The sequence below is a fragment of the Ochlerotatus camptorhynchus genome, unplaced genomic scaffold (genome assembly GCF_037179485.1).
Source record: "Ochlerotatus camptorhynchus isolate MF236.1 unplaced genomic scaffold, CSIRO-AGI_Acam_v1.1 ptg000291l, whole genome shotgun sequence".
Taxonomy (NCBI): Eukaryota; Metazoa; Arthropoda; class Insecta; order Diptera; family Culicidae; genus Ochlerotatus; species Ochlerotatus camptorhynchus.
Window position 1 is genome coordinate 2,126,338 of NW_027040780.1, and position 72,089 is coordinate 2,198,426.

At 39.2% G+C, this 72,089-nt stretch overlaps 1 protein-coding gene across 1 annotated transcript; it reads left to right on the top strand.

Moving 5' to 3' along the window:
- The first annotated feature begins 21,226 nt into the window (after window positions 1-21,226).
- On the top strand, window positions 21,227-45,713 carry LOC135706801 (cuticle protein-like). Its single transcript, XM_065228465.1, has 3 exons — window positions 21,227-21,345; window positions 33,839-34,045; window positions 45,483-45,713. The coding sequence occupies exons 1-3, from the start codon at window positions 21,334-21,336 to the stop codon at window positions 45,711-45,713; spliced, it is 450 nt and encodes a 149-aa protein (XP_065084537.1). The 5' UTR covers window positions 21,227-21,333.
- The last annotated feature ends 26,376 nt before the right edge of the window (window positions 45,714-72,089 follow it).

Sequence of the window (72,089 nt, forward strand, 5' to 3'; positions counted from 1 at the left end):
GCGTCGATTACTGGTTGAAGTGCAGTAGGTAATCGGAGCAATAATGGAGCCAATTTCTGATGATGGTAGCTCTTTTTGATTGGGTAAATGGGGCAGTGAGCATGCATAAGGGCGTAAACGCGATGATCAATTCTCTTCGTCGATTTTCTCTTTTGTTAATAACTCGCTTGGATTAACATTTCTCGTGCGTTTGTTGTTGGTTTTGATGGTCAATACAAACTGTTACAGCACTAAAGGGCGAACACGAAATTATTGCGACACATTCAACAGGGCATAACTTTTTTACCATTGGGTAAAAATCAACCAAATTTTGCACACTTTCTCATTGATGTGTATTGTGTACATGCTGTCAAACTCGAAGTCGTGTTTTTCGATTCAATGAAAATGGAGGTGAACCAACGCGAGTTGAGAGAACAAATTCTTTCCAAACACCTGGAATTTCTTGACCTGTCGCACCGGAAGTTGGGAAAAATGTTGAACATTCACCATTCAACCGTCTCCAGAGTGTTGAAGCGGTTCCAGGAGCGGTTGACGTTGGACCACGGCAAAGGAGCTGGAAGAAAACCGGGACCGGAGAACAAAAGACGGAGGGAAAGGTGAAGCAGATGATTAAAGCAAATCCCAACGTCTCAAGCCTGATTTGGCTAAAAAGATTGGCATGTCGCAGAGCTACGTCCAGAATGCAAAGAAGAGAGCTGGACTACATACATACAAGGTACAGAACTTCCCAAACCGCGATGAGCGGCAACAATCGACGGCTAAAACTCGGGCACGGAAGCTCTACGAGAAGATGCTGACAAAACTATGGCTGCTATGTGATGGACGACGAAACGTATATAAAAGCCGATTTTAAGCAAATTCCGGGGTTGGAGTTTTTCACCGGCAAGAGCAAGTTCGATGTGGACGACAAATTTAAGAAGAAGAAAATGTCGAAGTTCGCCTCCAAATATCTCATTTGGCAGGCCATCTGCTCTTTCGGACTGAGGAGTGAGCCTTTCGTGACAAAGGGCACAGTAAATGGCGAGATCTACAAATCTGAGTGCCTCGAGAAGCGCCTTTTGCCGTTCTTGCAGCAGCATGACGAAGCTCCGCTATTTTGGCCAGATTTGGCATCATGCCACTATTCTAAAAGTGTCCTGGAGTGGTATGAGGCCAATTCTGTCCATTTTGTTCCAAAGGACATGAATCCGCCAAACTGTCCGGAGCTGCGCCCGGTGGAGCAGTACTGGGCAATAATGAAGCGGGAGCTTCGGAAGAGCAAGAAGACAGTCAAAGACGAGAAGGACATGTTAAGAAAATTGAAAAAAAAAAAAACTGAGAAACTGGTACCGGATGACACTGTAAAGACTTTGATGGAGGGCATCAAGCGAAAATGCGTTCAATTTTACACTCAAGGCTCCATCGATTAACTTTTCTTTTGTTTTTTGAAGTAAATATATGTATAAAACTACCCTAAAATTTTGGTTTGATTCTAAACATTATAAGAAAATTGGCATGACATTTTCGGTGTCGCAATAATTTCGTGTTCGCCCTTTATATTGGACAAATTTCAGAAAATTGCTTCCCTTAGCAGTAGCAATTTAAAGAGAAAATCGACGAAGAGAATCGATCATCGCGTTTACGCCTTTCTGCATGCTCACTGTCGATTTGTTCTACCAAGCTACCTGGTACACATAAATTTACTTTGAAACTATTAAATTTTTGATTTATTCTGTGATCAACGAATCATATCGCTATCGTCGCTGAATCATATGAGACGCCTCCGATATGTTTCTTTATGTTTAATACGATACAACTAAGCTGGTCAAGAATTATTGGATACCAATGCTTTAATTAACTCCTGTTGAGTCTGCAAATGTAAGGATCAGAACTTCAGAGTCATTTAAACATCCTAGAATATCAAAATCAAATCTCATGGAATATTATATGTGTGTAGTTTCATAGCCAATTTGTAACAACAATTGGAAAAGTTCCTTGTAATAAACCTTAGCGAAAAAATGGGACTGAAAGGGTTCAAATTATGATTGACAGTACGATGGATGCTGAATTCGCCGTCCTTAACATGTAAAGATTTATTTTAACATTCGTTAATAGGAATCTACCATTGTAGTACGAAAAGATTCTGAGATTCTGTCAACAACAATTGGGCACTCGACGGTTCCACCTGCTTCCAACTCTTCTAGTTAGGCTTTACACTCTGATTTTGAATAATTCTTTCCAACACCAATTCGTCAGCTATTCAAGCGCTTTGATGAGATTTTTAAGTCATACTCTTCATTCTCAACATAGGTCGTGAAAACGTAACTTTAGTGACTAAATTTATCACGTCCGGTTCCGCTACGGAGGAGCGAATGCATACCGAGTATGGCCGGGTCCTGTTTGGCGTCCAACAACGATGTTAGAAGCACGGACTGATGAAATCTGTAGCAACAATTGCCGCCAACAAGCGCGAGTCATTGACAGCTCAACATCGTTTACTTGTAAGCAAATGTTAACCCGATGTGTTCACCCCTAATCATTTTGGCCTATGATCTTTTATTATACAAAAGAAGTGCAGATAACAACGAAAACGACATAATGACATGCTGTTTGACAACAGGCTCTCCCTTTCAATATTCGTTAGAGAAAAAGAGTTAACAGGGGTACCCCAATAACATAAATTACTTTAAGCTAGTACATATGAGTAGATAGTGTTGCCGTGAGGTACACTCGAAAATTTCAAATGTAAGTGCGTCAAATCAAATTTCGAGCCGCTCCGTCTGTCACTTCGTTTGTGGTTTGAAGTATGAATTTAACACTAGTTTTATCGTGCTTTCAGTTTTGTTTGTTGCTGTCTTTTTATTAATTGAGCTTGGATGTCACCGTATTTATCCAACAATTCCATCGTTGGAGACATTGTTAATCATTGAGTAATTGAGTAATTCCAAAGTAATTCCTAAAACTATTCAAGTTATCATAGTAGTTTCGTTAATCGAGAGAAATAGAAGTAATTTCAAAGTAATATAGCAATTTTAATTCATTGAAAAGCAATCAGACTAATTTTCGGTAATCTGACTGGTAGAAGCTCCTCGATATTGTTAAAGGGCACGAATAATGCAAGAATGTTTTCGTTTAGTGTACGCAGTGTTGGGAAAATATCAAAAAATAAAATCTCACCAACGCCCAAGATCACAATTGATTTTCGTAGACAAAAATCAACAAGCAAACTACTGCGGTTGATTTTGCAAGCTGTGATATCGCAGCTCGGAATATCAAGCTAACAAAACTCACCAAACTGTGGTGAGATTGAGTTTAATGATTTTTTCTTTACACTCGAATGCAACCGAAACTTCCATAACGGCTTGCAGTCCCTTCGCGTCTGCCATCGGCAAAGACTAAAAAGAGATAGCAAACTATGCTTTCTCTTTCTAAAAAAACGATGTGCAATGGAATCATTTTTGTGTCGAATCAACTCTCAGCTTGATTTTTGCACGTTGTGAATAGTCTCGCAATATCAAAGGAGCTTGTAAAATCAATATCAAGCATGATGTCTCGTTCCAATATCACGCTCGATATTGCGAGCGCATGAGAGCGGAAAAATATCAATTGATTTCTGATTTTCCCAACACTGAGTGTACGTTTTTGTGCACAGTGAACGGGATTCAAATATGAATCAGATTCGTTTAGTGTACTTACCTTACCAATCAGGCTACGGCCTTGTTGTCCTCTGCTGCCCGAAGAAGTCGTCTCCACTCTACTCGATCCATGGCCACAGTTCGCCAGCCTCGTAGTCTGCGAAGGGTCCGCAGGTCACCTTCTACTTGGTCGAGCCACCTTGCCCGCTGCACGCCTCTTCTTCTTGTTCCTGTTGGGTCGCTTTCTAGAACCATTTTCACTGGGTCGTCGTGCGGCATTCTTACGACGTGCCCAGCCCACCGCAGTCGCCCAATTTTTGCAATGGGGACGATGGATGGTTCTCCCAGCAGCTGGTGCAATTCGTGGTTCATTCGCCTCCTCCACGTTCCATCATCCATCATATGGTACGCAACACCTTCCGTTCGAAAACACCAAGGGCGCGTTGGTCCTCCACGAGCATAGTGCATGTCTCGTGGCCTTAGAGGACCACTGGTGTAATCAGCGTCTTGTAGACAGTCAACTTCGTGCGGCGGCGAATTCAATTCGACCGGAGCGTCCTCCGGAGTCCAAAGTAGGCACGATTCCTTGCCATAATGCGTCTCTGCATTTCTCTGCTGGTATCATTTTCGGCGGGCACCAGTGAGCCCAAATACACGAACTCATCGACCACCTCGATTTCATCACCGTCAATCTGAACTCGGGGTGGGAGGCTAACATTGTCTTCCCTAGAACCTCTTCCTTTCATGTATTTTGTCTTTGGTGCGTTGATGGCAAGTCCAATTCGTCTAGCTTCAGCCTTCAGTCTGATGTACGTTTCTGCCATCATCTCAAAGTTCCGTGCCATAATGTCAATGTCATCGGTGAAGCCAAGGAGCTGGATGGACTTCCTGAATATCGTGCCACTCGTGTCTATCCCAGCTCTTCTGATCACACCTTCTAACGCGATGTTGAATAGCAGACACGAAAGTCCATCACCTTGCTGTAACCCCCTTCGAGATTCAAATGTACTCGAGAGTGTCCCTGATACTCGAACAACGCACATCACTCGATCCATCGTCGCCTTGACCAATCGCATCAGTTTGTTCGGAAATTCGTACTCGTGCATAATCTGCCATAGCTGATCTCGATCGATTGTGTCGTATGCGGATGTGAAATCGATGAACAAATGATGTGTGGGCACGTTGTATTCGTGGCATTTCTGCAGAACCTGCCGAATCGCGAATATTTGGTCCGTGGTAGCGCGGGTACCAATGAATCCCACCGGGTATTGCCCCACGAACTCTCTTGCAAATGGTGACAGACGGCGGCATAGAATTTGGGAGAGTACCTTCTAGGCGGCGCTCAGCAGTGTGATCGCGCGGTAGTTGCAGCAATCCAACTTGTCGCTTTTTTGTAGATTGGGCATACGACATCTTGCATCCACTCCTCCGGTAATATCTCCTCCTCTTAAATCTTGGCAATTACCCAGTGCAGCGCTCTAGCCAGTGCTTCACCACCGTATTTTAATAGCTCACTTGGTAGTTGATCTACACCAGTTGCTTTGTTGTTCCTCCTCAACTTCTTGAAGATCAGGGGCCGGTAGCCTGTCATCTTCTGCGCGTGCTCCAAGGTCTGTTGCCGTGCAACCTTCGTTTTCTGCTGCTTCACCGTTGAGGTACCGCACTACCTCACACTCGTTCGTGAGAAGGTTACCGTCCAAGTCCTTGCACATATCGGCTTGCGGCACGTAGCCTTTGCGCGAACTATTAAGCTTCTCATAGAACTTCCGTGTGTCGTTTACGCGGTACAGATTTTCCATCGCCTGGTGATGTCGGTCTTCCGGAAAACGGAGTTCTGTCTGTTCTGCGCTTGTCTGTGCCACTCCAGATTCAATCTCATGTGGTGTTGCAGCATTCTCGCTCGTGTTGCATTCTTCTCCTCTGCTAACAGTTTGCATTTGCCGTCAAACCAGTCATTTCTTCGGTCCGGGATGCCGTTGCAGCAGGTCTACCTATGGCGGAACGGATGTCCCTCCAACCATCTTCAAGAGTAGATGCGCCAAGCTGCTCTTCCGTGGATAGTGCAACTTCCAGCTGCTGCGCGTAGTCCTGGGCAACTTAGGCGTCCCGTAATTGCTCAATGTTGGGTCGCGGCGTTCGACTTCGACGTGTGTTATGCACCGTCGAGAGTTTTGAGCGCATGCATACTGCAACTAGGTAGTGGTCCGAATCTATGTTCGCACTGCAGTACGTGCGGACGTTGATAATGTCGGAGAAGAATTTCCCGTCGATTAGAACGTGATCGATTTGGTTTTCTGTGTGTTGGTCAGGTGATCTCCAGATACTTTGGACTACCATACCACGGGAGGCTGCAAAGTTCACGAATCGTTGGCCGTTGTCGTTCGATACGGCATGCAGGCTGTTTGGTCCGATTTCCGCTCTATACATTGCCTCCCGTCCTACCTGAGCGTTCATTTCACCGATGACGATTTTGACGTCCCGTTGCGAACAACCGTCGTACACCTGCTCCAGCTGCGCATAGAACGCTTATTTCTCGTCGTCGGGTCTCCCTTCGTGTGGGCAGTGCACGTTGATGATACTGTAGTTGAAGAAACGGCCCTGAATCCTCCACTAAACCCATCCTCGCGTTGATCGGCTGCCAGCCAATCACGCGTTGGCGCATCTTACCCAGCACTACAAAGCCGGTTCCCAGCTCGTTGGTGGTGCCACAGCTCTGGTAGAAAGTAGCCGCTCGATGCCCGCTTTTCCATGCCTTTTGTCCCGTCCAGCAAAGTTCCTGCAGTGCTACGACTTCGAAGTTGCGTGGTTGAAGTTCGTCATAGATTAACCTATCGCAACCCGGGAAGCTGAGCGATTTGCAGTTCCATGTTCCGAGTTTGCAATCGTAGTCCTTATGTCGTCGCGTAGGTCTGTGCCGATTGTTCCGATCCGTATTTCTTTCTTCAGTATTTGCAACTTTGTTTTTTACTAGGGCGGCTTGTTGGGCCTGACCCAACCCCCCGTCTCGCCGGGGGAATAATGGTGCACAGCTCTGTTTAGAGTCCCACGCTGGCACTAGGACGGTGATCAGCCGCTCCTAACATGGAGAACAGACGCCGTTTTGAGCCGCACCTCCATGATGAACAAACGCTCGGGTTTGATGAAGCATTTCCTCTATCACCGTTCTATGGTTACCGCGCCAGTGTTCGCGTCGCATCTCTTCGCTTTGCTATTGCCGGACTGGCAACATTGCCCAGGCTACGCCACCCAGCTGTGTCCATGTTTCTTTTGTTGGTCTTTTGTTATCATATGACTCGAGGAGGCGTGAAGTAGGAACTTGTGAGAACCAGGGATCCTTCCAGGTTGTCAACTCACCATTTTGTAGCTCGTTTAGATTCGTTTTGCGTGTATCCTTCAAAAAACAGTCCATCCGAACAATGCATTAGGTCCTAAGTAACCTTGACCGATTATCTTCGTCGATTTTCTCTTTCGTTGTTTTCCGGTTGTTGTTGTTTTCGGTTCGAAGGATCATTATGTTGGGTTACCGGACCCATCCCAACACCGTTTAGGGGGGGGGGGTGTAATAAAAGACACTGCCGTTTCTGGGGCGGGACCTTCTTGGGCGCTTATAAGAGCGCATGTAGGCGCTTCGATTGTTTTCTTTTTGAGGTTTCTTCCATCTACATTCTTTACAAATATTTCCATGTCAAGTTCACAGTATTGACATTCAATTTATTTGCAACACTTTACACATTTACAAGGTTCATTACACAATAAACATAACATATCTCTATCTATCCTTATTTGAGAGTCAGAGCCGACTGGTTATTCCTAAATATATTTTAATTGTCGATCCCTACACTGATTGACGATCACCGCAGTGACGTCATTAGTCCCGATCGTTATTGCTAACTAATATTATCCAATCTGTTATCGGTTCCGTGGTGCCCCGTAACGTGGGTAGATCACCTTTTCGTAAGGTCTACCACCGATTTCTAGTCCTGACTACTTAAAACTAGGGGAACGGAATTTTTCAGTAATCAAAGGAAAACATCTAAGTCCTTGTTACTTTTTATGCCTTGTTAATAATGGTAAGTCCTCGAGTTGTGAGGACCGAAGATGATCTTGAAACAAGGAAAAAATTAGTTAGTTAGTCTTCATCTATGTGATTCCTAATCTTCTATTCGTTGTTCCCTAGTTTGAAGTGGTTTATACAAGGGTTCTGATGCATGGTCATTATCGGTGTCATTCCTTAATTTTGTTGCTAAGGAATCCAATTTTGACTGACAAAGGGGCCTTTGGAGGGTGTTTCAACACTCCGAAGGGCATAAATAGCGGGACCTTTCAATTAGAGTCGGATCCTTGCGATAAAAGCAAGAATGACAACTCCTGTACAAAATCGAATGCTTCATCATTTCTCAATAGTGATGGAGTAATACAACATGCAATAAACTAAGGATACGGGATGTACTACAATAGATTAAATTACTGGTCGCAGTGGTGTTATGCCCCGAACAAAAAAATCAGTTCCGTGTCCGTACGAGAGGAGAGATGGTTCGATTCTACGTGGTGAGAGTTTAGGAGAGTTTCTGTTCAAACGACAGTGGGGTCGCTAAGGTAGGGTGATGTTACTCCCAAACAGTATTAATGTAAAGGAGTGAAAAAGAAGCGCGATTATTTTTCTCTTTAAATAAAAAAAAAGAGAAAAAAAAGAAAAACAAAGAAGTGCGATTTCATATGCAGAACCTTTGATCATCTTCGATAGAACGAAGTTGCATCCATTTGTAGACCCAATTTGAGTACAGTAGACCGACATTACATCCAAGTACTTGGAAAGCTTCTATGATAAATTGATGAGTTTTACAATTTTCAGTCGTGTCTAATTAATATCCAAATAACAAGAGTATTTCGACTTGCATGTTGACAGTTAAATATCGACAGTAGCTTAATAATTACATAAGATACGGCACCGAGGTAAGGAACGTATATCCTATTTTGTATTCAGTTATATTTCTACTGATTTGCCCCTCGCTGCTCCAACAACTAGAGACAAAACGAATGCATAATAAATAAACTCTACCAACCGCACAATAACAAGGTATGATTAAGTTTGCATCCATATCATTTCCATTTTTGCTTGGTTGCACTTTCATCACCAATCCCGGTCATTCACTCCTATCAGCCAAGAGCCAAGTGTTGCACTTGTTTGCAGTAGGTATCTATTTGTCCAAGAACACACCACACTCGCGTGAACAAACAACAAAAGGAAATGTGAGAACACACAATGCAGCAGCAATTCTAGAACAAAACGTTTGCAAAAACTAATTCCATCAGATTAAATCACCGATCAACAATAACACAACTGAAAAACTAATCTGCCGAATCAAGCAGAAAAATTACACCACGGAGGCACAACCTCTCTCAACCAAAAGAAAAAAGCAAACCCATTTAATGAAGGTAGAAATGCTCAAAGAACTATGAGTTGAGGACTAAAAGAAGATAACATTGGTGAATTGAATATAACAATCAAATCATTACTGAACGTATTAGCTTCCACATCTTTTGATGGTCTATTTAAACTTTCTTTTAATTGCCTCGACAATAAATTGGACATTGTAATGAATCAACAAAAAAAAACACATTAAATCTTTACATAATAAGCTTTACGAAACCTCACGGTCGCCATAATTAAGTTTTATGCATCCAGTTTTCACCGATTTTCGCGCCTCACTTGAACCAACCAACATGTTGGATTACACCCGCCGCATCAATCTCATATGGTGCTGCCTTAGCAGGGGAAGGGCAATGCGATCGCATTTATTGTTCAAGTTTTTCTCCCTTGCTCGGAACCCGATAAATCGATAACGCAAATTAAGATGTCCGATAGTCCGAAAGATTAAAACCTCGGAAACCAGTCTTCCCTGTTACGTGCCATGAAAACGTAACTCCTTTAAAACTCTATCACATAATGCGTGAACAACTTTGGTCATTGCAGGGTGCAAATCGGAAAGAAAGCTGCGCTCATCTGCGCCCGGACCAGTTTCGCTCTGTTTACGTGCATTTCCAGGGAGCGGAAAACCTGTCCTCGTGCAGCTGGAAATTGCTAGATGACAAAATCGAATGTGAAAATTGCAGCTCGCTCCACTGGCCAGGAGATTACAGCACATGGGATGGTGGACGGCCTCACGTCTTGCGGGATGTCATGTGGAAAAATATCGTTTAAATTCACTGCAGTCGGCGGTGGTGGTGGTGGTGGTGGTGTGAACTCGTGCACTCGGTGATGATTAGTGGTCTTAGGAAAATGGCTTAAGGCTGTTGACTAACCTGGTCGTTGTTGTTGTATTGGAGGAGGTCGCTAGGGAAGAGAAATTGATCACGATCATCTGCTGCGTTGTGGTCGATGACCATCGTTTCGAATTCCATCGCAATGTGCGTGATTGAGAGTTGAAAGTGAGAGGCTTGAGCATTGAACTAGACTTTCGTCTTGACGACGAAAAGGATCTGGTTCAAGCGTGATGGTTAAATGGTTTTGATTTTCTTCATCGGTTCACACCTAGGTCATTGAGTCGAAAATCTTGGAAACGGTAACTAATTGGCACTATGAAAATGCAGATAGATGGAATGGTCCGGTGGTACAGCTCATTGTGGTTGAGATTACAGGGGTGGTGCAGCTGATTAACTTAATCTGTTAAATATTTTCCAAGTAGTTTATAGACAGCCGCTTTAGGCATAACAAGGATTTCATAATTTAAAGTATTTGGAAATGGAATAATATCAATTGTGTAGAACTGGGTCACTATTAAAAGAACTGTTTTCACTCAAATTTTGGGTTTTATGCCTAGTAAAAAAATGAATAAAATATTTATCGGGATTTTCCTGTATCTTAGGTCATCAACCCGTGCACCCATCGTCTTACACCGTTTTGGTAATTCTAATGCACAATATTTTCATCTGATTGATCTGATTTCAAACTGGGGACAATTAGATGAAATAAAGTCTTTTATATCAAATTGGATGTCATTATTGACCTCGAGAAATTTCAGCTTGTGACACTTCAAGAATATTGTCTTATGTTCGGAATAAATTGTCTCATTTGTATTTTCAACAGATTTTTAAACTTTTACCGAACAGTTCCGCAATTCAAATACCCGGTAAAACCTTACTGATTGGATTAGTGTGTGCGCTTCTCTTATAAAATGTGTGCATCAAAATGAATAAGGAAATGTCAAATATTCAGCAATCATAACATTTGGAATTTGTGGGGGCTATCAGGTACAAATAGTAAGAAATAAATATGTAGACTAATTCAAGCCGCTTTATGCGCATAAGCGCTCTTGAAGGTGAACAAATATTGCTTCCCCCATTGCATAATGGGGGAAAATGGACGAAAAAATACATTTAATTTAGTAGCATTTCCAAAACTCGCCGAATCAAAAATATGGTTCATATCATTTCTGTAGGCAAACAACGGAATCAAATGAAAATAGTTTCATCTTGGGGAGAGTACAGGAAGTAAGAGTTTTTTACACATTAATTCTCAAGGGAAAAAAATGTTTTGAAGGAAAAGCAAAAAACTCCAACTTTATGTATTCTCCCCAGGATGAGACCATTGCCATTTGTTACCGCAAGTTGTTTGCCTACATACATAATTTGAACTATATTTTTGTTTCAGCGAATTTCAGTGGTACACAATTAAATGTATTTTCCGAGGGAAACACCGTTCACCACCCCTCATCAACGGATGAGTTCGGTAAAGGGAATGCTCGATCCGATACTATTTTTACACTCCAAGGTTATTGCTCACGGGACTGGAAACAGAATCGTCAAAAACAGTCCATTGAGTTCTGTCAGACAAATAGCTTTCAAACCATTTGTATGCAGTACTCGTAATTCCAAAACGCTTGATTGATCTTAACAATAAGGGCCTGTTTCAAAAGCGCGTTTTAGATCAAAAAAACAGCAACAATTACACTTCAAGTTATTTTTTCACTTCGCTAATACCAAATTCAACGTGGTTTCACAAGAATGACCTTCCCGATATCCCGATTGTTCTGGTATCAACAAACTATTACTATTTAAATACTCCAACAGCTGGCCTTTAACTACAAGTTCTAAAATTTTCTCTTATGTGTGCAACATGTTGATGAGACGAAACTCTTCGGCTTTAACTGTTCCAGCAACTCTTTGATAAGGGACCACTAAGGATTCCTTCCAAATTTGTAGCACATGTCCAATTTGTAATGATTCATTATTAAGGTCCAGCAAGATATGGCCAAGGACATGAAAGGAATCTTGAATAACTCTAGCATTAACATTATCTACTCCAGCCGATTGTCGTTACGAAAAGCAAATAACTCTAAGTTCATGTAATGTAATTGGGTGGAAACCTTCAAATGAACAACTTTTATTAACTGGCTGTTTTATTTCGTCAGGTTCATCGACCAATGCAATGGATTGATTAATCAATGAAACACTGTCTATAAAATAATCATTAAACTTAGATGCAATTACTTGTTCTGACTGTTCTAATGTGCCATTAAAAGTTATGGACCTTGGTTTTTCAATTACTAGGTTTTAATAAAGATTTCAAAATTCTCCATAACTCTTCGATGTTGTTTTGATGCTGATCAATCTTCCTTTGAACATATTCACAACGAGTTTTCTTTATCGACTGTGAATACTTATTACGCACGAACCTATTCCAATGATTGTCATTATTTGATCTACAAAACTGTTTGTACCATTTGTCCCTTTTCTGTTTAAGACGCAAAAGATCCAAATTGTACCAGCTGCTTGAGTTTTTCAAAGAAACAAACTTTTGCTAAACTAGTTGATTGGTACACGTTTTCAAAGCGTTATTAAGAACAGCTGTAGATTCATCTAAGTTACCGGCCACGAATGGAAAATCCAGGCTTCTCTCAACAAGATTCGAAACAGCCTGTTTCGAATATTTCCTCTAGCACTTCAATTTTACTAATTCATCGTTGTTATTTATATTATCTTATACATTAAGCATTAAGATCTAATGATCGGTTATTTTCAAATCAGTATCCGTAACTGAACAAATGGAATCAAAATTTGGAATAAACGTGGTTAATTAATGTTCTACTGTGCCTGGAAATTAATATTAAAATCATCAGCCAATATATCTAATTTACTAGAATCAAGGAATGTATCGAGCCAGTTATCTAAAACTTCAACAAAACGCTGGTCGCTAGAACTGGGAGAATGATACAAAACACCATAATTACCCATCTTCATGCCACGTACAACTGTAATGCCCAAGAACCAGTTGCCATCAATAACTTCGTTGGTACGAAGGCTGAAGTGAACTGATTATTTGACATAAATAGCAACACCGCCAGTGTGCCTCGAATGTGATAAACAAGCAGCAACAATATATCCCGGAATACTATACTGATCAAAAGCTTCAGTTTCTACAATATGAGTTTCAGATAATAAAACTAAAAGAGGATGTTTTTCCTCAACAATCTGACGTAATGCTGCGTTGTTTGTTGACAACCCCGCAATATTCAAATACAAAAAATCGAATTTATTCACATTCCTGGAACTTGGCTGCTATTTATTTTAACGCAAGCTGCTTTTCTTCTGATCAAAAAGTCTTTTATAGAGCAAACATTCCGTGCTATTAGCAATTAATTCATTGCAATACAGTTGACGTACACTCCGACGTTTTGTGTTGTTGGCTGTAACTAGAGCATTTTTCACAATTTTTGCAATCCATGCTCTTGTGCCCAAATTCTCCACATTTGAGACATCTCAACGCATTAATCGCGGGAACTAACGAGCACCGATCAAACCCTACATTTACTTTTTTCGCACATAACAAACATTTATACGTATCGACATCGACTTCAATTACAACACTAAACTTGTTATAAGTGAAGCGTGGATTTTCAAACATGTTCACTACTTTTATATCACTTATAGCGATGTCTTCATTTTGACTTTTTAAGTAGTCTATGAAGACATCGGAGGAATACTGATCGCACATGCCCACTATTTTCAATCTTGGCACCGAAGTGGGAATAACGGTACTATATTTTTCACCCAGTTTACTTTCAATACCAGTTTTTACATCATTTAGGTTAGCTCCTGTTGCACACTCAACAATAATAGAGCCATCTTTACCATTCCTAAAATTACTGATTTTTTGTGATCAGATCATTCCGGTCATCGCAACTCTGATCTGATAGACAATGATCACACTTGAATAGAACATTTGCCTGAGTCCGCGTAAGTGTAGTGCATTTACAGTGAAATATACGAGTACACTTACCCCCACAGATAACCGGCAAATCACTTACCAAATTCCCCAAATTGCATATTGCACACTCTGCCATATCTATCCACCTATACATGCCGGGCGAAAGAAAATGCAAATTGAACGAGAACCAGCTGCAGCAGCAACCATTCTCACACTTATCCATTAAATGATCACTACGAGGCACGCGTAGGATCAATTCTACCGCGGCACAAGCACAATTTCACACTTAATTTATCGAATAATTATCACAGCACTACGAAATAAACTATAACGATCGCCATTACAAATACCAATGATGGGTAAGTTCAGAGAACTTCATGACAGTTCCATTAACTTCAAAAACGTTTCATAAACAAGAACTTTGAGAAAAAATTTGGTAAATTTTATCTTTCTAGTGCATTAGGGTCTTTTTTGACCCGGCGTCACTTTAAAAAAGCAGTAACTTTGAAACAAAATATTAAAGAGACCTGAAATTTCCTCACTTTTCCTAACTTTCAGAAACGAATATTTTCCAGTCTAAAGAAACGACTAGAAGTGGAGTTACAACACAAGACTCAGACTGCAACTTGCTCCCAAAAATCGATTTTTGAACCTATTATTGATCTATTGGCCTCGAAAAAAAAGATGAAGGTTCCTAAAATCGCATCATGCCCGGCATTTTTTTTTTCAATTTGGCCATTTAGGATACCTGACACCGTCTCCGATGGGGCACAAAAGGACGCTTTCAAAACCTCATGAACTGGTGCCGTCCGATGGCTCAAAATTAATGATTTTTCATTCGGGTTCAAATAAAAATCATGCAATGAACACACAGATGGATATGGTTACATCTGGATACCCAGAACCGTTTCTGGTAGAGCCCCAAAAAGGACTCTTACAAAACCTTTTTTTTTTTTTTTTTTTTTTTTTAACTCTTTATTTGTTCCAAATTCAAAATAAATTACATTTCATTTTTAACCTAGGTGCTCCAGTTACTACAGTAACTTACCAGCCTTAATTGTTATGATATATATCTAAGTGTTTTTACATTGTTCCTGTCTTGGCAATTCAGTATTTTAAACAGGTTTTTTAAACCTGCATGTCAGTATAACAATTGATAGCTTAAAACTAAATAACTAAAACTAAATCTTATCTAAGTATAAAGGGAATTAATCGTTGCAATTGAGGATTGTAACGATTTTTGCCGGAAATTATTAATTATTTTGTTGGACATTTGTGCTAAAGTCTCAACATTCGAAATTCTATGTACTTCGGTAGTACTGTACCAGGGAGGCAACTTCAAAATCATCTTCAGAATTTTGTTCTGAATCCTTTGAAGTGCTTTTTTCCTGGTAGTGCAACAACTAGACCATATTGGCACAGCGTAAAGCATGGCCGGTCTAAAAACTTGTTTAAATATTAGAAGTTTATTCGTCAGGCAAAGTTTGGATTTCCTGTTTATAAGAGGATACAAACATTTAATATATTTGTTACATTTGGCTTGAATGCCCTCAATGTGATCTTTAAAAGTTAATTTTTGGTCAAGTATTAATCCAAGATATTTCACTTGGTTTGACCAGGAAATTGGAACTCCGTTCATAGTGACTATGTGACTACTACTAGGTTTCAAAAAGGAAGCCCTGGGCTTATGTGGAAATATTATAAGTTGAGTTTTGGAAGCGTTGGGAGAAATCTTCCATTTTTGTAAATAAGAAGAGAAAATATCTAAACTTTTCTGAAGTCTGCTGCAAATAACACGAAGACTTCTTCCTTTAGCGGAAATGCCTGTGTCATCAGCGAACAAAGATTTGTGGCAACCCTGAGGCAAATCAGGGAGGTCCGAAGTGAAAATGTTATACAATATAGGCCCAAGAATGCTACCCTGAGGAACTCCTGCTCTAACAGGAAGTCGATTGGATTTGGAATTTTGATAATTTACCTGCAGAGTTCTGTCAGTTAAATAATTTTGAACTAATTTCATAATGTAAAGTGGAAAATTAAACTTTTTCAATTTAGCAATCAAACCTTCATGCCAAACACTGTCGAATGCTTTTTCTATGTCTAGAAGAGCAACTCCAGTTGAGTGGCCTTCAGATTTGTTTGAACGAATTAAATTGGTAACTCTCAAGAGTTGATGAGTAGTTGAATGCCCATGGCGAAATCCAAACTGCTCATCTGCAAAAATTGAGTTCGTATTGATGTGAAGCATCATTCTATTCAAAATTATTTTTTCAAAAAGTTTACTTATTGAAGAAAGCAAACTTATTGGACGGTAGCTAGAAGCTTCAGCTGGATTTTTATCTGGCTTCAAAATTGGAACAACTTTTGCATTTTTCCATTTATCAGGAAAGTATGCCAAATGGAAACATCTGTTAAATAATTTTACCAAGAAAGACAAGGTACTCTCTGGGAGTTTTTTGATGAGGATATAGAAAATTCCATCATCACCTGGAGCTTTCATATTTTGAAACTTTTTAGTTATAGACCTTACTTCGTCCAAATCAGTCCCCCAGGAATCATCAAAAATATTTTCCCGAGAGAAAATATTCAGAAAATCCCCAGCAACCTGATTCTCAATAGGACTAGTAAGACCCAAACTGAAATTATGGGAACTCTCGAATTGCTTAGCAAGTTTCTGAGCTTTTTCCAAATTTGTGATCAAAATTTTACCACCTTCTTTAAGCGCTGGAATTGGCTTTTGAGGTTTTTTCAAAATTTTTGTGAGTTTCCAAAAGGGTTTGGAACTCGGGTCTAATTTAGAAACATTATTTTCAAAAGTTTTGTTCCTCAGGGCAGAGAATCGCTTTTTAATTTGTTTTTGCAAATCCCGCCAGATAACTTTCATGGCAGGATCGCGTGTTCTTTGAAATTGTCTCCTACGGACATTTTTAAGACGGATCAAGAGCTGAAGATCATCGTCTATTATAATTGAATCGAATTTAACCTCGCATTTTGGTACTGAGGCAGCTCTTGCTTCAACTATAGAAGTAGTCAGAGATTCAAGAGCATAATTAATTTCATCTTTGGTTTGCAAAGGAATGTTTGGATCGAAGTTATATTCCATAAATGTTCGATATTGCTCCCAATCAGCCCTATGGTAATTGAAAGTAAAGCTGTTGGGATTAGAAATTATTTCTTGGGATATTTCAAAAGTTACTGGAAGGTGATCAGAACCGAAGTCAGCATGGGTAACCAATTGGCTACAAAGATGACATGAATCAGTTAAGGCCAAATCAATAGTTGAGGGATTTCTTGCAGAAGAAAAGCATGTTGGGCTGTTTGGATATTGAATAGTGTAATAACCTGCAGAACAATCATCAAACAGAATATTACCATTGGAATTGCTTTGAGCATTATTCCATGAGCGGTGTTTTGCATTAAAATCACCAATAATGAAGAATTTAGACCTATGACGGGTAAGTTTCTGGAGGTCACCCTTGAGAAAATTCTTTTGCTGGCCTACGCATTGGAATGGCAAATAGGCAGCTATAAACGTAAGTTGTCCAAATTTTGTTTCAACAGAAACTCCCAAAGTTTCAAAAACTTTGGTTTCAAATGAAGAAAGAATTTTATGTTTGATTCGTCTATGAATAATGATGGCAACGCCACCACAGGGTCCATCAAGACGATCATTTCTGTAAATCAAGTAATTTGCGTCCTTCTTAACCTTATGGTCAGGTTTAAGGAACGTTTCAGTTATAACGGCAATATGCACGTTATGAACTCTCAAAAAATTAAATAGCTCGTCTTCATTATCTTTAAGAGATCGAGCATTCCAATTTAAAATGTTTAATGCTTTAAAATCCATTACTGAATTTTAAAGTCATGACAATATTATTAGCAAATTTTACTCCAGTTTGAATAGCATCAAACATGGAGTTAGATTTAAGCATATCAGAAATCATGTCAATTAATGAATTCTGTAAAAATTCCATTTTAGGAGCAGTAATGCTTCCTAAGTCAAAATTGTCAAAATTTCCGTTAGAACGTTGGTTAGTATTTTGATTTCTACCCGCTGCAATAGCAGCATAGGTAGCTCCATTAACTCGCTGAACATTGTTAGCAGCGAGGGGAGTAGGTACAGATGAAACATTTGAAGCAGGGGTGATATTTGTACCTACGGGTACGAATGTAGAATTTGTTCCTCGCTGACCGTTGTTAACAGCAGAGGAATTTGTACCTGGTCGGAAACGTGGAGCGTTTCCTACCTGTCGGTTAGAACGAGATTGTAGGATCGCTTTGCGAGTCTTACATTCCCAAAAATTGGATTTGTGGTTTTCACCACAATTTGAACATTTAAATTTCTTAGGATCTTCCTTCACAGGACAGTCGTCCTTTGCGTGAGAGGAATCACCACAATTCATGCATTTAGCTGGCATGTAGCAATTTTTAGTTCCGTGACCCCATCCCTGGCACTTACGGCACTGGGTGAGGTTTTGGAAATTTCCTCCAGTCTTCCTGAAGTGTTCCCACTTCACTCGGACATGGAGCATAAGGCTAGCTTTTTCTAAGGCCTTAAGGTTGTTTAGTTCACTAGACTTGAAGTGAACTAAATAAAAATCATTAGAAATCCCGTTGCGCGAATCGCCAGGACGGGATTTCATTTTCATTTTGATTACTTGGAGTGGCACAACTCCAAGTAATTTTGCCAGTTCATCTTTGATCTGATCCAGGGATTCACCACTGGGCAGTCCTTTCATGACAACCTTGAACACACGTTCAGTTTTGGTGTCGTAAGTAAAAAATTTGTGCTTCTTCTCAGTAAGATACTTGAGAAGACATTTAAATCCGTCCAAGGTTTCAGCCAATACACGGCATTCACCCCGACGTCCAATTTGTAGTGAAAACTTAACTTTCACGAAATTCAAAAGTTCCATGCGAAGAGCATGGAAATCGGTAGTGGTTATCACAATAGGGGGAATCTTTTCCTTCTTGGCATTAAGCCGGGAAAGTTTACTAGAATTTTTCTTGGATGATGGATCATTCTCATCATCCGTGAGCAAATCAAATTGATTACTCAAATTAATTTCTTCAGAAGGGGGGTCAAGAGTTTGCCCCTTTCTTTTGCGTTTAGGCGCCATGGCGGCAGTAAATTTTTTATCCAAATCGACTTCCAAGCAGATTACTATAAGAATCTGAAGGATCGAAGAGGAATTTTCCAAATCGATATCCAAGAAGGATTACCTCGGGTAGGGTCCAAACAAGGATCGAAGAGGAATAAGAGGAGTTGAACAAGGTAGAAAAATTTTACAGGTTGAGCACTGAAAAGTGCTGTTTAAATTTGTTGTAGCTTTAGGTAGTAGTAACACTTCCTTAAGCAAAAAGCAAATAGATCCGCACGGCAAGAGAGCACGATGCGGACTCCTTACAAAACCTTATGTACTGGTACCGTCTGACGGCTCAATATTTATGATTCGCCATCCAAAAGTAAATAGACATCATGCCATGGACCGAAAGCAGGATCTCTGCCATGGAACCGAAAGATGGAGTCGCATATAAGTATTCAGCGAAAACTCAAAACTTGATTACTTCAAAAAGATGTAACTCAAAAAGATGTAACTCAAAAACGAAAAAAAAACTGCCTAAATTTTCAAGGAAAAATATGAAAACATATTGCACCCTTCGTCTAAAAATCACGAAAACCATAAATCAATTACAAGGAACATTGACTGGCAGAAATATGCAACGGCAGTAACACTTGGTGTCAAATCAAATAGATACGCTTCCACCATTGCAAGAATATCGATTCCTCGACGATTTACAAAATCTCACTGAAAGCACAAAAAAGAAGAATTTCAAGTGCGTCCTTCAAAAGGAGACCAGCCACACCTGGATGGGACGAAGAATGCACAAAATTGTATGTAGAAAAATCTGATGCTTTCAAAGCTTTTCGTAGACACAAAACCTCCACTTACTTCGAGGAATATTCAAAGCTTGAGACAAAGCTGAAACAATTAATCAAAGCAAAAAAACGCGGTTATTGGCGCAATTTCGTCGAGGGACTCTCACGAGAAACCTCAATGAACACCTTGTGGAGGGTGGCTCGAAACATGCGTAACCGCTCATCTTCTAATGAGAGTGAAGAATATTCCAACCGATGGATATTCGATTTCGCTAAAAAGGTCTGTCCAGACTTAGTTCCAGCACAACACATTCTTCGAAAAACGTCTCCAAGCGGTGGCTCTCTGGATAGACCCTTCACAATGCTGGAATTCTCTATGGCTCTTCTTTCATCGAACAACTCCTCACCGGGAAGCGATATGATTAAATTCAATCTTCTGAAAAATCTCCCAGATATCGCAAAAGACGCTAGCTAGACTTATTCAATTACTTACTAGAAAACAACATTGTACTGCCTGAATGCAGATAGGTCAAAGTAATAGCCATTAAAAAACCTGTCAAACCAGCGTCTGACCATAACTCATACCGTCCGATTGCGATGCTTTCGTGCATTAGGAAATTGTTGGAGAAAATGATCCTTCGAAGACTCGATCAGTGGGTCGAAACAAATAACTTGCTATCAAATACACAGTTTGGGTTCCGCAAGAGCAAAGGAACAAACGATTGTCTAGCGCTGCTTTCCACAGGTATTCAACTGGCCTTTGCGCACAAGGAGCAATTGGCTTCAGTATTCTTGGAAATTAAGGGGGCTTTTGATTAAGTTTCCATTGAAGTTCTGTCAGACAATCTGCACAGATGTGGACCTCCTGGAATTTTAAATAATTTCTTGTACAATTTGTTGTCAGAAAAGCAAAGGAACTTTTCCCTTGGACAACTGACAACTTCCAGAATTAGCTGCATGGGCCTGCCCCAAGGCTCATGTCTCAGCTCTTTTCTTTATTATGTTCATACCACCGAAACGATGCAAAAATCAACTTCAACTAATCTTGTCGCATTATCTGAAGCTAAGATTAAGTGTCCAAATTTGTTTCTGCTCTGCAACAATCGAAATGTGCAAAATCGTACCGTGCCCAAATTTTGCACAACCAAATTGACAATCTCCCGAATCCAATTCGGCAATCAATTCGACACCGAACCGAACGCTCTGCAGAGTGAGAGAAGAACATCCGTTCGAGCCGTCTTGGGGCTTTAAATCTATTTTCCAAGGTGGAAAAATGCAGTTTCGCTTTCTTTCGTGCGCACCGCAGCACCGACTACTTCTGCCCGCTGCCGGTCTTCCATCGCGCCGCCGTCGTCGCCACCTTACCGGTTCGGTAGAGGCTCTCTTGGTGCGCGGGAGAGACCGCAATCCATCGAAAAGTGTACACAAGCGGGCGCGCGCTCCAGCGGGCTCCCAGCTGGCCCCCTCGAAACAGCTTTATAAAAGCGTGGAAATTTTATAGTTTATACATCATTCAGTGCTAGTCTCCAGTGCGGTGCAGATTAAGCTTGTAGTACTTTCGTTCGTGGTTCGATTTGTCCTCTTCTGACGGGATTAGTAGCAGTGTGTGGTGTTTGAAAAATTGTGCAAAAATGGCCTTCAAGGTAATTTTCAGTGATCCCCAGAGCCGGAGGGTTGTGCGGAGGACGGACGGCGCAGAAGTGAAGATTGGAAATACGGAAAGACTGTGTTTGCAACGCATTGGACGAGTTGTGTGCAAGAATGTAATGCTTGGGAAATGTTTCGTTCGCAGTCAGGACGAATACCACTTGAAGTGGATAAGGATTGCTGGGAAACGTGCGAAAAATGTGTGATTGGTTTTTCGTTTTGTGGATAGTTGCACCAAAGCGTTTGGTTGGACGACGAAGTGCTGAACAAATGCACATAGTTTTTGCAATACAGAGAAAAAAACATATGGTCAGGGTGAATTAGCAAAATCCATAGTTATTCACTCAAAACTGGAATTGTATGTCAACAATATTAAGTTCTAGAGTTGCATAGTGTCATAAAATGTAGTGATCAGCAAATCCAAAAATTCTTACATATATTTGAAATGTATGATGAAAATGCAGCGTGTCAACTCTTCATCACCAAAAGAAGTGCGCTAAGCAATCTTGCATACGTTATGATACCACACAGACGATGAGACCGACTCGATATTGAGTTGAATTCGGCTCAATTTTGAAAAAATAGTGGATCTACTCACAAGGTGTGTCAATTTTTCCCTCGATTTTCCAGGGAAAACTTCCCGGATATGAGAAAAATCGACAGAATTTTCACTCAGTCTATTGATATCCTCCAAGACTGAGTGAAATTTTCGTCGAATTTTTTTTACTTTCGAGCAGATTATTGAGGAAAAAATCGAAAGATTCTACTAGCTTTGTGAGTAAATCCAATATTTTCTAGATTGAGCCGAATCCAACTCAATTTTGAGTCGGCCTCATGGTCTGTGCAAGCAACATTGCAAAAGTTATAAAGCATTCTTCAAGAGTAGATCATGGTCTATAAGACTATGAGACATTTATTATAAATGGCACGTATGTCAATTGTGACTTGATTGTATGCCAGCAGCTTACAATTGGGCCACATTGCATTGAAATTAACAAAAGGCTCCGTTCAGTTTCTAAGTGGACAAGATTTCTATGCTTTAAAGTATGAACCCTAGAACATTACATGTTTCAGCTAAGGTTTTATGCAGTTTGCTAGAGTATATCGTAGTCTTGAAGACAGTTTTACGTTTATTGCTAGTTGTAAATAGGGACAATGAATTCATTAAAAAAAAAGTAGTGCCACACCCTACTTAAACTTGCATATCTACATTTAAATCCATGAATTGGAAACGAGAAAACAATCTCAGCAATCTTGATACAATACTTGAAATATTACCGAAAAATGGGAAAATTGGAGCTTGCACAGTGGGCCAGGTATTAAATCTAGTAGCAATTGAGTTGACGTCGTCAGTGAAGTACCTTGTATTAATTAGGACCACAATTTGGTGGATAACTATAGTTCAAGGTTTGGCCAGTTCCAAGAAACTGCACATCAACTAAATTAGATGCAATACCAGAGCGTTATTAATTTTCTCCAGCTAGATTTCACTTCCTGGCCCACTGTGGCTTGTGGGCACTAATCACCCTGCATAGTCAATCGGAAGCTCCCGTAGCGTGGGCTGATCACCTTTTCGTGGTCCACTACTGGTGTATGATGTACGACACCATCGAACTCGGTACCTATGCTCTTATTGTTGATGCTTATGATTGTAGCAGGTTTGAACATACATGATCAATCGAGCAGACTTCATTTGGGGAAGGGCTTTCTTTGAATATGCGGTATCCAAACTATGGTAGACTTATAAAAGTATCTACCAGTAAGGACCTCAGTAAAGAGAGTTTGACTGCTGATCGATGAATTGGTGCGTGTGTTCAGAATTATTTGGTTTATGTAGCATTTACATGTTCTTGCTTATTCTAGTTAATCTATGTGTAAGAATGAGACGACTGGATATGCATCTTCGCAAGGTCTGCACTTTTGGTGACTTGGTGGTCCTACCCGACTGCGCAACGTGAAACCTTTCGTTTGCACATCAGTCTAGGTCTCAAGCGGGGAGAGGAAAGTGGAAATGAAATAATTCTAAAGCTATGGCGCAATCGCCGCATATGGTTGCAATTGCATTCTGTGTAATTTGAACTGTGGACCATTCCCAGTTTGGAATGGATGACTTTGTTTGTTTACGATTGGGTTCTTGTCATGGTTGTTTGTAGAGATGCACATGACATGATCCTCGGTTTTGAGAGTCTCCGAGGAACATATATTGGAAACATGACCAGAGTCATCAGTTTGGACCGAGGTTCTGATGCATGGTCAAATATCAAGTATCATTACTTGTTTTTTACTGAGAATTTATGAGATGGCGTATATTTTGATAGGTTTCAGAACCCTTGGAATGAGGCTTCTTGTGACACGAGCAAGTATGTGTGATAACTGTATCCAAAACGAATACCTCATTACATTCCCTTGTTTAGCAAGGAGTCGGAGAACCAAAACACACGGACCCGAGCAAAGTCTGAGATCAAATTAAAAACAACCAAGACTGGAGCAATGTCCGTAGTAATGTTTCCTACCCGCGACATCCCGGAAAACCATTCCAATTGACCAAAAATCACGTGTCCCGATCATTGGGAATCTGTTCCAGTTTCCCGGGAAATATTTGTAGGCGGATTTTTGACTGCAAGCTACAATAAATTTACTAGAGAAGTCATATGGAATTTCCAAAGAGAAAGTTTGAAGAAACTTCCAGAGGAATCTGAAGATCTTCTCAGGGAAATCGAAAAAATATTTTGGAAGAAGTCGGAACAATTGTCCAAGGGAAGTTAGAAGAAATTTCCGGCAGGCCAGGAAAATGTTCCAAGGACGTCTGAAGACATTTCCATGCAAATCTGAAAAGACGAACTTTCGATTGAATATGAAAATTTCTGGGAGGGCTGGAAGAGACTTCTGGAAGAAAACGGAAATTTATTCTGATTCAACAGGAAATCTCAAGAGTAGGTTGGAAATGCTATCTAACATGAAGCTTTAGTGTGATAATTTATTGGCTAGAGAATAGTCTGATAAGAGGGAAGGTAGATAGTTCCGCTAGAATACGGCAGTATGAAAATTTAATAGAAGTTGAAAATGAGCTAAGCGCCATTAATGCGCGACAGTACTAGTCAAACACACACTATCATTAGCAAATTATTTGGCTATTCCTTAAATTTACAATATCGTTGATGTAGATCAGAAATAAAAGGAACTGCTACGTTTACTGGCCAGAGCGAGCTCTGTACATCTTTCAGTAGCACAAACTGTTGCCTATCACTAAAATAACTAAGAATAAATTTGCCAGTCTACGTATGACATAGCATTCAAATTTTTCAAAAGATCGGACCGTTGCTATGATGTAATCGTTCTAACCGAGACTTGGCTCGATTCTCGAACGCTCTCCAGCCAGGCGTTTGGACGCGAGTATGTAGTCTTTCGCTGCGACCGAAATTCTAAGAACAGTTGGAAATCTAGTGGAGGTGGTGTTCTTGTGGCAGTCCGTTCCGGTTTGAAGACGAGAGCTTTAGAAAATGACGCGTGGGACTGTGTGGAACAAGCATGGGTTGCCGTTGAACTGAGTGATCGCACACTGTACTCATGTGCGGTGTACATTGCTCCTGACCGTATTCGTGACAACGAACTTATCGAAACCCATTGTCAGTTCGTTTTCGCCGTAATGGAAACTGCAACTCCAATTGATGAGATAATTGTTCTGGGTGAATTCAATCTGGCTGGTGTTTCGTGGAAACCATCTCACAGTGGCTTTCTCTATCCAGACCCTGTACGCTCTGTGTTTCATACAGGATCAGTTAGCCTTCTCGATTGCTATAGTGCAGCAACGCTATCTCAAATCAATGACGTAGTTAACGAGAACATCGAAGCTTAGACCTCTGTTTCGTTAACGCTCAAGACACTGCTCCAATTATCTCTACGGCACCTTCTCCACTAGTCAAGCAAGTTCCTCATCATCCTCCTTTGGTTGTCACTGTCCAAGATAGTCACGTTCGGGATTTTGAAGACATTTCCACAAACGTGTCATACGATTTTCGGAAAGTTGATCATAGAAGTATCATCGGCGTGCTGTCTAGCATAGACTGGAGGAGCGTCTTGGACCCTGATAACGTTGAAACAGCTGCGCAAACTTTTTCATATGTCTTGGCGTATGTTGACAGACACGTTCCGAAGAGAGTTCACCGAAAAGGGTCATACCTTCCTTGGCAGACGAGCCAATTGCGAAGGAAATTCACCAAGTATCATACGCTGTCGCTGAAACATCATTACGTTAGACTCAATCATGAGTTCAAGCGAGTTAGCCATCGATGCTATTCGCTCGCGATATCAACGTGGGATTCAGAGTAAACTCAAGTCACACCCGAAGTCCTTCTGGAATTACGTTAACGAGCAGTGCAAACAGTCTGGCCTACCATCGTCAATGATTTTCAACCTATCAGGAGATCTGACGCTTGTTTTCAGACAAGTTTGCCAGCGCTCTCTGATGAGATGTTAACCGACGACCACGTTACCCTAGCAGCTAGTAATGTACCACTGTCCGGTCAAGCGTTGGGTGCAATTGACATCGACGTCGAGATAATTTCCACTGCCACACAACAACTTAAGTCGTCCTTCAATAAGAGATGAACTAGCCTATGGCTAAAAATCTCTCAAATAAAGGAAACAAAAAAAAAAAAAAGTCGTCCTTCAACCCAGGACCCGATGGTGTCCCATCAGTATTTCTGAAGAAGCATATCGCCAGCTTGCTGACACCGTTGCAGCATCCATTACGCATGTCCATCTCAAGTGGTATATTTCCATCTTGTTGGAAATTTGCACATATGTTTCCTGTTCACAAAAAAGGAAACAAACGAGACGTGGATAATTACCGTGGAATCACGTCGTTGAGCTCAGTTTCGACGTTATTCGAGTTAGTCATCTGGAGCCCCTGCTCTCTCGTTGTAAGCAGTATCTTAGTAGTGATCAACACGGCTTCATTTCCGGTCGTTCTACTACCACTAATCTACTTTGTCTGACAGCGTATGTCACGGAAAGCATGACAGAACGGGCTCAAACAGACGTAATTTACACCGAATTGTCGGCTGCATTCGATAAACTGAACCATGCAATTGCGATTGGTATGTTAGATAGACTCGGGGTAAATGGCAACCTCCTGCAATGGTTTTGCTCTTATCTCAGTGATCGCCAGCTGATGGTTACCGTTGGTGAATGCCAGTCTGCTACTTACCCAGCCACGTCAGGGATACCTTAAGGAAGTCACCTAGGCCCGTTGATTTTCCTGTTGTACTTTAATGACGTGAATCTGGTCCTCGAAGGCCCTCGTCTATCGTATGCAGATGATATTAAAATCTATATCCGGATGAGTTCGATCGATGACTGTCACTTCCTCCAATGCCAGCTCGAAGCGTTTGCTAACTGGTGCAACTTGAACCGAATGGAGCTCAACCTCGCGAAGTGTTCAGTTATCACCTTCTCTCGCAAGAAGGAACCGATCATGTTCAATTATGTACTTCAGAAAACAACTGTCAGTCGTGTCAACCACGTAAAATACCTGGGAGTTATTCTGGATTCCCAGTTAACGTATATGCAACACATCTCGTTCATTGTCGACAAGGCGTCAAGATTTTTGGGATTCATTTTCAGGATTGCAAAGAATTTCGCTATACTGTTCCCTGGTGAGGTCCACTCTGGAATATTTGTCTGCTTTATGAAACTCAAGCTATAACAATGGTGCTGAAAGAGTTGAGTCCGTTCAGCGTCGATTTTTTCGATTTGCTCTGAGGAAGCTGCCTTGGAGAAACCCTTTTCGTCTACCCAGTTATGAAAGTCGTTGTCAACTGATTGATCTGGAGCTTCTACGTACTCCGAGACACTTCGCAGGCCCTGCTCATCGCGGATAGTTTACATGGTAGAATTGATTGTTCTACAATCCTGGAGAAGATCAACGTGAACGTCCAACCCCGCTATGTTAAGATTGCCTCAGCATCGCACTAACTATAGCATGAACGGTGCTATAGACGGCCTTCACCGTGTGTTCAGTCGAGTTTTTTTCAGTGTTCGATTTCAACACGAGGAATGCTACGCCGGCGCTTTTCCCGTATTTTCTCTGACGCAGCACGCTATGTCTGAAGGCACTTTTTTTGCAACTTTCATGTACCTCAGTTTTATTTTCCCAGGAAGTTAGTATTGATCCTAACAATCAAATCTGTGAAGGTTTTAAAATAGTTCATCTTGGGTTTTTTGAGAAAAAGTATTTTGAAGTATACTTAGCCGTTTATGAAGGCATATATGGACTATTGAAGATACAAAACTGTTACGAATCGAAATAAATTCAGCTGAAAATGATTAAAAAGGGGATTGAAGTAGTTAAAATATTAAGTTTCAATTATACAGTAAGATTTCTTCTTCGGTACCGTCAGATATCGTAGCTTTATCAGGATCTCATAATGTTTAAATTTAATAATAAAATAATTAAACAAAAGTCCCTAAATTTACTATTATACCGCCATTCCATAGCAAAACGATATTGTGGTTCTTAGATTATGGTCAAAATTGTAGTTTTGTTTCTTATCACAATTTTTTATTTATTTTGTCATTAGGGTGACCATTTCAACGTTATGGTGGCCCAAAAAATCGATTTCTTTTTATTTTTTCAAAAATGACTTTTTTCAAAATATCATAACTTTTGAACCACTAGACCGATTTCAAAGTTCAAAATATAAAATGAAAGGTAAAAAGAAACAACTGTAATAAAACATTTAATGATATTAAAAAAAATGAAAAACATTGATTGTTTTGCTCATGCCCTCGATCACATTTCACAAGGAAAGCGTAAAAGAGAAATAGGTATCGCAAGAAATTCTCTCTATTATACCTGATTTCGAATAAATGGAGTGAGATTTGTTCCTCTAACGACCCGATGAGACAGCTATTAAAAATTACATTCAAATTCAAATACCTGTTCATAAGTTTTTCCTTCATTTCGTTGAACTTCGATGAAATTCTTCAATCGTTCCGGATGTTATATGAACGTCTCTGAGTTTGGCATTTTTTCCTGAAATTCTCAGATATTTCATAAAGTTCACAGTACTTTCCTAATGTTATTAAATGTTCCCTGTTGTTCACAGACCATCCTAAAGTTTGCAAAATTTTCCTCACGTTTCAAGAACTTTATGCAGAGCATTTCATATAATGTTGCTATAGTTCACAGAAGTCTCTTGAAGTTCGTTGAACTTACCAGGAGGACATTGAACTCCCTTGAGGCTCACAAAACGTCCCTGAAGTTCGCAGAATTTTATAGAACTTCTCCTCTGAAGTTTATAGAACTTCTCCTCTAAAGACCGAAGTACATCTTTCAAGTTTGAAGAATTTCCTGAAGTTTGTAGAGCTTCCCTGAAGTTTAATGAACTTCTCTGAAAGTTGCTGAATTTCGCTGCTTCTTTGGAAGAACTTCTTTAAAGTTTGCAGAACTTTCCTTATATTCATTACAGATCCCTACAGTTCACAGAATTTACTAGAAAGTCACTGAACCTTCCTGAAAGTTTCCTTAGACAAAATATGGGAAGTGCAATGATGCTCTAGCAATTCTGTAGTAATTCAAGGTGAGGGCTACCTAAACTCACTGGGCAAGAGGAGCTAATCTCATGTGAGTTTCGTTCCTGTATTGTCCACATTATCGGGTAAACGATTTTCAAACAAATTCGTCGTGGTTTTCAGAATTTATTTTCGATCTCACCGTTGAGTCAAACATCTCTATTTATTTTTAAAAATCCTAGAAAATTTTCCAAACCTCAGGATGTGTTGGTGACAAATGCCACTCTCGCCACCTACTAAGTACGGGACACAAAACTTCCGGATACCTGCCATATCATTTATTGAGCTCCGGTAAAAATCTGTCAACGATAGTCGCTTCTAAAGTGTCATGATTTTTTTTACAGAGTCGCTTTTTCGAAGCACATCAAGCGAACTACCTATCTAATTTCTTCGTGATTCCAGATTTTCTACACGATACATCTATAAAAAAAAACACTGGAAACAGGACGAAAACCAATGCCTACTATGATTACGTGGATGTCGCGGACTGTCCTGCTCGTTTCTTTTTCTTTTACTCTTATGAGGAAAGATAAATTAAATAAGATGTGCACAACATATATAAAATGATTTTGCGCAAAGTCGTCATAATCAATATGGATCTTACTTACAAAGAGAACTTCTTTATTTCCATTTGGATTAATTAAATCAACTTTTGAACCTTATTTAACTGCATTTTTTCAATTCATAATAGATTTGTATGGTCCATAGTCCATATAAGTCTTCATAATCTGCTCTGTAAACTTCAAAACACGTTTTCTCAAAAAATCCAAGATGAAATATTTTAAAACCATCACCGATTTGATTGTTATGATCAACACTAACATCCTGTGAAGAAAAATCAGAGGTACATGAATGTTGCAAAAAAGTGCCTTCAGACATAGCGTGCGCAGTAAACCGTTGAATGACCATGCATTTTATTGTATTGTGTATTTTAGTAAGCTGGACTATGTATTTTAATGTTATTCACTTGAACATCATTGGGGATACACTCAGCCTGTTGATGTAAACTAATAACTAAATCACTAACGTCTTAGGTTTGGCTTTCAACGTTAGCAGTTCAAAAAAAAAAATGGTGCATAAGAGTATTTAAACCCTTCTTCAAACCTATAAAGGGGCCTCTAACGATACATATACTATCAATTTTATTTACCAACGAACAGCTCATCTATTGCCGTAGGAATATCAGTTCCTTTCCCAAACCCGTATTGAAATTTATACAAAACGTAAAACCTGTTAAAAAATTTAACAAGTCTATTTACTATCCGTTTCTCAAAAATTGTATTGACAATAGACAGGGTGGAAATAGGACGATAATTGCAAGGATCAGATGCATCAATTTTGTCACATTGAGACAGTCAGAGTCAGTGTTGGGAAAATATCAAAAAATCAAATCTCACCAATGCCCAAGATCACAGTTGATTTTCGTAGACAAAAATCAACAAGCATACAGCTGCGGTTGATTTTGCAAGCTGTGATATCGCAGCTCGGAATATCAAGCTAACGAAACTCACCAGCTGCAAATCTCAACAAACTGTGGTGAGATTGAGTTTAATGAGTTTTGCATTACACCCGAATGCAACCGAAACTTCCATAACGGCTGGCAGCAGTCACTTTGTGTCTGCCATCGGTGAACAGTAAAAAGAGATAGCAAACTATACTTTCTCTTTCTAAGAAAACGATGTGCACCGGAATGATTTTTATGTCTAGTCAAGCCTCCGCTTGATTTTTGCACTTTGTGAATAGTCTCGCAATATCAAATGAGCTTGAGAGTGGAAAAATATAATTTGTTCGATGATTTTACCAAACTGCTTGCTTCAGTATGGGTTTGAAAAGTTCCTAAAAGGTATTTGAAAATGCATTTAGGTTATGTTTAATGACACTTGCTGGGATATTATCAGGTCCACAGCGTTTTGAATAGTATCCCAGAGTGTAAAATTATTGACTGCTTAGGCTGAGTGTGAAAGCGTTGCATTGCTCTATCCAGACTGTTTACACCCAACAGTAGAAGAAGAGGCAACGAAAGAACCAAAAAAGCTATTCGGTTCCTCATAAACAGGCGACTCACACCGCTTACCTTCGCTCACACAGCATGTAATTGAAGCATCTTTCCACAGAGAATGAACGCTCAGTCAGTCAAAGCAAAGCTTGGTTACCATCACGGAAGAATAAACGTACTCACTGAGCTATGACTGAGTGCTCTGCTGTCAGTGACTTGTTTACTTCCCAATCATTCAGACTCTCACGAGGCAGTGAAGGATGAGGATGATGGATTGAAATGATATGAAAATTGCTCATTGAATCTGACTGTTTGGCGCACTAGTAATGACTCATGTTTAACCATATTCATGTAGGGTGATTCAGAATAACTGTCACCGATTTCACAAATATGCAATTCTCATTGGGTAAAATTGGTATAATATCAGCTTGTATTGGTAGTAGGATTTGAAATTTCATTCGTTTGTGATTTCAAGCAGCCATTAACGAGAAAATGGAGCATGTCATAGGGATTTGATCTAATATCTGTCCCACTAAGCACAACCCGCGCTTTACCTTTCTTTTTTGAACGGTTTTGATCAAACAATGGGAAATTTCTGTCAAAGATGACTTCTAAATTTATTCACCTTTCCATACGTACCGTTAGATTTGATAAAGAATAACAAATTGTTGATATATTGTTTAAAATCAAATACTGCTTCTTGATTCTGAATTCTTCCTACGAGTTTCAATTCCGTCCTAACGCATTGAAACGCCATTAGATTTTCTTCGTCCTACGGATAAACGTAGAAAAAGGGAATTCGCTAGGAGCGCTTTTTTTGTTTTGAGAACAATGAGCGTAAATAATAGGATTTATGTTGTAGCTATTGAACTAACGCATCGAAACAAACCTATTATTGATTTTTGCACGGTGCAATCATTGATATTTCGATCGCTCTACTCTATATCTGTATAAAATCATATGCACCTTGGAAAGAATGAAATTTTTTTTTCGGATAATTATAAAGGTACAAAGGAACCATGCGTGGAAAATCCGTTCAATACCAAAGCTTACGCGCATCAAAAAGTGCTCGAACTACATCGTGCGTGCCAGCTGTGGTTAATTTTTGTGAGAAATGTGGCTGGTAATTAAAATGAAGGGTGGTAGATTTGAATTAAAGTACGCTTAGTTGAAGGTTATGTATGTGTAGTATAACTGGAATATCCTGATATCAAAAATTAATGCAAGCGTTCAATCGTTATGACCATTTTTAAAAGTTACAGTTATTCTGAATCACCCTGCATGTCGGATGTTCTAGGATCTTCTAGCCGTTTTGGAGGTCAAATCTGTTGATCTACGAGAACAACTACGACCTGGAGTCTATGTGCATCATTTGCGATCTATTTACATTCATATAAGACACTCGCGCATTGCAGGGAGAGGGTTATGTTTCAAACACCCCCACCCCCCTCACCACCCCTTACAGCCGTGAGGCACATACAAAACTGTATTTTTAGGCTTAATAGTAGTCAACTTCTGCTTGTTTCATGCAGTAAACTCTCTGCCCCCCTAACTAAATATTCTTCCTAACTGGAAATCTAAGATACTTCGACCACTTTTCCCATACAAATTTAAAAAAAATCTCCACAGCCCGATATTCTTCTTTACTCGATGGTTCTTCAATATCAAGTACGGGAGAGCTGATTGCACCATTTTAATAAATTGTTCACTCTATTCTGTTGAATGAAAATTATCGAAATAGAAATTGCTTGTTCAAGATACTCCGATGCAAAATATCTTACTCAAAAAATAGGACAAAGTTTATTCTTCTTTTAAATCCCTGGTTCTTGAGGCTTCCTTCAGGAGCTTCTTCTTACTACCTCCGGAAGTTTCTTTTTAATCCATTTGAAAGATTTATCCGACTCACCTTGTTTTGACTTCCTTTGAAAATTTCTCCCGACTAATCCCGAATTTTTTTCAGACCTATCCCAAGAAGGCTCTTCCAGTTTTTCTTGAAAGCTTATTGCACCTTTCCTCGGCTGGTTCCAATTTTATGTTGTGTTTATGTTATGTTGCTAACGACTTTCCTCCCATTGCATCGCCTATTAATTGACATCCCAGAAAGCTTTCTTTCCCCTCCAACCATCAATTACACTATCTCGATCACGCATAAGTCGAACTAATGAACGAGCTTCTTCCCATCCTACTTATTGGCAACTATGAAGGCACGCAAACTTGTTGACCACACCAATGCACCACAACCAAGCTCCTGCTTACCGACGGCCATTCACCAGACTCGCACTAAGTGCGTACGATAAGTTGGTAAACAAAGTGCATAGCGCATGCATAATCTCCTTGCTTTGCAGCACGTGAGTCTGTCTAGGTTGATTGCAATGCATTCGCGCGCGGTCGGTGAACCTCTTAATGTTTCCGTCCGTGGCCAGTCCGAGCCAAGCGAAAGTGATTTGCATAAAACTGCTTCTTCCAAACGGAACAGTTGAGCAGTCTACACTCAGCACCTGAAATGGAAATAATCTCATTAAATAGCATCGAATACCGGTCCGTAAAATAAATCCAATAATTGTTCCTTTTTATGATTCGATTGCATCACACACCGCACCCACCCAATCCACACTCGACGCCAAAGAGATAATTTCCGAGACAAACAAACCAATCATAAAATTACACATTATGTTGCATGCCGTCCAAAACTGCCGCGAGAAACTGAAGACCGGGTCCGGCCGGAACATCGCATAATCGGTCCGTACCATCGCACCGTTTTCCAATCTTCATCTCCGCCAGCTCCGGACGCCCGAAATTGCACAATAAACCCACCGAATCAATCCGATATACCTACCTATTAGCCATCAGAGACCCACTGACATGGTTCATTTTGTGTGTTTTGTTTTGATCTTTCTTCCGTTGGTAAATGTGAGCAGTTTGTAGTGTTTGCCTCCTGCCTGCTGGCTTTGGCCGCCGCCTACCCGGGAAGCTACGGCGACTACTACGGCGAACAGGAAGTGGAACAGCACGAACCGCAGCAGCACCAGCACCAGTACGGACAGGTTGCGCGGATTTCGCTCGGCGACGGAGGTCACGGACACCACGAGTATGCCCACCACGAGGATGAGCACGTCGATTACTATGTGAGTACTTGAGCGTTGATTACGAGCATTTTAACGTTGATTCTGTTGCAGCTTATGTTAGGTCAAATGGAAATCTGAAAGTTTTTGAACAAATATCAAGTTGTGAGCCCAGTGAGGATTTCCTATATTTACAATTAATGGCTAATACAATGTTTTCGGATAAGTTGAGTAGGTAATTTTCCAGGACAAAGTGGTGAGTCCAAACCACGGTTGCTTCGGCTGTTTTAGACAGTCTTATCCAAGACAAATCAAGGCAATTACACACTTAGAAAAATTCATGTAAATTTAGGTGCTCTGAGACTGACATATACGAGCGTCAATTTTGACATAAAATTAAGTCATAATAGACGCGAAATTCAGCCCAATCAAACGTACTTTTCGTCGAGTAACGAACTATTCAGTCTCAGAGCACTTAATTTTACATGACATGTTTGTTTACGTCTCATCCTTTATGTCAAAGATGGATTCCATCACGTGTAAAATAAGGTATTTCTGAGTGTGTATAGTTATGTTAACATATTTCGGAATGTCGAACTCTTGATCAAATTTCGGACTGAGAAAATCGGTGATCTCAACAAACTAAGAAATCGGATAAATCAGATAAAATCGTTATTACGTTCAGGTTCAAATGTATATGATTTTTCATGGTAGAATTTTTCCTCATTACAACATGAGCTGAAAGCGGCTCCGGTGATGTAGTGGTAAGCGTGATTGCCTCTCACCACAAAGGGCCTGGGTTCAGTGCCAGTCGGCACCGCCGGTATTTTCTGAGGCTTAAAATCTCTGATCACGCCTTCTTTCGGAAAGCCGAAAGAAGATAAGATCTCTTTGTTGTTCTTTGCAAGTTTTTCATTTACTTGTGAAGTCTAAGTTGAATATATTCCATGTTAAATAAATGCTAAATGCTAAAATTGTTTTCATTCATGCAACGTGTTTAACACATTATTTCTTAAGCCTATCAGCGCGAAACGAAAATGAAAAAGAAGCACGCTTAAGCTATCATCACACTGTTTGACAAAACGCCAAATATTTGGCAAATTTGGACAAATATATTGGACCAAAGTATAATGGCTAAATATATTTGACCAATTTTTGCTATGGCAAATATTTGACATTTAAATTATTTGGCATTTTGGCATGCGTTTTGTTATTGTTTGTCAAGCATGTTTGCTCAATACTATCAAATAATTTATTTGACACTCTGAAATTTCTTGAGTAGCAAACATCAACAAATAATTGTGCAATTACCGGTTCTCGAAAAAAAAACAAAAAAAAATCAAATTTTTTGTGATGTGAGCGTTTTGATGATGGCAGAAGACTATTCCGGTGCTACTTTCGACGATGTGGAGAGTGTTGGAGCTCCAAGTCCAAGTGGGATGTCGAAATGTGCACGAAGAATCGAAGAGTGGAGCGAGGAAGTCACTTTAACCTTGATCGCAGCCGGTTATAAGCCGCATGGTTATAACAATGATTATAAGTTGTTGAGGAAGTCAAAATCTTTTCACTGGTGAACAGTAGTTCAGAGTTTTCTCCCTTCGTGGCGCTAGTACACATGTGAATATCTCGCTTATAAAATATCTCTAGATCCTGACCAGATAGAAAGTTACTGTCCAAGACAAAGTTGTTAAGGAAGTTGGTGTACAGTAGTACAGAATTTTTTCACTACGTGGCGCTATTATACATGTTGGTCATTCCAGCTCAAGTGTATACAACACCTGTGGTCAATGTCACCGATTTGAACCAAACTTTGTCAAAACGCTTATTTTGACATTATGAACAAACGGCTATTTTGGTTTTGCTCATAAGTGCCTGGATCCATCTGGGCTACAACCCTGGATTTTTGAGATATTTAGATATTTTATCTTTAAGGAGATATTACTCCACAACCAAGCAAGTTATGTTTGATCTTGGTACGCAATATTGAAGGTATTTTAATTTAGATTTTTATAGGTGTACTGACAATACAGTAACTACAGTAAACAGAATGATTTCCGGATGGTATTTAAGCTATCAACATATGGACTAATTTCACCCAGGGCGGGATTCTTTATTTCAAATTTTCACTACTTTTTGGAAAACCGTTCTGATGCGACCTACCTTTAAGAAATTCTGCTTCAAAACCAGATAGATGGCATCCAGGACTTCGGGTATGATGTTTGAAATAGTTGGCAGTGGGATGCGAAAAAGGTACTGTATATATTTCTTGCGTCACTTTTCAAATTGACCAATTTTCATTGATCGACTCTATTCATCGACTCTCTTTTTCGTTAATAACTCGACTACTCAATCGTTTTCTAGATGTTTTCTGCTGCTTCTTCCATCGAACTGTGTGTGTCAAAAATATCCGGAAATATCTTAACACGGCCGTGGCAATCCAAAGAGAAAGTCGATGAAGATAATCGATTAATGTAGATAGGACCTATTGAAAATAGACGCGATTTTTTTTCTATTGAAGCTGATATTGTGCCGCAATGTTCTGATAGAAATGTTGCACACAATTAAATCAATCGTTAATCTCAAAACCAACCAATCAGCGACTGGATTCAAAACTGGATCCAAATATGTACCTCAGTTGCATAGCCTTCACAGCTAAAAAAAAGTAGTGTAAATTTCCGTTACTATGATGCACATAAATGGAGCGTCATAAATCATACCAATTTACATTATAAATCGTGTAAATTTATGAGACATGTCATGCAATATTCCATATATTGTATGCAACTTTCCACCTTTGTTTGCAACATTTCTTGCAAGCTGCTAGTTTACGTGAAAAGGAAGTTTACATACATGAATGTTTGCATGCATGGATGTTTACATCACCAGTAAAATTCAGATTTTTTTAGTGTGTTGTCATAGCATTTCAAGCTGAAAATTGCATATCGACAGTGAGAACGCATAAGGGCGTGTACGCGATGATCGAGACTCTTCATCGATTTATCTTTGCATTGCTACAGCTAAGCAAAACAATTTTCTGGAATTTCAAGCTAAACATTGCATTAGGTCCTAAGTAACATTGATCGATTCTCTTCGTCGACTTTCTCTTTCGTTAATAACATTAGCACTTAACCGTTTTTTGTTGTGTTTGTCGTATTAGATGCTAGATAAAAACTTCTAGATACGAAATTTTAAATGTCTGTAAAAGCCATGTTCGAGCAAAAATGACCTGCTTTTAACGAATTGAACCTAATTGAAATGGGAATGCATCCAATTACGCCATATACGTTAAAAGCAATTAATAACAAGATAAATTACGATTGCACGACAAATGAGGTCAACTCAAAGTTGAGATTAGTTCACTCATATTCTTGAAAACGTAGTTAACTCATAGACTGAGTAAAACTTCTCGACCTTTTACAGGAATTTGTTTACTAATATGAGCAACATCTCGATGTACTTAAGAAATTAGTACATGGAAAAAAGATTTCATGTAGTTTCTATTGGAAATGCCCATCATATTTTTCCATTAATAACACCAATGATATCTATCAGAATTTCGCATAACATTCATATGATCACATGAGTTCTATATGATAAATCATTTAAATTTCTTTTGACAAATAAGGTTCATGTGAGTTTGTGGTACAATTCCCGATTATGATATTACATGAAAGTTTTGTGAAATTCTAATGAATATTTTCCATTGGATATGTGATTTATTCTTTGAGTGTGTACTTCTAAAATGAGTAAATTTTCGTAGATTTTTGTTGTATTCGAAAATATTTATAAGACTCGAAATTTGATTCAGCCTACAAGTAAACTACGTTTTCTAGAGTTTGAGTAATTTAATCTTAAATATGAGCCAATTTTATATGCCATGTAATGTGGAAATCCGTTAGTTATTCAATACTGGTTCTTTCACACGCCAGCAGTGGGGGAACGAGCACATCTTAGTGAGAGATTCAACTTTTCACCACCTAAATATAGATAAATCGACAATCAAAAGAGCAATGTATAAACTTGTTAATACAATTCTAAACACTTCTTGCTCAAAAAGTGTTTATGAATCAGGATCAGGGTTGCTGAAACGCAACATATTCATTACATTTTGAACCAAAATTACAGCACCTGCTTAGGTGATTATTGCATGTTCAATATCTGGAAGAAACGATATTTGTCCGGAGATTTGGCATCATAATTGATGGCTAAACGTGACCAAACCCAAGACCAAACCCAAGACCAAACGATAGGTGCCATCGATGCTGATCTTCACCCGATGCCTGATATTGGGGAAGTCTGTTGATGTAGCGATGGAAATTACTTATGACCTTAGAGATATTGGAGAATTCCCATTCGTGACATATGCGTTTCCGTACTTCCTATAATGTGTGTAATGCGCTATACTATCACCTCAAAATTTCAAGAGCACAGCTGCCACAAAACATACAACAATGAAACTGGAACTTCACATTTGATGCAGCAGAGAGGGAGTTCCAATTTCATGAGTGATGTCACATCTATGTCCAAAATGTGTTCTCTAGAAAACTTGAAGTGATAGGGCATTTTAGCCATCATCAGGCAATTTTTGGACCCTTTAAGGAATCACCATTAATAATTTTTGATCATACGATTTTCGAACAGATTTATCAACCAAAGGGTTAAAGTTTGGATCAGCACGCCTACGCATATTAATTTTACCATCGAATAGGAAAGATTTTTCCCTAGCCGACGGTGTTGTTGATTTGGCAAGGTGAGCTTTGATTTGTGAGAAAAGATTGGTTGAGATTTCACGACGTTCCTTTCTTATAAACAAACGGGTGACTTAGTTACCTGACATGATACTTATAGAGATGTGACCGATAAAAATTAATATTATTTGTTTTTAGATATTTAAGCACGAATCCGATAAAATGGATTTTTCCAACTATAAATCAATAAATCAAACTTTACTGGCAAATTTTGAATAAATCTTGGACTTTCGCCCCCCTCGATTTCATTCACTTTTTCAGTGACAGTGTCTATAGACAGTCAAGTTATAGACCGACCAACGTGATTCGACGTATCCAAACAAACCGTCAAACCATATGGAAAATGTTCATTTTGGATACAAAATGGCAGCACATTGACAGGTTTATAACTTTGAGCGTCTATAACAGTGACAGCTCGTTTGCGGGAATTTCTAATGCGTGTTGCAAAATGCATCGCACGTGTAATTTGATTAGTGATGTTAAACAGTGTAACACAATAAATTTTAAAATGTTCCCTTGATTACAAAAGTCTGTAAATATTTGTGAAAAAAATTAAAAAGTCTGTAAATGTCTGTAAATCTGGCATCTCTGGTGCAAAGAGAAAGTCGACGAAGAGAATATGCCAATGTTTCTTAGGACCTAATGCATTGTTCAGCTTGTATTGTTAAAACTTAAGGAAATTGGTTCACTTAGCTGTTCAAAGAGAAAGAGAAACTTTCCTATGGGATCGAAAAAAAATATCATTGTGCTCAGAAAACAAAGCTCATATAGTTTTTTTTTTTAAATATTTCAATACATTCGCAGCTATTGATATTAGTTTTTTCCTTCTGTGGCAATTGAAATGACACCATATTTTCGACGTGATTGAAGTGCATTCTATTTGATTTTATAGTTACAGCACTGTCATGTTAAATTATGAGCTAGTACAATTACACATTTTTCATATGCGCACCTCCGTTCACCTAAAATTCATCCGCCCCTTTAACGAGCGCCCATAGTCCACGATGTTTTATGACTTAGTTTCGGTATTTGGGCTTGGCCTTCTTCAAGTTAAAGTTCAGTACAAAAACCTTACGATACGAAACTAAAACTAGCCCCTTTGAAGATCCTCGATTTGTTTCCGTCGATCTTGTTTTACGTGCTGAGCACCAATGCTACCGCCGCCAGGGAGGCAGCTCCCACACCTGGACCCTACCTATCAATCCATCAACTCAACCTGCTGGGGTGAGAGGTAATCACACTTACCACTACACCACCGGTGCCGCTAAAACATGGCCTATGTTAAAACTGTAATCAGCACTTTTTCTAGAGGCTACTAATTCTTCAAGACTTTAAACTTCAACGAAATGCTAGACTTTTCTGAAATTTTCGAAACTTCCCTGAAGTTATTCAAACCAAACTTTCCTGAACTGTCACGATTTTTTTTAAAAAGTTCTCGTAATTTTCCTAAAGTTAGTTGATCTAAAAAAAAAATAACTTTGATCTACCCTGAAATAACCGTTATTTCCCTGAGGTTTTTGAATATTCCTTGAAGCTCATGAAACTTTCCTTTACATTTCTAAACTTTTTTTTAACTTCTCCGCACGTGCCTGAAGGAGCTCGTTCACCTAGTGGCGATCGTTTTTGCTTACTGAGCAGAAGATCGGGGGTTCAATCCTAAGATCCATCGCGTTATATGATATAACAATATCCCAGTGATTCCTGGTGGAAGTGCAGAGAACTCCTCGGCTTCCATCAAAGCGAGTGTCACGTCAACACATTCGTACCCATTCCTTTCTTGACCTGCGTTCAAGCTCGGCCGGCGTTGGTATCCCCTACTTTGAGATCACCAGTTTTTACACATTGAGGATGAATGCTAGTCCCAAGCATCATCTATTGGTTCTCTGTGCGATTACAGCTGATCAATCAATAACCGCAAGGAACCGTGGGCGGTCAATCATGCTCATGGACGTGCCTAAAGTTTGCGTTCCTATATGAAGTTGCCTAAATATTCAAGAAGTTTTCTCAAGCTCTCCAACGTTCCAGACATTTTGTTAATATGCATAGAACTTCCCTGAGGACCCGACAATTTTCCTGAAATTTTTTAAACATTCCAGAAAGTTTTGAAATATTCCATAATTCCTCGGAACTTCTAGAAAGTTCCTGCAACTAATTTATGGACCTGCTCTGAAGATGCCTGAACAATGAACCGGATGAAACTGCCTATAAATCCATAATCTTCTTTTGGATCTCCGTTTCTCAGAACTTCTGTAAAGTTGATTGAACTGCTTTGAGGTTCTTTGGTCTTCTCTGATGTTCTTGAAACTACTTTGAAGGTTTCACAGTTCTCCTTAAGTTATTAGTCTTCTTCTTCTCAATATCCTTCTTCTTCTTCGCATTTCAAGCTTAATGCTCAACGCATTTTAGCTTATTGCGTGCTCTCAATTTAGTGTTCGATACACTTCCACAGTTATTAATTAAGAATTTTCGATGCCTGTACCATTTTTGCATTAGTATAATCGTGTGGCAAGTACAATCATACTCTATTGCCCAGGGAAGTCGAACAATTTTCCAATCCGAAAAATTCCTAGACCGGACCGGGAATTGAACTCAGCCACCTTCAGCATGGTCTTGCTTGCACCTTTACCGACTGAGCTAAAAGAGGCAGTTAACTGTCCTAAAAATCATTAAACTTTCCTGAAAATCTTTGAACTTCTGTAAACTTCTCAAAACATTTCTGAAGTTTTAATTCCCGGAATTTTTTCCGTAGTTAATTAAGTTTCCTCAAATTTATAGAAAATAACCTTTTTCAGATCTTCCCAGAATTAATAGAGATTGCCCAAAATAAATCTGAGCTTCTGTGAGGATCTGTAGACCCAGCTTCTCTAAGGTTCATGGAGCTTATTTAAATTTTGTTACGATTTTCCTCAAGTTCTTTGGATTTGTCTAAAGTTATCATGACTTCCTAGAACCTAGTAAAAATGTCTGCAGCTCACTTGAAGCTGATGAAATCGCTTCCCTGAAGTCACATAACATATCAAGAGCCACAGGTGAAAAGGGCATACAAGCTTTTTGTAAACAAACCTTTGTAGGCCCTTTTCTCGCCAACCGAGGGTCACCCACGCAAACCATCAACATCACCGGGTAGGGGAAACTTCCCCTTCCTGATGATGTTGATGGTTTGCGTGGGCGACCCACGGTTGGTGAGAAAAGGGCCTACAAAGGTTTGTTTACAAAAAGCTTGTATGCCCTTTTTACCTGTGGCTCTTGATATGTGGAACTCAAAAATCGACCCCATTTCAGTGATTTCAAGTGGTATAGAAGGACATCGATCTGTCAAATTGATTATACCAGCTGTTAAATGAGAAAGGGGATCAAGGGGTTTGTCAATTCTTTTGAATGATTCTGTCGTGGTTTATAATTCTATGTGTTCCTAGCTCTCCTGAACTCATGTCTTACTATTTCCTTAACCAAATTAACAAATTCGTCACCTTGATTCACACAGCAAAACTGTGGTAAACTTAGAAGACGCGTGTATATAAAATTACCTTTCTATTTATTTATTTTTGGAACCAATTGCATCAAACTTTCGTTAGGTTTCATATGAGGAAAAACATGACCGCTTAAATTTGGAATTAAGTGTTTTCATTTTAAAGTCCAGAGAGAAGCAGCAAAATTTGGAACAAGAGTCAGAAGTACCATTTGAAAAATATTCAGCGTTTTGACCTGACCTTGCATCGTTCCATTTGCAAGAATTTTGTAAGCAGAACGATAAATGAAATCGAGTGCTTATCGATATCTGCAATATCCAAGATTTTCCTATGTTTCTAAATTGCCGTTAATTGAAAATTTCCTCAAAAATCCCATCACAAAGAACTACTCCAATTACATTTTAACAAAAAACATGGTAAGGTTGATCCTTGTTGATTGAAAAGGCAGAAGAAGAGCTACACACAATCATAACAAACTTTTTTTCGACCACTATGGCTAAGGTCCTAGGGTGGGACTCCTAGCTAGCTGTATCAAAGTTAAGCACTATTTACTAACGAAAATAATCTTTAATATGCATCAACTCGATATTTCGTGATGTGATCATAAGTTGACTCACTAAAAACACAGTTAACATTATTTCAACATACAATGGACAAAATAATAGTCCTCAAATCTTCGTTTGCATTAAATTATATTCAATAAACATAATTTCCGTCATGAATCCAATCCAAACAAATAAGACGAAGAAATAATGCATCTGTATAAAGGCAATATTACTGAATAACAACGCTCTTGATTGGCTTCTGACCGACTTGAAAATACTAGCTAACAATCCTCTGAAAAGCCCCCTGTCGAGCTAGTCGAAAAGAATGCCCACACGTCAAACTCCGTCAAGCATTTAAACAGCGGACGAACACCATCTCATTACGCATTACCGTGACTATTGGCAATTTGCCTCTTCGGTCACTCTGTAACTCTTCACTCCTATGGTAAAATCCGATAGGCTAACATCAGTCTGTGCGTGAAACTTGGTGAACATTTCCTTAGCCTTTCACTCCTATGAAAATCTCATATGATTCTGTCAATCTTTGCGTGAATAAACGGTGGCTTGCTGGAGCTATGAAAAGATAAGACAAAGTCCGCTAGATTTCATGCACAGATTGTCATATGCTTATGGGATTTTACCAGGAGTAAATAGTTGCAGAGTGGCCGTCAACGTCAATACTTACTTTCATAAGGGCCAATGCTGCAACCGCAAACGATTACTTTTTGTGTAAATTTCTCGAAAAAGAAGCTATTATTTATGTTTTCGACATTGGTCTTTATGAATGCTCAGTGTTGATATCACGAAAATTTTATTTTGACAGATCGATGTCCAACTATGCCAGTTATACCACTGAGGCAAAACAAAAAAGGGATCAGATTTATGTTATGTGCTGAATTGCTCGAAATTTTACAGAATTTCGCTGAATTTCTCTGCTTGCCGTGAAACTTCCACGAAATCCTTGGTATTTCCTTACACTTCTCGGAACTTTTTTAAAGTTCCTACAATTTTTGTGGACCACTCTGAAGTTCTCGCTATTCTTCTGATGATGTGCCTGGAATGGCCCTGAAATTATGACAGTAATGACCCGATTTGGTCGATTTTATCCTAACCGTTCTGCCCGACAACCGGCAGTCAGGCATCACCAAATTTCGTCTTGCCGAACCCCTCATACTCAATTTGATTATACGATGTGGTAATCAAACTGTCAAGTAAGAGCAAATAAAGACGTTTTTTTCCTTGATTTGTTTCCTTGATTTGTACTGAGTACCAATGCTACTGACGCCAAGGAAGCAGGTTCCACACGTGGACCCTACCTATCAACTCATCAACTCATGAACTGAAGACTGCCTTTACTTACCTTCAAAAGTGGCACCGACTGCAATTGAATTCAGGCCCTTTGGGGTGAGAGTAAATCAAACTTACCACTACACCACCGGCGCCGCTATTGCAGAAAGACCTATCGACTGCGAATGTTTATACAGGTGAAATAGTTTGTGTGGCTAACTAATGATCGCAAACGGAAAGACATGTTGAATCAAATTTTAAAATCTTTAGATACCTAGTCCTAGACAACAAAAGTAATTCTCTTTGTTCTCATTTAAATTTCCTATCATCCCGAAAGCTCATTAAAAATAACTTTAATTCTTCAGCAAAAGTATTTGGTATCTCTTCGAAGCCTTAATGGCTGTATCCTCTGCATACTCATCGAAAGCTTTCCTAATGTTATATTACTACACATTCCCTAAAGGCCACATGATATTTCCTTTATGAATCCATCAGAAATCTCCTCGAACAACTCCTGGAACTATTTTCTTAGGAAGTTAAACGAGACTTTCCCGGAAACTTCGTGCAGTTTCTGTACTGGGCTATGTAGCATCGGTTCATTACGATTTGCTGAAGTTGTTTAAGGTATTTCGCAGTGAGATTCTTATTCTCGTAACCAATTTGAAACTAAATGTACACAAATATCAGCTTGCACGACATGTACTACAACAAAAACTGTTTTTCCAAGTTTGCTACACTGCAGCATACATGAAGAAGCAATTTCAGGTGAAATGGGACACTAATGTCTGAGATTTGTTGAAATAGAAAATTCGTTGTAAAGCCTACGTGGCGGCCATTTGTGAACTCTAAAAGGAATCACTTTAAGGTGCATAATTGGTGCCCCTGAATTCCTCATGTATTCTAAATTGTGATGACAATTTTTTGTAATTGATCATTATTATAAGAAAATCTATCAACCTTGAAGTTTTTGAAAATTCCTTGAAGCTCATGGAACATCTGTCTACATTTCTAAACTTCTTTCTAACTTCTCCGCATGTGCCTGAAGTTTGCACAACTCGATGATTAAAAAGGAGCTCGTTTGCCTAGTGGCAAACGTTTTTGCTTACTGAGCAGAAGATCGTGGGTACAATCCCAAGCTCCTTCGCGATATTGAATCGTTAGGACATCAATTCAGCATATCGTTTACCGAAACGAATTCTGCTGCAATCCCTACCCTTTAACCCAACATCTCAGTGATTCCTCGTGGAAGTGCAGATAACTCATCGGCTTCCATCAAAGCGAGTGCTAATATGATCCGATTTGGACAAATTTTTAGATATACCAAATGCAAATCTTCATAAATATTCGCTTCGTAAAATTTTAAGAAAATATCATCCATTTACAATCAAAACCCATGCAAAGTCAAGTGTCAAATCGAACTAACTCCACATCCTAATCCTCTCTCTTCCAGGCCCCACCAAAGTACGCCTTCAAGTACGGCGTGAACGACTTCCACACCGGTGACGTCAAGAGCCAGCACGAAACCCGCGACGGCGATGTCGTCAAGGGCCAGTACTCCCTGGTTGAACCGGACGGTTCGGTGCGTACCGTTGACTACACCGCCGACAAGCACAGCGGATTCAATGCCGTCGTGCACAAGACTGCTCCGGTTGCCCATCACCACGGTGGCGAGCACTACTAAGCCCAATAGGAGCTAGGATCGCACTGTCGTCGTAGACTGCGTTTTTGCCTTTTCTTACCAAAAACCAAAACTTAGGCCATCGCGTGAGAAACTCTTGCGGATGGCTTCTCGGACGCCATTACGGACATTTATCTTTAACACACCGCTACCGTCACATCCCCTATTGAGTCCAACATTTCCGGAAAGCTACAGTCCTACACTGATACGTGCTACGCATTTGTCCAGCTCCGTTCGTTGATCTGAACTGTGATACCCCCCTTGTTGTTATTTGTTGTTATTTTGTTGATGTTATTTTTTGGCACTCTGAGGTTACCGTTCCATGCTTTGCAGCTTAAGAAACTCGCCGGTGCAGCATGGAAGTGAAACCGATCAAATTTGAATAAAGTAGCTACTTAACGAACGGAAAAGTCAACCGCGTAAGACGATCAGGAAAAGCCAATAACGGTGCACGTTACAAGACTGGAGGCGAACAACTGCAAGGCACCTTATGTAAATACTGAGGACTCCTACCGGGTATCGATCCATTTCCGAAAACAGCAGCTGAAGTAGTAGCAACATCGTATTGCTGCCTAGTGCGATGGCGATGACTTCTCAAAACTGGTTTCCCTGATGGTGATAAGCTTGAAAATATGGCCTGGTGATAAACGATACATGCACCAAGAACTGGTTGATATCCGCAAAACCAACTCCAACCAGCCATAGCGGATAAGCAGGAAACGTCGAATGTGGAAATTTATCGTGATCTTAAGTAATTTCCACCACTGCCGAGATGTCTTTCATTTGTGATGCAACGACTCTTCCTGACCAGGGCCTTGTCGTCACCATCCGCGCAGCCGCCGCCATAGAGAGGGACGTGTAGAAATGTGGACTAGCCTGTTTTTTTTTCACTCGACATGCTTTCAGACTAACAAGACTGATCACTTTTCCTTTTCGTATTTTCCCAGCCCAATAGGCACTCTCATTACTACCACCCATTTCAGTTTCACCGGTAGCTAAACAGCAAAAACTTGTTACTTTGTATTTATGTTGATATATAGTTTTACATTAGACGTCGCGGAGCAATTTTTATATGCCTTTTTTTCTTTCTCTTGCTAATTGGTAGCATACCTGCTGTTACGCTCTAGCTATTATAATTAAGTGAGAATAAAAGAGAAGTTGAGCTGTGCGAAATAAATGTTGCGAAAAAATGATGATTTAATAAAAAGAAGTGAGTTAAACAATTGAGTGATTGGTGTTTTACTTTGCGGTTAAATTGTGGTGATCAGGTTAATTGTGCTTCGTTATGCGGTATTTAAACAAGTATCACAACTGTTTCGTTTGAAAAAGCTTTGTTTATTATCCCCAGAGTCAGTGGTTATTCGTTTGGATAGGTTTTGTCGTTTGAAATCCGAAACATACCTTCTTTTTTCTTTGGGTTTCCCTGATCGGTAATATTCTCACCAATAATTAGTCTTCTTTTTTAACTCCTTATTTGTTCCAAATTTAACCTAGGTGCTCCAGGTACTACAGTTGCTTACTAGCCTTAATTGTTATGATATATATCTAAGTGTTTTTACATTGTTCCTGCCTTGGCAATTCAGTATTTTAAGTAGCTTTTTTTTAAACCTGCATGTCAGTATGAAAATTAACATCTAAAAACTAAAAATTAAACTAAATCTTATCTTAGTATAAAGGGAATATGAGGATTGCAACGATTTTTGCCTGAATTATTAATTATTTAAATAATTATTTAAACATTTGAACTAAAGTCTCAACATTCAAAACTCTATGTACCTCGGTAGTACTGTACCAAGGAGGAAACTTTAAAATCATCATCAGAACTTTGTTCTGAATCCTTTGAAGTGCTTTTTTCCTGGTAGTGCAACAACTAGACCATTTTGGCACAGCATAAAGCATGGCCGTTCTAAAAACTTGTTGAAATATTAGATGTTTATTCGTCAGGCAAACCCAAGTAGCATTTCTTGTTTTATACCACTCTATTTGTGGTTTTTTAGATCAATTTTATAAAACCGTCAATAAAATGAATAGCTCCAGCACAACCTTTTGATAACCGCTATAAGATCGTCTTCCAGCTTAGTGGACCCACTCTTGATAAGGTTTATAAAGCATGTTTGAGAATCACAATAAAGCTGTCTTACAACCTTTTGTAAGAAAGCCCCATACTCTACAAAAGGTTCTCATAGCCTCTTTAAGAGTAATATTGTATTCAAGCAGTTTTATTACGCTTTGGTGAAAATCAGCTATAAATCCAATTTAATTTTTATAGGCTTCAAAGCAACCGCCATAAATTAGCTTGTTGTTGTTCTGTTCTGCTGAAACTTTTTTTTTCATATGGAAATCTTTAGCGGTAAACATAGGTTTGAGTGTTGGTGCCAAGATCACCATGCAATCAATTTTGTTTCATGGCGACATAAGTGAAAATCTTAAAAAAAAATATATGACTTTTAAGTAATTCCAAATCATATGCACTAGAAATTTTATCGTGTATATTGGGATAATATGAGCGTTAAATAAATGCGCCTCCAAAATAATTCAAGTTAACAAAAAATTATTTCAGAAATCAAATGACTTTGATGGAATCATCTTAATTTTACAGAAAATAGATCTCAATAAATAAATGCATACCAATGCACACTGGAAATCAATTCGGATCTCTAATTTAGCGATTATTTTATTGAAATTTCTTGGATTTTATTCCAAGGCTAATGGCATTTTCAAAATAACAATATGGCAACAGAGGATTTGCGAAAAGAAATTACATTTTCTGCGATAAACCTGATTCCTCTGCATCATGTCAGCAATAAATCAAGTTGTTTGTGACATAACCGTTTTAAACCTACCATAAAACTATCCCAAACTTCTTCTTTTTTCTTCAGATGGTGCTTAGGTTGATCATATCTCAAGTAACAATTCTGCAATCATTTGGCATCCACTCTGATTTATGATGGTTTTATAATGGCAATGAATGATCCATTTAGTTTAAATACAGCATTTCGCAGGGTAACACGTTCCTGCTTAGTAGTTCACCTTTTCGCTGTTTTAAAAACCTTTTACAGTCTGTCGAGAAGTCAAAAACTGTCTTGTTTTAAAATTAAATTTAAAGTTGTTCTCAATCCCACCATAAAACTGTTCTATACATTCATCATAAACTTCATTAGCAATTTTTTATTAATGTCTTGATAAAATACTCTATAAACCTGTTCTATCATTATAAAAGCAGTCATAAAACCATTAAGTTTTAAATGAGAACAAATGGCATATATTGTTGCCTTTTAGGCTTTTATAAGTGTATCATAAAATCTCCTCTGTTTGCAAATTGAATTTTAAGGATGGATCCTCACAGTGAATAAAAACCAAATTTATGACAAGGATATATCGAAGGATAAACGAAGTTGGAAGAAAAATTCAAGCGATGCTAACGACCGAAGGGTGGTCGATTTCAGAACCAGCACGTCCGGCGGAACGGGTACAATCAACGACTGAGCATCTGGTGGAGAAGAGAGAAGTGAGCGTGGTCCTCAAATTCATAAAACATTGTCAAAACAGCCTGAAAACAGACCAGCCTTCTCCAGACCTTGCGAATAGATGAAGATCGGAATAACTTGTGTCAGTACCGACAGCAAACCACTGAAACTGTCAGTTAGCGGACACTAGTTGGTTTCCGATCCATAGCTACGATTTTATTCGGTGAAAGGGTCATCACTTGGAAAAAATTAATTCAACTGTACATTTCTGCATCGTTTGATGGTGCACTTCCAGAACCATCCGGAAGAAGGGGATCTTTTCGGGAATTATCGAGGTTACAGCTGTGTGAAATGCGAAATGGTGTGAACACTTTCTTAGTAACTGCTTCGAAGCCATCGGGAGATAATCTCCTGGAAGAACGCTGAATCTAACAGCGCAACTATCGAAAGATAAACAAACTTTGACGTTTAACTTTTGCAGGCAACTTTGCCTCCATAAATGCTGCCATAAATCTGAACGGGTTAAGATCAAGCAAAATGGCTTTAGATAAATACAATTCAGCCTGCAAGTTTTCTTCATAAAAGCCATTTTACAACCTAAGGATTTTGTTATGGATTTCTTAAAAGCAAAACAACTTTTTCACAAATGACCCATGGAAATCAACTTTTATGCCACCGCCATGTTGCAATTAGTTTGCTTGTTTTTTTACAATCTTCGATTTTCTATCTATATTTCCTTGGATATAATTATATATTTGGTAAATTTAGCAATGAGCAAACATTTAAATGCGAAAATCAAAAAAAAAATAATCTCGGCCTAGCTCGATCTGAAAAATAATTTATTTTATTCAATGTAAAATAATTAGTCAAATCGACGTTTTACGAGAGCGGACCTATTTTTTTCGATGTTTTCATGTACACTTCACATGACATTTAATAAGGCACTTAAAACTAGGCCACATAATGAGAACTATTGTAATAAATTTGGATATTCAACACAATTTTTATACCATCAGTTTCTATTTTTATTATTTTGATAAGATCGGATTCATAAATCCTTTTCTATCTTGATTGATGCTTTCCTAGTGGATTTAGTGAGCGGCTAGGGGAAATGGCTCGGAAAGGGTTTTTATTGTTGCTAAATAGCTTTTGTTGTAGTTTTCAAATGGTTCTCAATGCGTTCGTCATACAACCTTTTGCAGTAAATCAATCTTGAAGAGCTTCGAGAATACACCCTTCAGAACCTTCTTCAGGGTGGGCCAACTAGACATATTCTAGTCTTAATGAGGTTTTGGTGGATGCATTAATGACAAGATAGCCTTGACCAGGGTTTTATGAATGTTATTTTATAGTTGCTTTGTAGTATTTCATAAAACTTAAAATGTTACTTGGGATTTGACATCTGTTGGAGGCAATGTACAACTTGTAGTTCGTTCAAATGTCTAAAAGATGGCAGTATAATCAACACCTACATAGCTACGTAATTGAACCATATACACTGAAGTCTTTTTTTACACGGTTTTTTTACACGGTTTTCCACGATTTACACGGTACGTTTTTAACAATTTCTTGACAACGATACAACCTATCGACTTGATTCCAATCACATTATCCGTTTCAAGCTATAGGTAATCAAATGGCATACTTAAAAAAAAAATCACAATTTTTGGTGTAAATACAGAAATTTTTAAAATATGTCTATATGGACCATATCATGCTTTAATTACAAATGGCATCAAAATCTGATGTTTTAAAAACATTTAAGCATGCGAAAAATCAAAATCTCGTAGGTTTTGTTAACACGGTTTTTTTTTACACGGTACGTATCCCCGTGTAAAAAAAGACCTGAGTGTACTAACTTTTGTGGTTAATCAGTGTTATCTATTTGAAAAAAATCAACCCCAACGTCTTTTTACTATGCCAGGTGTTGGTAGAATATAATCCTGCATTTTTTTTCGTTTATAAGATGTATTCGTTTCCGTTAAAAGGTACACTACGGTGATGATTTCAGAACATGATTGTGACAGATTGGTACTCTTGGGTTTTTTTTTTTATAAATAGGTGAATAATTACGTTTTTAATATTTTTGCTGCAATCCATGGGCCCATAGAATGAATTCCGCACAAGTATTGTTGAATTAAAAAACATTAAAAAATCAAACATTCACTAGAACCCAAAAACAGCTTGGTCGCCACACCAGACCAATGCAAATTTTGTCCCATTCCAGCCAGCATCGCACTATGGGGAAAGTGGTGGCCAAAAATCGAAAAATTGACTTGCTTTGAATGACGTATCTTGTAAACCATTTGAAAGCCAGATAGTTCAAACCTAGATGCCCAAAATTTCAGCCCTCTGTGATGAAAACTCATTGCGCCACAGACATCAGACTTAGAAAATTTTTGAAAATTGTGGAAACAATGCATTTGAAACAAATGCAATTTTCTCAGCGAATAACGGTCTAAACATTGAATTTAATACAACATTGGAAAGTTAATTGTCTAGACTTTAAAATGGGTATGTTGATAAGGTTACACGGTTAATTAAAATTGGTTAAAAATGGGCAATTATTGAAAAAAAAAATGTTTTTTTGCCTAAGTTGGACTATATCTAACGAGCAGGGCCGAGACCACCACTACGTTTTAGTTTAGGGTCTATACTATCTGCGGAACAAAGATCCAGCTGCGTATAGCTGCGTATGAGCGTCATTTTGGCACAAAGTCGTAAAAATGATTTTTTAAATGTTTTTTTTTTTTGTTAATTACATATATCGATTACTAGCTGAACCCGATGCGAGCGTTGCTACGCTTGCAACTAAATGAACGAAAATTTAATAGAACTGGTGCGTTTATGGTTGTTTTTTCGGAATGAGTTTTGTTAGAATATGTTCGTTTGCTAATGTATGACTTCGATTATAGAGTTTTATTTTTTTGTTTTTTTTTTTGTGTACGTAGCTGTGTTGCATATGTTATTCCATTCTCAAATATTTTCATCTGAACAAAAAAAAATACAAAAATTATTCTTTTATATATATTTTTTTTTCATTTCTTCAAGTACCTGGATTACTGTTGGATATGTTGTTAACAACCTGAGAGCAGACGTGTCTCTGCGTATTTCTCTCGGTCGATGCTAGGTCATGCTTCTCGGTGCTCAGTTTACTCAGCGGAATGCGCTTCTGTGTGATGAAATCGGTTGGTTTCTTTTCTGCTCGGTGGTCTCTAGATTTTGCGTTAAAAAAATATTTTCGTTATATTTACCTTCCTCATACTTTAGATTTTTTTTCCAGTACCTTTTCAAAGTAGAGCTGTGGGATATGTTATATTTCTCGTTTTTCTGCCTGGTGCATAAACAAATAAGTTCTTCGGGTTTCCTACGCGGGAGCAAGCGACATAGAGTTGTCCATGGGAAAAACATGGTCGTTCGAAATCCAATCCGCAAACTTCAAGTGACTGCCCCTGAGCCTTGTTGATCGTCATGGCAAAAGCCATTCGTACCGGGAATTACAGCCGCTTAAAATCAAAGGGCAGATCCGTTGGGATCCTCGTCGGGATACGTGGTAGCAGAACATCCTCTCCTTTGTAGTTTCCATTTAAAATGGTTGCTTCAATGATATTATCCATCATCCTTTTTCAGCGAGCCGAGTACCGTTGCAAAGTCGCGGGGGATTTATGTTACGCAAAAGTATGATTGGAACGCCAACTTTCAATTTCAGGCCATGTGGCGGCAAACCGGGCAAATCAAGTGAGTTGAGGAATTCTGTCGGATAGTTAACCACTTCGTCAGTATTCGTTACTGTATGTTACATTACATTCTCCGTACGATAAACGTTTTGTCATGGGGCACTGAACGTTTACCTCCTAGCTTCGAACGAATCACCTTCCAACTTTTTTTTTTTTTTTTTTTTTTTTTTATAATCCATTTATTTGTCAAGGCTCAAATGCGTTAGCTTTGCGGAGCCGAATATTTTTACATAATTGTGTGTGAATATCATTTTCTTACAACTAATGTTAGTAGAACGGGGGCCGATTACTCGCGGTTTACTCGAGATTAGGGATTACATTTATTTATCATTTGGAGGGAGGACAAGGGAAAGCATTTTGAACTAACTTAAAACTTAAACGTAAAGGATGACTAAAACACAAAACACTAAACACATAAATCAACAGCTTTAAGAAAGTCGTAAATAAGCTTCATAAAGTCGATATCACGGCAAGCCAAGACGTCTCTAATTGGCTTAAAGGGTTGTTTTCCTCGGACCCTAAGGGAATCACACAGAACGGATCTCGCCTCATGATGCAAGGAGCAGGACCAAACAACATGCTCGATGTCGTGATAACCGTTTCCACAGGTGCACAAGTTGCTGTCGGCAAGCGTAATACGGAAGAGGTGGGCGTTTAACGAACAGTGATTGGACATGAGCCTGGACATTACACGAATAAAATCACGACTCATATCCAACCCTTTGAACCAGGGTTTGATCGACACCTGTGGGACAATAGAATGTAGCCATCTTCCCAGATCACCATCATTCCACTTTTGTTGCCAGTTGGCGAGGACTTGCTGACGAGAAATCGTGAAAAATTCGTGGTAGGCGATTTGTCGCTCGTAAATATCGCCTTCCATAGCGCCCACCTTGGCCAGCGAGTCCGCTTTCTCATTGCCCGGGATAGAGCAATGAGAAGGGACCCATACCAAGGTGATGACATGTGAGCTGTTTGATAAAGCACTCAATGACGATCGTATTTCCTGGAGGAAATACGCCGAGTGCTTCATCGGCCTCATTGAACGCATAGCCTCCAGGGAGCTTAGGCTATCCGTAAAAATGAAATAATGGTCAGGTGGAAGTGAGGCAATACGCTCTAACGTGTACGATATAGCTGCTAGTTCAGCAACGTATACCGAACACGGCTTTTGAAGCTTGTATGAGGCGCTATGAAGATCGTGGAATACTCCAAAACCAGTGGACGCATTTATCACCGACCCATCTGTGAAAAATCTCTTCTCGGTGGGGACGTGGCGGTATTTGTTCGCAAAAATAGTTGGGACAATCAGGGCACGGTGAGGCTCTGGAATTCTTTGAATCTCCTGCCTCATTGTGAGATCGAATCTCACGGAAGAACCACTGAAATGATGGGAGACAGCGCGATTGGGGTTGAACGAGGAGGGGCCGATGTCCAGAGTCATGTACTCGTAGTACAAGCTCATGAATCGTGTTTGAGGATTCCGCTCTAGCAGCTTCTCAAAGTTTTCGATCACCAGCGGGTTCATGACTTCACAGCGGATGAGGAACCGGAACGATAAATCCGCAAAACGATTTGTTAAGGGGAGGACAAGAACTTCAAGACTCATGGTATGCGTCGATTGCATACAACCTAGCGCGATTCGAATGCAACGATATTGAATCCTTTGGAGCTTCAATATGTGCGTCCCCGCCGCCGATTAAAAGCAAAAGCTACCGTACTCCAAAATCGAGAGAATGGTGGTCTTGTAGAGTCTTATCAGATCTTCCGGATGGGCTCCCCATGAAGTGCCGGTAATGGAACGAAGGAAATTGATTCGCTGTTGGCATCTCTGCCTCAGATACGCTATGTGTTTTCCCCAAGTGCACTTGGAATCGAACCAGACTCCTAAATACTTAAACGACATGCTGGGAGTGATTGTTCTACCCATAAGTTGAAGCTGAAACTGTGCTGGATAAAGCTTCCTAGAAAAAACAACCATCTCTGTTTTCTCCGGAGAGAATTCGATACCCAGATTCATTGCCCAAGTAGACAAATTATCCAAGGTATCTTGCAATGGTCCTTGCAGGTCCGGTGCTGTTGGTCCAACCATGGAAACCACGCCGTCATCTGCAAGATGCCTTAGCGTGCAATTTTCGGCCAGACATTCATCAATGTCTTTGACATAGAAGTTGTAGAGGAGGGGACTTAAACATGAGCCTTGTGGAAGACCCATGTAGCTGATTCGTGCAATTTCCGTGTTGCCATGAGAGAAGCTCATTCGTTTCTCGGACAACAAATTAAACAGGAAATTGTTGATAATCGGAGAAAGCCCACTCGCATGGAGTTTTTCCGAAAGGATGTCGATGCAAATAGAATCAAACGCCCCTTTAATGTCCAAGAAAACTGAACCCATCTGCTGTTTTTCAGCATAGGCTAATTGGATTTCAGTTGAAAGCAACGCAAGGCAGTCGTTCGTCCCTTTGCCCCTACGGAATCCAAATTGCGTATCTGAGAGTAAGCCATTCACCTCGACCCACTTGTCCAGACGAAGAAGAATCATTTTTTCTAACAGCTTCCGAATACACGACAGCATCGCGATGGGACGGTACGAATTATGATCCGAAGCGGGTTTACCGGGCTTCTGGATGGCGATAACTCTCACTTGTCTCCAATCATCCGGAACAACGTTGAGCTCAAGGAATCGATTGAACAAGTTCAACAATCGCCTCTTTGTGACTTCTGGGAGGTTCTTGAGCAGGTTGAACTTGATTCGATCAATTCCCGGAGCTGAGTTATTGCATGAAAGAAGAGCAATTGAGAATTCTACCATCGAAAACGGGGAGTCCATGTCATCGTTTTCCAGCGGCGGATCGCGAGTGTTGCATCGGACCGGAACCGAATCGGGACAAACCTTACGCGCGAAGTCGAAAATCCACTTGTTAGAGTACTCCTTGCCCTCGTTGACCGACGATGCCGCGTTACGCATTCTCCTGCCGACATTCCAGAGCGTTTGCATGGAAGTCTCTCGCGATAGCCCTTCGACGAACCGACGCCAGTAACCGCGTTTTTTGGCCCTGACCAAGCTCTTAAACTTTTCCTCTAGCTATTCGCGGGAACCGTATTTACGAAACTGTTTAAACGCGGTAGACTTCTCTTTATTCACGTCGGTGCATTCCTGGTCCCACCACACAGTGGGAGGACGTTTGCGAATGGTAGTGCCAGGAACAGGCTTCGTTTGTGCTTGAAGCGCGCAATCCACTATGAGCCGCGATAGGAAGGAGTACTCATCAAATGTAGAGAGAACGTCGACAGATTCTGAACCGTCACAGACCGCGTTCGCGTATTCTTCCCAATTGATGTTTCTCGTGAGATCGTACGCGATGTTGATTGGACACTGTGAAGATGAACCGTTGGAAATCGAAATTTTGATGGGCAAATGATCACTACCATAGGGGTCTTGGATTACCTCCCACATGCAATCCAATGATAGTGAGTTCGAACAGAGTGACAAGTCTAGTCTGCTCTCTCTTGCTGGAGGTTTGGCTATTCGAGTTACTTCACCGGTGTTTAGAATGGTCATATTGAAATCGTCGCATAGGTCATAGATGATGGTTGAGCGGTTGTCATCGTACAGCTCTCCCCAGCCTGTACCGTGGGAATTAAAATCCCCTAAGATCAACCGCGGCTCAGGTAGCACTGAGCAGATGTCAGATAGCGCTCGCCGAGAAACAGCCGTTCTCGGAGGGATGTATAACGAGGTAATACTGAAGGTTTTACCTCTAATATTCACCTGACATGCGACAATTTCAATACCTGACACTGGAGGAAGGTCGATTCTGTAGAATGAGTGTTGTTTGTTGACCCCTAGGAGCACCCCACCGTACGAATCTGCACGATCGAGACGGATAATGTTGTAGTCGTGAAGAGAAAGGTTAACATCTGGAGAGAGCCATGTTTCGCAGAGAGCAAACGCATCACAGTGTATGTTATGCAGTAAAAATTTGAATATGTCTAGTTTTGGTAAAATGCTTCTACAATTCCATTGAAGGAGAGATACCGTATCATTTTTTGGAAAATTATCCATCGAAGGATACGAATGAAGCAAGGAGGGGCCACTTGGAAGCAAATTGCTTCAGAAAAGGTTTCACGATTGGAAGCATCATGTTAATGATGCTCCGAAGAGGGTCAGTGATGTTGAACAGATCGAGAATGCTGTCCACAATTCCAGAAAGCGTGAACATGGCGTTCTGCTGTTCTGGTTGCAAAACTGGGACATCTGGGGTTTTAGATGTTCCCGGAAGCCCCGGAAATTCTTTGTCATAATCGACAGGCTTAAAACCCGGTGGATTGGGTTTCGGTTTATTTCCGTGACCTCTTGATTTATCCAAGTGGGCTTGGGAGTCAGTTTTTTTAGTTTTCTGCGAGTCATTCTTGGATCGCTTCCTTGAAGGACCTTTGAAAACAAAAGGACTTCCGTCATTGCCCTCTGAGTCAGTGTCGTCCTCGTCAACTGGGAGAAGATTGAACGGATTATTGTTTTCTTTTTCCGGAGTGATTTTGGGAGGAGGATTGAAAGTCTTCAAGATCTCCGCAAAGGAACGCTGAGAGCGCGCCTTCAGAGACCGTTCAAGTTTTTTTCCTTGCTGTTTATACTTCGGGCAATCTGCGAGAGGATGCGGAGGTGCCAAACAATAAACACATTTAGGAGGAGCACCACAAGCACCCTCCGCATGCTTCTCGCCGCACTGATCGCATCGTGGCTTGTTGCCGCAGAAGGCGGCGGTGTGGCCTAATTGTTTGCACTTGGTGCAGTTCATCACCCTTGGTATAAACAACCGCACAGGAAGTCGAACCCTCCCAATTCGGACGTAATCTGGCAGAGTCGATCCGGAGAAAGTCACTCGAAACGAGTCAGTCAGCGAATGGATTTTTTTTGTCCCGTCGAGGGATGCTGACTGCATTTGGGTGCAGTCAAGAATCTTGACTTCTGGAAGAACGGGGTTCTTGAAGACATCAACCCCCCTCTTCAAGAAGTCATCGCAGGTCAAACTCGCTTCGGTGACCACTCCTTCGATTTCCACGTCACGACTGGGAATGTAAACGCGGTACTCTAACGTAAAAAGCTCGCAGGCAACAATCTCATTCGCCTGCTTGCGGTTACCAACAGTGACGCGCAGTTTGTCTGGCCTCACCTTCAAAATGTCGGTCACTGACGAGAAACGTTTGAATAGATCTTTTTCGATCTGGTTAACGTTAAGCGGTTTTTGTTTGGGTCGGAAAAAAACAACCCATGGGCCTGTCGAGGCGTCTGGGTATGACTTATGGCGGGGGGCAGTTTTTGTTTTCTTGGCGGGGCTAGGCGGAGTAGGGGGAGACGGTTTTGGCGGTGTGGGAGGAGAGGGATTAGGTGGGGTAGGGGGAAACGGGTTTTGGTGGTGCGGGGGGTGACGGTGCTGGTGGTGTTGGTGGCGATGGATTAGGCGGGGTAGGAGGAGATGGGGTAGGCGGTACGGGCTCCGGTGCTCGTTTTCGCCTGGGCCGCTTCGGGATGGTTCCGGTGTACTTCTTCACCGTGGCTGACGTTTCCACGTCGGACAGTTCGTCTTCAGTGGGAAGGGCAGGAAGGGTATTCCCCCCGCCATCACTATTACCATCCATTGCGGGGCAACTGCCACCGCAATAGATACAAAACAACTACACACAGGGAACACACAGGGACAAGAGAAAAAAGAAGAAGAAGAAGAAAATATTTGCGTGGGATGGGAGAAAGGGGAAACTAAAACAAAGGGGCAATAAATAAAACTTATTCGCTACTTAACTACACCGGCACAAAGCGTGTGTGTGGAAACGCTGTTATCACGTGGTGCGTTGGTGTTGGTCCACGCTGCTATCCGGTGGTGATGGTTGGTGTTGGTGGGTCAGCAAGCTGGTGATACGACACGCTTCACTATCACTTGCACACCCTCGCGACGGCGTGAAAAAATGATGGACTTGGCGACGCCGTTAACTCCGGTGATGGATTACCGGGATGAATTAAAGCTGGATGGTAACTCCAAGGGGCTCGGCCGATGGAATTCCACTTCCTCTGTTGGACACTGGTCACTTGGGGCACCCAATGGGGGGTGAAAAAAACCGCTCGGGCGGAAAAAACACCGAAAAAAACTAGATGCCGCGCAACTGAAACCGGGACGTTGTTAACCGACTGAATGCTCAACTAGGAATGACCTTCCAACTTGCAGGCTATGAAATTAAGGAATTTTCCCTTATTTTTCAAAATTTTTAGCACACACCAATAGATATTTTTTATTATCTTCTCCTATCATCCCAACCAAGGCCGACTGCGTGATTGACTTTTGCATCGGTGAAAAAGAAAAAGAAGTTTTGACGTTTGCTCTGCGATTCGATTTCATATGGCCCTTCAGAAACCTCTTTCTCGAGAAAGACGATGAAGTATTCTGAAGGGACAAATGTAATCTCAGAGCAAACGTTAAAACTTCTTCTTCTTTTTCGCCGATGCAAAAATCAATGCGCGCAAAGTCGAATGTCAAATGGGGGATTGTTTCCAGATCACGTAACGCATAAAGAGGAATGTTTGGATTACGCGATAAACTTTTTGGCTATGATCGGCTGCGTAATAGGGTGCATCTGCATTTTGTTAACAAAAATAAGGAACTAAACGAAATTATTTTCTGCAAAAAAACGTAGGTTTTATGTTTTTAATTTAATCCTCGGATCAGTTCTACCATAGTTTTTCATTCTATGTAGAAGCATTTCTTAGACAAACATTTTATCTTCAAACAACGCCATATCCTGTCAATTTGAACCAGAGAGGAGAGGGGTCTAGAACTACCATAGAAACATTTCTTGCCTTCATCAACCTCCACATGCCAAATTTGGTTTCATTTGCTTGATTAGTTCTCAAGTTATGCAGAAATTTGTTTCATTTGTATGGGAGCCCCCCCTTACAGAGGAGGGAGGGGTCTCGAACTACCATAGAAACATTTCTTGCCTTCATAAACCTCCACATGCCAAATTTGGTTCCGTTTGCTTGATTAGTTATTGAGTTATGCAGAAATTTCTGTTTCATTTGTATGGGAGCCCCCCCCCCTTACAGAGAGGGGAGGGGTCTCAAACCACCATAGAAACATTTTTTGCCTTCATAAACCTCCACATGCCAAATTTGGTTTCATTAGCTTGATTAGTTCTCGAGTTATGCAGAAATTTATGTTTCATTTGTATGAGAGCCCCCCCTTACAGAGAAGGGAGGGGTCTCAAACCACCATAGAAACATTTTTTGTCTTCATAAACCTCCACATGCCAAATTTGGTTTCATTAGCTTGATTAGTTCTAGAGTTATGCAGAAATTTATGTTTCATTTGTATGAGAGCCCCCCCTTACAGAAAAGGGAGGGGTCTCAAACCACCATAGAAACATTTTTTGCCTTCATAAACCTCCACATGCCAAATTTGGTTTCATTAACTTGATTAGTTCTCGAGTTATGCAGAAATTTATGTTTCATTTGTATGGGAGCCCCCCCTTGCAGAGAGGGGAGGGGTCTCAAACCATCATGAGAACCTTCCCCGGCCCCAAAAACCCATGCATACAAATTTTCACGCCGATCGGTTCAGTAGTTTCCGAGTCTATAAGAATCAGACAGACTGACAGACAGACAGAAATTCATTTTTATATATATAGATACGAGCATTAACCAAAAAAATCGTTCAAATTAAACACTGGTTGAAAAGTGGAACTGTTAAATGTCAAATTTGGCCTTAAAAATGTTACACACTTAATTATTATTGTTGTTAAAAATGGGTAAAAACAGACCGAAAATTATCATTACATATAGAAACCGTATCTACCCAACTGGACTAAAAAGTTTTCAATGTTTTCACGATAACCTTTTGATATTTTCAATACATAATAACCAACGGAAAAAGTTGGAAGGGTTGTATACTAGATACGACCGCAGGGTTGGCGTTGGATAACGTATGTTATGTGTTGTACTTAATTGTGTATATTATATTTTAGGAATATTCCTTAATAACTCTTTTGCGTAAGTTTGGTGGCCCTGAAAAGGGCCGTTTTGTTGGGCTGATGTTGTTGACAATGATGGAACGGCGACCTTGTTGGATGCTTATATAGTAGAACAGAAAATATCAGAGGTGTCAGATACTCGCATACGTACGTTAAACTCTTTCTTGATAATGTTGTGGCCCTGAAAAGGGCCATTTTTCAAACGCGCTCGGCGTAGTTGCCCTTACGGAGCAGACGGTGAATACGACCGACTGAGAACTGCAGCAGCTGGGCATTCCATGACGGCGGCCCAGTATACCGGAGCACTGGCACCAACGCACTCGGCGTAGTTGCCCTTTCGCCCCCAGGCTCTGCTGCCGCTGCTCTGCTTCCGCTGCTCTGGTACTGCTGCTCTGCTGCTCTGCTGCTGGGTCGACGATCGGATAGACAATGATGGAACGGGCAACCTTGTTGGACGCTTATATAGTAGAACAGAAAATATCCTTTAACCATTTTTCAATAGTTTACCGAATGAAATCAATAATTACAGCAAATTGCTAGAAATATTTCCAATCGATTGATGCCATTTTCTCGTAAATCTATCGAGAGATGGTTGAGTTATTATCGTTCAAAATCTTTTAATTTTTCGTAACGCATCCAAAATGACTGTTTTTAATTTTGTACCCCCGTATGTTGCCGAAAGACGTTATCCAACGTCAAAAGAAAGACCACTACCAAAAGGAAATTACCTGTTCGAGTGCCATTTTACAATTTCTACCCACTAAACTTAGGTAAAACTATTATTGATGTTACCTACTGGCATTTAAAAGACGAGGACAATATTTTCAAAACATGAGTTTGTTTTCGGCTTTAACGCTAACAACGTGTGTGTGTGCTAACAACAATATTGTGCAGTAGTTTAATCGAAAATCTGAAAACAATTGTTTGTGACAATATGGATCATAGGAGCATCGTGTTACTTTTTGATCCAAAAGAATCTCAAGTAGTCAATGCAACAAAAGCATTTGAATATATCAAGAAAAAATATAATATTGATCTTGCCAAAGAAGAACAACTTCTTAAAAAGTTGAAGTACGTAGCACAACATTTTTACAATGCGTGGCAAAAGGCTCACCGCCTACAAGAGCGCTTTGAGAAATACAATAAGGATTGGAACTTGCAGAGTACATCGCAGAAACACCTTCAACGTCAACTGGCCATGATGGACGCGGACGTCCACAAAAACAGTTTGATGAGCTTAGTGATAGAAGTAAGCGAAGGAAAACCGATGAAATATTTGGCGGTAATGTTGGCACTATAGAAAGGGCTCTTTTACTCACAAGACAAATTGCGTATAGACATGGGGATTCAAATATGGTGAATTTGATTGGCCATGTTCTCAAAAATCGAGAAAGTGCATTTAAAATGTTTACGACTCTTAAAGATTCGCATGGAATGATGTCACCTGAAGAGGCGTTCGAATATTTTTTGGACTGCGATTTTTCTAAATATGCATATGAGCAAACAGTGAAAAAGAACCCATCAAGATTTCCGAGCTACAATGTACAAAAATTCAAGTAGACATAAATATCCACATATTTTTCCAGTACACCAACTTTAAATGTTTCTTTCTTTTCAGGTCAAATTACAGGCACTCATGAATCATACAACAGAAAGAATCATTCAAATCATCGATGCGGAAATCGTCCAACAAATGAATATCAACGATGACACAGAGCTAGTGCTTTTAAGCAGCTGGGGTATGGATGGCTCAACAGGCTATTCACAATACAACCAAGCGCTATCAACGCCAAATCAAAAAGATGACAGTGACGTCTTTTCAGTGACAACTACTCCTATACAACTTTATTATAAGAACAACAAGAAAAACATTTTGTGGCATAATTTAACACCCCAAAGCATTCGGTTCTGTAGGCCAATTATGCTGGAATTTATCAAAGAGTTAAAAGAGATGGTGCTTAACACCAAGAGATATATTGAAAATCAAATAAGTCAGCTTGTTCCAGTAAAAATCCAATTATCGAATGGTGAATATGTTTTGGTTGATTTTATTTTCGTTATGAGTATGATCGACGGCAAAGTTCTTAATTATGTAACTGATACTTCTTCCATGTCCAACTGTCCAATTTGTGGAGCTACTCCGAATGCAATGAGTGATATAGAGGTAATATGTTTTTTTCAAATTTTAAGGGCCATAAAAATAACAACTTTACAGAAGTTTGAAGCAGGATACGATTCGAACGAAGATGCTCTGCATTACGGCATATCTCCACTGCACGCTTGGACAGGCATGGAAAATCATTTGCATTCATTTCGTGCATTCATTTACATTCATTTGCCTCTAACTTTTTTCTTGAACAGCATTCCGCAAAACGATGTATGAAGCTTTTGTAGGTTTTTTTTATTAACTACAACTTTTGTTAACAAGTCAAATTCGTATCTCTTATGCATGACGAACCAGAGTGAACAGAAGCCACTACTGTTTTTCAGTGAATGTATTTTACATTCACTGAAAAACAGTAAAAAGTTCTGCCCGCTCTAGTTCGTGATGCATAAGAGATACAGATTTGAATTATGAGCAAAAGTTGTAGTTAATAACAAAACCTATAAAAGTTCTATACATCATTTTGCGGAATGCTGTTCAAGAAAAAAGTTAGAGGCAAATGAATGTAAATGAATGTATGAAATGAATTAAAATGATTTTCCATGCCTGCGCTTGGATGCGATTTTTTGAGTGTTTATTACATATTTCCTATAGGATGGAAATTAAAACGTGGAAGATCACGAAGGATTTAAAGGCCAAATATCTTGAACGGAAAAAAACTCGTCTCTCAAAAAATGTACGAAGCGTTCGGAGTACGAGTTGATCAACCCAGGGCAGGCGGAGCTGGGACCAGTACAACAGGAAATGTGTGTCGAAAAGCATTTTCAACTCCGGAATTACTTTCCAAAGTTTTGGATATCGACGAAGAGCTTATTATTAGATTTCGTAATATTTTAATAGTAATCAATTGCCAAGACCCGATCAATCCTAAAAAAATGGATGACTATTGTAAGGAAACATATCGGCGGTATCTTAATTTGTATGATTGGTATAAAATTCCAGCAACAGTGCATAAAGTACTCGCTCACGCTGGAAGCATAATAATCCATTCACCTGCTCCTCTTGGCATGTTAGCTGAGGAAGCAGCAGAGTGCCAACATAAACTACTAAAAAAATGCCGTACCCATCATGCTAGGAAAAGGTCACGAGTTGATAATCTACATGACGTCTTTATTCGAGCTATGAACTCATCTGATCCTTTGATAAGTTCAATAAATCTAGGTAATAGAATCCGAAAGCAGGTATCACTTGAATATCCAGATGTTGTGAAATCACTTTTAGTATTCGAAGATCTTGACAGCTCTGAAAATATAAACACTGAAAAAATGCACTAGATGCATTAATGGATGATGTTGAACAACTGGATGATTATTTTGGTCTTGATGAAAATGTAGAAAATGATTAGAATTGCTTGGGAATTTAATTTAGTTTTAAGAGAAAGTTATTAAATAAATTTTATTATGACAATTAGTCAAAGAAAATTATGTTTTATTTTGCAGTATATTCATCCCTGCAGTATAAAAAATGTAGTTCAACTTAGTTAACGATGTTGATATGTGTTCAGTAAAAATAATGGAAACATAGTAAAAAAAATAATCCTTTCGACTAGCTTTAATGATTTATTTCTCGCCTTGAGTATCATAACGGCATAACTGCATTGATCGATTTGTCTTCATCGATTTTCTCTTTTGTTAATAACTTGACCAAATTGAAGCTGATCGACGTAATTTTTTTACTGACGGAAAAGGATCATAACCAGTGCTGCAAAATTTCGACACTAAAAACTGATAATAACAAAACAACCCTGGTCACTCATTTCAGCAGAGAGTCTCCATCAGTAGCAATCAATATCAATTGTCAGTGATATTACTATCAGTGACGACGATGTGCAGTTTTTTTCATTTGCTGAATTACTATCGAAATCAAATTAATTTAGCTAAACAATTACATAGAACCATCAAAGTGAATACGAATCATCATCATTATCAGCCTGAAGAACAATAATGTGACACAGAATGCGCAAATTCACAGTTTTTTCACCAAGGGAATCTTTGTCACTGACACAGAAAAGAGTGAGATTTTGACAAAGGAAATTTTGATTTTCAGTTCTATCAGTGTTGCTGCTGAAATGAATTTTGTCTATATCCACTGAAGTTTTCTCAATGAAAATGACAAATCGCAGCACTGATCATAACATCTTGCCACAGTCCAAAAATTGCGTCGATCGGTTTCGGTTTGGCCAAGTTATTAACGAAAGAGAAAATCGATCAATGCAGATACGCCCTTATGATGCTAAAGGCGAGATTTGGACGGAAAAATTTTTTTTCAGTATAGGGGAGGTTCGATAGACAAATAATTCTTCATCAAAATACCTGATTGGTAAAACAATATTCTTATATCACATATATAAAAAAAATGGGGGAGGGGTCAGGTCTTGGCTAGGAGGGGGGGGGGGGGTTTCCACCTCCACCTTTCCTATTTAATCTTATGCACAGCAACCTTATTCTAGTTTTGATTTGCATTTGAACTGTCCCTAAAATTAAAAACAAACTTTCAAGTTTATTGTTCAGGAATAAGTAGCTCATTACTGGGTTTAATACTAGTTACACCTTCCGGATGCGATGAAAATACATAAATATGACTAATGTTATGCTTAACTTACTATAATACCATCAAAAAGTGCGGAAAAACCAATAAAATATTTTTGGCCACCACTTTGTATGGAGCCGCCCCATAGTGCATCGGGCTGGTGTGGCAAAACCTTAAGCCTTATAACAGTGCTGGGATTTTATGAGTTCAATGAATTTTTCAGAAATTCTTTAAAAAGAAAATAAGCCCTCAGAGCATCGTAAATTTCTGAGAATTTCTTAAAATTCGTGGAAGATCAATTTTGATTTGGAAACTTACTGGAAACTTTGGAAGCTTTATTTTACCTAGATTCTTAGGGCAATGCGTACAAAAGATCTGTTATACTTGGGAGAAATTTAGAAAACTAACTTAAGTAACACTACCGTCTTGAATGGGAAACATTGGTAATAATTTTGCGTAGGAATGTACGATCTACGATCAAGTGTTATACATGCAGCAGCTGCACTCTATAGAAATTAGTAGTCGTTCAACCGATTGCTTGGCAGTCAATCAATGCTAGCAGCCAGCTGAAAATCCATTACCATCGATCATCCATCATGACATTTTTAACCGCATCACCGTGTATTGAAAAAATCCTGAATAAATTGAAGGCAAAAATGATTTTTATTGCAGTCGCTAGAGTGAGTTTTCCTTATTTATTTACAAAGCGATGTGTTAACATTTTTGGGCTCGTAATACTAGAGGTGGGGATGGAGGAGGAATGTTTTGCCGCTTTGGTGCCAGTATTGTCCATTCACAAGTTCTATAAGGTCCACTGCTAGGGTAGTTTTAATCAATAGTCTAGGATCGCGTGACAGAATGTCCGATAAGCGAGCATTAAAAAAATGAAAGAAAGTCTTCAATGCTGATTGTTGAATTGTGGTGACCATCCACGACTATAAATCTGATAAGAGACGAAAGTTGGCGTAGGTATCATCCTCCGACTCCAGATAATTATATGTACCTATAATGAGAGAGAGAAGGATTACTTATTTCCATTTAATTCCATTACCTTATTTACTTATCCTTAACAGATACGCGTATTTCGTTTACAATGTGCATACTTCTTCAGTGTCTTGTACTAAATAATACTCGACTGAAGAAAAACATCACATTTACCAAATATATATTAACACAGGTACATTTTCACTTAGCAACTAGGTAAACTTAAATTTAATTTCCTGTAGGAACAGGTAATCCGCTGTTTACTCGTTGATGTGTCCTAGGTAGTAACTTGAAAAGCCATGTGTGTCCGTTTCCTTGATCCCTGTTGAGTAAACTTGAATTACGTTGTTTGTTGTTTTGATTTACGGTTTAGCGACAATTTTGATATTTTAACCGTTGAAACGACCAAAACGACACAACCTGAATAATCATTATCAGCGAAATCACAATATCAAATTTAGATTTCAATTTGATCTCAGACTTTGCTCGGGTATATTCACCTTATCACACATGGTCACGTTCACGAAATCAAGACACATCCATTATTTACATTGCTCAGTATACTGTGGTCAAACCATTAACTTAAATGAGTTAGCGCCTAGATGTATGCTTCTCAAATATTTTTCACAGCTGTTGAAATAATGCATTATTTTAGTTCCGTTTACTCAATTTCTTAGAAACGCAGGTTTAATATTTTTTTTCCTAAATTATCCTCAAAAATCTCCTCGAATATGTACACGTAGAGTGAGTCAAATATGTCTCGATTCTCCTCATTATCACTCAGATATTTGAAGAAAATCCAGGGAAAATTTAATCAGTCTATAAGTGACCTGCGTTTGTAGGGAAAAAAAATCAGTAGGATTCATCGACCGTGTCCATCTTGAAGCTTTCAAACGGTAGCACACAGTTTTAATCCCAATCCAGTGACTTTAACTTGCATATAGGTATGTTATATTTCATTGGGTGAATAATAAAGTTCGATTTTTTAGTATGCCGATGAGCTCGAACCGTATAAGATCTGAATCAGTCGATTAATCGCATATCAGTCCCATATGCATTTTTCTCAATTTTGAGATAGAGTTGTATCCACTAACGATCAATTGCAGACGCTTCAAATTTTTTTTCCGGATAGGCATGGATAATATAATTATCCGGATAGACCCATCCAGTGGATGGAAATAAACCGAATCTATCCCTATCCACATTTTTTCCCTCCGGATAATATCCAAGTTAAAATCATCCGGATAATTTTAACTTGGACGTTATCCATTGTTGTTCTATCCCAATAGACTCCCAACAGTTTATATTTAGAATAAAAATGTTTATTATCCCCATATTGTAGTGTATTTGCCACTTTTTTTTGAACCAATGGCTACCATCTTGCATTACAAAATGGCGCCGGACATCGATTTTCGGCATCTACAGGTCGTCCCCGTTTCGAAAATACCCTATTGCAGGGTATTTGACACATATTCAGACATCGAAAGCATCCGACTTCGACACGTTACTCCGATGAGCATGAGCATGAGCATGGTTGACCGCCCACGGTTGCTACTCTGGTACGGCCAGATCAGCTGTAATTACACAGAGAACCAATAGACGATGCTTGGGGCTAGCAATCATCCTCAATGTGTAAAAACTGGTTATCTCAAATTAGGCAATACCAGCGACGGCCGCGCCCGAACACCGGTCAAGAATGGTATTGGTAGGAATGTGTTGACGTGACACTCGCTTCGATGGAATCCGAGAACACCCCTGCACTTCCACGAGGAATCACTGGAATCAATGAGTTTCTGTTATTACCATGTAGTCATATTAACAAATAAAACGATTCACGAATCTTAAATGTGGATGGGCCTGACATTAGACTCATGATGTTCTGCTCAGTAAGCAAAAACGGTCGTTCTAAGGCCACCGAGCTCCTCATATCTCATCATACCGTTTCTCGAGTTGTTGTGACCATTCAAACCGACGACGACGACAAATTTCGCAAAATACACGATAAACAAGCGATTTGATCATACATCTCTTTAATATGAACGAAAATTAAGAGCTACGAAAAATTACTCAGGCCTTCTTAAGTTCCACTTTCAAACGACTTTCAATGCTTCGATTTGCTCTTTACGCATTGTTCAGGGTATCATAACAAGTTATAACCGACGTGACAATTGTTTAAGCCCTTTAAGTTTGTTGTTTAAGTTTTTGTAAGAAGTCAATAATGACCCATATTCTTTTCCTCGTCAGAACCGCATCCTCCATACAAAAAAAAAAACTTTTTTTTTGTATGGAAAACATAGCTCGAACGAAAATGAGAATATGAGTGAATCGCAAACTGAATCGAGCGTATGCCCTATTTTTCTAAACGTCCCGAAACATTCCGCCCAAGATCTATCAGTTAAGGGCCATCCACATTAGATCCTGGCTTCCAGACGTTACGCCAATTCCAAAAAATACCCGTATTGATGGTGTATTTGGCAGTATTTCCCACTTTTTTTTTAAAATCAGAAGTCATCATCTTGGATATCAAAAAGGCGTCGGATATCGATTTTCGATCTCTAGACGTCACCCCGATTCCAAAATTACCCATATTGATGAGTACATATTTGATATCAAACATCGCTATACGCATTTCGCGCCAAATCGTATTCGGAGCTTTCAGCACCCTCTCAGATTTCAATGAAACTTTCTGAATGTGATGAACTTGACTAAATATGCCACTTTGCATACTTAGTTTTTCCAAAATTTATCTAGACAAACATTTGAGAAGGGCCAAACTTTTTCTGCCGATTTTTTTCAAAAAAATATTATGGAAAAATGACAACTCCTACAAAAATGTGTTGTATCGATGACTTTTAGGAAATTGTTAAAGTTATCGAAAAAAAAAATACTGGAAAAAATTTAATTTGAGACCTACACTGAAAAAAAAAACGATTTTAAAAATTTAAAATCGATTTAAAAAAATGGCCATGTTTGATTTGGATGAAACTTTGCCTCAAGATAGGTAATTATGTTTACTACCAACCGTCCATACATCGCGAGATGGGCACTTTTAAGGAAAAAAAGTTTTTCTTACAAAAACTTTTTCATGTCTGAACTGATTTTTTTTTTTTTTTATTTGCCATTTTCACACAAAACTAAACCAGTGAAGCTCAAAATCATCTCAGAATCCAATGAAGCTCAATTTGCGATTCAATTTTGTCTAATCAGCACTTAAGTTCACTTTGATTAATCGAGAATTTCATATGAAAAGGGCTCATGATGCATTTCTCGCCAAATCGAATTTGGAATTGGCAGCACCCTCTCAGAGTTCAATAAAACTATTTGGACATGTAGACCTTGTCAAAAAAATATCATTCCCTTATTCTGTTGTCTACTACTGATGCAAAATTTGATAATATAGGAGAGAAAAAAGACAAGATTTTTCATATATCATTAATTTATATAATTTAAATGTTTTAAACCTATTTTCATACATGCTATTTTTTCCTGTTTCCAATCAAGTTAAATATTTTTGGTTCATCTTCTGAATTAGAATACCTTCTTGCCACTACTTTGTCACCAGTTATAGGCACAAAACTGTGGAATTTGTGTGTGCCAGATATTGTCTTTGTGCTGTTATATAGTTCTTCGAGTTCTTCTGACATTTCGATGTACTGTTCAGTGGATATGTACTCGAAACGTAGTTTTGTGATATTTTTATCTGTTTGTTCAACTGCCCAGTTATATAATTCTCGTGGAGTTGTTATGGTGTTTCCATAATCTCGAGCAAGACTAGCTCTCTTTGCCATTCGCTTGAGAGTGCCACCAATGGCACCACAGGGACCTTTTCCATGAGACGTTGCAAAAAAAATTACATTCTGCTTCTAATCCATGCTTTGACTGAAATCTACACAGACTAAAAAAAAATTTTTTTTTTAAATTGTGATGCTGCCCCATCTGACATAAAAGTAATTTCAGAAAAATCTATCGATTGTTTAATAAAATCTATCATTTTTGAGATGAACAATTGAACTGCAACTGTATGGTGAGTCATTACTTCTGATATGATAATGAAGCTAACATTTTCAAGTTTATTGTCTTTCTTATAATAAACTTCAAATGGATGTATTGTTGCTTGGAATTATTCCAGTGATATCCTTGAGCAGCGATGGATAATTTGAGCTAAGCATTCTAAGTTGTTATAGGAGTATCGGATTTTGCCTCAGTAGTAGATAATATAATCAATTATATTATTTTCTAATGATATAAGCCCTTTTCATATGGAATTCTCGATTAATCCAAGTGATTAGTTGCTGATTAGACAAAAATGAATCACAAATGTAGCTTCATTGGGTTCTGAGATGATTTTGAGCTTCACTGGTTTAGTTTTGTGTAAAAATGGTACGTTAAAAAAATCAGTTCAGACATGAAAAAGTTTTTGTAAGAAAACCTTTTTTACCTAAAAGTGCCCTTCTCGCGATGTATGGACAGATGGTAGTACACATAATTACTTATCTTGAGGCAAAGTTTCATCCAAATCAAGCATGGCCATTTTTTTTAAATCGACTTTAAATTTTTAAAATCAATTTTTTTCAGTGTAGGTCTCAAATGAAATTTTTTTCACTATTTTTTCGATAATGTGGTAAATTTCCTTAAAGCCATCCATACAACATATTTTTGTTGGAGTTGTCATTTTTCCATAATATTTTTTTGAAAAAAATCGGCAGAAAAAGTTTGGACCTTCTCAAATGTTAGTCTAGATAAATTTTGGAAAAAATTAAGTATGCAAAAGTGCTTATTTAGTCAAAGTCTACACATTCAGAAAATTTTATTGAAATCTGAGAGGGTGCTGCCAGCTTCGATTCGATTTGGCGCGAAATGCGTCTATTCTAAACATAAACTGTTCGAAGTCTATCCAATACTATCCCTGTGCACTTTTTTTCTACCCGGGTAATTCTAGCTCGGATATTATCCATTTAAAAATAATCCGGATATGGATAGGGATAACAACCAATGATAGATTGCATAATGCACTGAGAAAAAATACTACCCAAAATGTGAGCTCTTTTTACTTAATTTTGAGTGCAGCCTCTCACTTGCACTCGTAATTGTTGTCAAAAAAGGAGCGAAAGATTCGGCTCAACGATATAGTTCAGCCCAATAAGTTACTTCTGAGTAAATTGCATATTATCAAATTTACTTGATTTAAACTAAATGTTGTGTAGAATATACTTAAGGGTAAGTTTTTTTACTGGCGTTAAATGGAAAGTACTAAAGCTCGATTCAAAGTAAATATGGACGCACGCATGAATGAAAAGTTTTTCACGATTGATCGACGCATCCCGAAATTACGGGTCATGGAACTTGAGAAAAGAAAATTAATTGTGCATAAAAATCTAGAGAACCCTTCGTGGTCTGTCTCAAAAATAGCAAAAGTGTTAAAATTCCCAAAGTCAACGGTGAGTCTTGTAATCAAACGTTACAAGGATACTCTGAGTGT

What these genes read in the sequence shown, in the direction of transcription:
- LOC135706801 (XM_065228465.1), top strand. An exon ending in ATGAGCACGTCGATTACTAT is followed by an intron (nt 34,046 to 45,482) that starts GTGAGTACTTGA and finishes TCTCTCTTCCAG; the next exon opens with GCCCCACCAAAGTACGCCTT.